We start from the raw sequence: 71,391 nt of genomic DNA, 5'->3' as shown, positions 1-71,391 counted from the left end.
GATTCTAGGAGAAAGGTCAAAAATGTTTTATACTGCTTTTGCAGAAGCTTCTGAGTAATTGAAGCCTGTGAACAACCGTAAAAATGTTAAGTGCCACCCTTCATAATTTCAAGTGGGTCATATACGCGGCACTTCTAAATGTCTGACTAGCAGTTCTGGATGTTTGGTAAAGCACAAGGTGTTGGTGAACAGAATTTTCAAATGTATATATTATTGTAATAAACAGTTGGTAAAATATGGATGCGTGGCATAGGAAAAAAAATGTTGCTGATCCGTATTCAAGCTGGTTAATGCCACTGCACAGGGGAAATGCCTCTGGGGTCTTACAGAAGCAAATACTATCGCTAAGTTCAAGACACCATGCAATATTTCTGGTTTGCCTTAAATAGCTGGGTATGTGCTTTTTGTCAAAAATAAAGGGGTTTAAGTCTTTATGATTGTACTAGTATAGGGTGGCCAAGATTTGTCGTTAAGTTGTGATGTCATGTAACATTGTATCCCTTTTGTGAAAATCTTTAATATTTGAGATTTCTGCTTAAGAGCTCAGTTGAGCGATGACTTAATACTGGTTTCTGCTTGCTTCTGCAACAGGAAGAGAGAAGGTCTTTAAAGAAAAAGTGACTTGCAGTAGCTTTCAGTAGTACCTGTGTTGTGCCTGGCTTATAAAATAAAATATTCTTCCCCTTCTTTAAACTGTTCTGGCAGTTCAGAATGCACTCCCAATACCTGTCTTACACGAAGGTGGTAAAAGGAGGTTAAAATTTCTGTAGTCCCATCTACAAGGATAGATAACAAAGTTTTTGGTTCCCCTCCTTAACAGCAATTGGTTATTCTGCCTGGGCGGTGCTGTGTGTTTATATTTATCTGTTGCCTCACTTGCTTCTGTGACAAAAAAGACTCTGAAGAAATTTCTGTTCATTTGTGAAATCTCAATGTGGCATTGTGAATATGTGCCTCGAATTTCCTCATTACAATATTTATCATTTTTCCTGAAAGTTTCTTTCCTCTGGTGACTTGTTCATCCTGTAGAATAAGTCAGCTATTTCCTGTGTATCAGCATAATGTAACTTAATCTGTGCTGGGTAGGACTTTGGACCCATTCAAATGCTTTATGTTTTTTGGAAGTTTATTGAAATTTGGAAACTTCACTTTTAAACAGTTCTTCGTAGTGCAAGCCAGGACTGGAGATGCATGTTGTCTGCACCCGCTCTGTGGCGCAGCGATGGCGTGGCGGTAAATGAAAAATTGCTCCTGGTCACCCTGGCCCTTTTGGATGTTACTTCAGCAGCAGCTCTGGTTCCTGCAAGCTGATACCACATCATGTAATTTGAACGTGGGTTTGAATTGCTTTGTCTGAACATCTTGGCTTTTTATTCATTGTCAGTGGAATTTATAACTATAGTTGAACTTGTCTTACTGAGCTGGAGCTCTTAGTGCCAATAGTAGTTACCGTTAGGTATAGTTAGCTAGACTGGCCTTTCAGGTGCTGTTACTCATCCTGCTAACGCAGAAATTTTGCCTGCTGAGTAGTTAAATTTGGCTTTGGGAAGGTTCTGTTAAAATTCAACCAGTTTCAAGAAGGAGATTAAAATTACCGTTGCACATCTTTTAAAATTCTGTTGTTCTTGTAAATCCTTTATTCTAGGACAAGAGGGCTAGCCGACAGGGCTGGGGTGGTAGGAAGAGGTCTCCAGATCAGCTGAGTAAGAACCAGCACATGGTTTAACAAACGGCTGGGGGCAGGAGCTGATCTTGTCCTGTTCATGCTAAACTCGGCGGCGAGCTCCGGGTGTGAAGCGAGGCATTAACTAGAACGCAGAGGGCTCAAAAAGTGGATGAGGGTGGACAAGAAGGGAGTGACCTGGAACAAGGAATTGTCCAGGAGAAACAGGTGGGTGGTGGAGACCAGTTTTTGTCAGGACAAGGCACTGGGGATCTTTTGGTGCCCAGACTCCAGCGTTGTGGCAACAAACGTGATGCAGGATCACGGGGAGGGAGGCCTCAAATTCTTGTGTTTCCAAACTTTTTAACATTTGGCCTTGTAACTGGGGAATGCTGTTGCTGCACGTGCTGTGTTATTGTTACTGATTTAAGCATATTACTTGGAAGAAGTTGTCATCTGCAGCAGAGCTGCTTTGTAAGAACTTAAGATGTGTAACAAATGCAAAGAATGTAAGCGGTTACAGTTGGATAGAGGATAGAAGTTTAAAAAAAAAAAAAAGGAAAGACACCACACCCCAAAATTTCTCCCATCTGTTTCTTTTGTCCCACATGTTCATCACCTTAATCCTATATAGAAGAAATAGGGAATTAAGGGCTGACTTCTAAGTGGCCATGATTCATAACACAATTTTTTTAAAAAAAAGGTTGCGGATAACATCAGGGTTATTCCTTACGTGTGGAACAAAAAGGAATTCTTCAGCTTTTAGCAAACCAGGTTTGTTTTTTTTCACTATTATTTTTTTTTCTAAATCCTTGATTCTAAGGAATTATGTGATGTCCTGGTCACTTCATTAATGCAACTATTTTTCTGCTTTTAAGTGTCAGAAGGCTTTCTGTTAAGTAATGTGCGATAACAATTGTGTAGTTGTTAATGTTTCCTTGGCTAATTTACATGCCATCTATTCACAAAAGTTTTAGAGTTACAATCAGTTTTTTTTTCAGGTGTTACCTGCTGTCGATGAGCTGGTTGCCTGAAAGACTGGACCTTGTTTAGTTAAATACAGACATGTTGAATACCAATGGACAGAGCAGGCTGTGGCAGTCGTCCTTTGTGAACTCTGGAGGATCTTGCATTGTGTATAAAGATTTCTCTATGGAATATGGGAGTTCTCTAATTTTACAGTTTGTCGCCACTGGATTTGTATAGGAACAGCTTTTTGTCCTCGTGGATTGCTGGGAAAAACTTTGACCTTCGCTCTCCTTATGTATAAAACACACAGAGACATGAGTCTGCAAAAGAAGAAACAAATCGGAGATTGCTTGTGGTGGGCAGGTGCATCTCCCCACAAGGGAAAGGCACCATGTTCTGTGTGAAGTTTCTTGTAGGGTCCTATTCAGAAAATGACTATATATAGTCAAAGTGAGAAGTCCTAAGAGTGCTATCAGATGTATGATTATATATTTATTTTTAGCCAACTAAAAATAAATTAACTGATACAACGTGAAACTTCAAGGTTTCGTTTTAAGTAAATGTACTCTTGATATTGTCTAAACATGAAGAAAAGTGAGATTTTAAAGCTGGTTTTGTATTTGTGCAGGGTTACTTGTTGATGCTAAACAGTGCTTCTCTTTTCCCTCAAATGTCTGCCAGGAGGTTGAAACAAAGTCTGCTCCTATGAAGACTTCTTTTCCAAAAAGCTGCTCGTTTTCACACCTTCTTGAGCTTTGGGCAATTATAAAGCTCTTACATGCCTGATTTTTTTTTTTTCAGCTGATCTCCTACTTCATGATTGAAGGTCTGCAAAAGCCCTAACTCCTTCCCAGGGAGTTGTTTAGGAGTTACAGGCTTGAACTTTCCAGAGCTAGTAGTCTGGAGGGGAGGGTTGTGTGGTTTTTTTGTTTGTTTCAGATATCCGCCACATGCATCACCTTTGTGAAATAAATACCTGGGTATCAGCTTCGTAGTGAGCTGTCAGAGTTTGAGAGGTTACGTGTAGTTTTGTTGTTTTAAGACTTAAATCGCTAAAGAGTAGAGTACAATTTCCATCAGATAACATGTTAATTGTATTTCTAACAAGATTTTTTGTTATTTGCACACATATGCATGTTTGTTTTTTCTAAAGGCATGCTTTCTTCATTGTGTTTGGCTGTTTTTTTAACTTTTTAATTGAAGTATTTACAATATAGTTATTTTTGTTACAGTGAACAGTTTTATTGTTTCAGAAGTGAATGAATCATATATTCTGGGTTATTTTTTCCTGGCAAATATTTTTCTTTAATGATTACTCAGGGCTAGCTTAAATTGTACAATGAATAACATTTGAAATACAGTATCTGATTCATCATTTCAAGTGTTACAATGAAAAACTTTGTGAAAAAAATATACATCTATGTATGTCCTTAGTTGCCAGAACAGTGGCTGCACATGGCAGTGAGCTGGCTATGCGACTGTTGGGGGCCAATGAGATAATGGTGCTTGTTCTGACTGCATCTCCATTTCCTAAAATCCCAAGATCTTGTTCTGTTTCCCAGGTCCTCTGTTGCACCTGGAAGCAGAGGTGCTGGCGCTGGAGCCCAGGTTGCAGCGAGCGGTTGCAGCGTTGTGCTCCCTTTGCGGGGCCGGGGCGGTTACAGGAGATGAGCGCTGGGGTGAGGAGAGGTTATTTTGCAAATCCCCAAAAAGCTGCTCTGGTTGCCTGTAGATAGGCACACTCTGCATCTTAGTCTTCCCACATAGGTTTGCTACATCCCTGTCAACTGCTCTAAATTGTTTTTTTCCCAGCACTGGTAAATTCTGGTGTTTCGCTTCCCCTTGTTCTAGAAACTTGCTGCAACTTTTCTCGTTCATGCCATGTGGTGGAAGTATTGTGTGCAGTCCTCCCTCTATATTGTAGAATCAGTTTGTGCCACCTATAGTATAAACAGTCTCCAGTTCTTTCCTGTGTGGCATTTGTGCTCTCAATTTCTTATTTGTTTTACTATTTTTTTTCTCCTAGCTGAAACCAGTCAAGGCATCAGCCTGTTTGTTGTCACGAAGACAGATGTTAGCAGGGATCCTCTGCTCGTCTACCAGTAGGCAAATACAGTTCAGTTAAGTTTTGGCAACAAATACAGCAGATAACTGTGAGGTGGTGTGGAACCTGCTCACAGTAAATGACCTTTATGTGTTGAGTTGCAGTTTGTGACTGGCCTTCCAAGTCAGGCCCAGGTGGAAGAGTCCAGGTGCGCTTCCTCGACTGCTCTGCAGGAATTAGCAAAGTCAGGCTTGAATACTAGGGATGAGTAAGCCGCTCTGCAGCCCACTGAAAATGGAAGAGAGGAATCTAAATACTTCATATTTTTTGTTAGCAGAGTGGATGCGTTTTCATATTTTTGTTGATTATACTGAGTTTAAAAATATTTAGAAGAGTGAAAGTATTGAAAGAGCATCTAATGTGTGTTTACGTGTTTCTGCGAACACAGGGAGCTTTTTAAAGTGCTGTAGGAATTATGGGCAGTGTATAAAACCTGAAAAGAGTGAGTCTACTTTTTTGCATCCGTTGTGTGTAAATGATTTATGTCATCTAGAATGTAAAGGATTTTCAGGTAGATTTTGTTGAGGAGTAAAAATGTCATATACAAATTATTTTTCATGTGTTTCCCAGATTCTCTGTAGGTAGGTTTAAAAAGAAGCAAAACTAAAACCACACATATTTTCTCTGTTGCTGCTACCGTCTTAAGCCACTGTCCAGGCAAATATTTATAAACAGAAAGTAATGCAGCTTCTTTTGCATGCACAAAGTCCTGGAGAAAATGAGGAAATATTTTAGTGTGTGCAAGATGTTTAATACTTTGTTTTGCCCTGATTTATCTATCAAAGAGTTATGGAGGCCTTCCTAAAAAACTAGAATATAGTCGTTGTGAGTTTATATTACCTTTGTCTAAAATAGTCGGTTCTCTACTGCTGAATCTTAGGGATTCATGGACAGAATGACTACAACAGCAAATATGTCTTTAAAAAAAAGTGATTATTGGATAAATTGGTATGAGCCCTGCTGCTGTGGACAAATTGATTTTGCTGTTGCTTTAAATCTGTGATGTGTTAGTATTTTGGCAGAGTAAGAAAAACAAGGATATTAGAAAGTAATTTACTGCCCTGGGATTAGTAAAGAGCGTTCTGTTTCTCTGACTGGGGCAGAACAGGATGGTTTAGATGTGTCTGATAAACAGGACGAGGTCTAGTCTGACAGCTGGCAACAATAGCTTTTGCTCAAAGTCAGGTGTACTAAATTAGCAAATCTATTACAAGGATACAGGAGAAATCTCACAGAAGACAGCCTTGTAGGCAGAAGTGTTGCCAAATGGGAAATGATTCATCGTCTCTGAATGGGATGAGCACTGAGCAGAAGCAGTTTAAACCTCAGACTGCTTTGGCTCATAAACCACCAAATATGTGATTAACACTTTATCTTCTCCAATCCTGTTTTGTTTGGGTTTGGGGTTTTTTTAATTGTCTCTTGAAGAGCAGCCTACATTTAGGATCAAGATCTATGAGGCTCATTTGTTTGTTCTAATTTCTCTTTTCTGAGTTTGTATGTGTTTAGGAGCTTTTTTGACTATTAGCTAAATCACGAAATGTTTGCATGCATCTTAGGAGCATCCTCATCTTGTGACCCGTTGGTGGTGTCGCCTTTTAGCGAGGCCTGTTACATGTCTGGAATGCAAGCGTGACACACGCAGCACTGGCAGAACTCGGTGAACTGATGTAGTGTAGTTTATTTGCTTATATTTAGTGGAAATACATGAGTAGCTGTAGAGTGCCAGTTCCAAGGTAATCACTGCAGTTTGATTTTTAGGGTTTTAAAAGCTTGTATCTGTTTGACATTGACAATGTCATTTGTAGTCTGCAAGGCACAGAGACAAACAGGCAATATATTTGTGAATTGTTTAAATTTAGTTAATAATCACTGCAGAAAGGAGGTGCATTCCTTCAGCTAGCTTTGTAAACTGGCAAGAGGGAAAAGGCTTGTGCCCTCTTTGTTCCGTCACTGTTCATAGAGCTGATCCGAGTTTTAGCCTGTCTCTGGTGTTGTTTTAATGTAAATTGCCTTATTACCTCCGAGATCCATGGATGAGAGAAACTAAAGGAATTAGGTCATTGGAAGGTGTCTAGTACTAAATAATTGAGATGTAAGAAGGTAGCTATAAGAGGAAAGATTGTTTTACTTGGTAAGTTAATAGCTCGTTTAGCAAATAATTATATTGGGAGTGGGGGCCTGGGACAGGGCCCAGTTAGCGGCTGAGATGTCCCAAGGAGAAGTGTGCCCAGGAGCTGCATGTAGAGATTCCTCTGGAAAACTGTCTGTTCTTACCTTACATGTGCAATCATAGAAGAAATGGTAGAAATCAGAAGTGATATTTATTGTAATGCTTTGCCAGTGGAACTGCAGGAGACGGAGAGTTTGTAGAGTGAAAAGCACCGGAGTAAATGAGGGCTCTCCATTTCTGCGTCCCCTCAAAATTCCCGTTGTGTCTCCTCTGACTTTCTGAAGCTCATAACTGATGTTTGAGATCAATGGAATTACTTGCATGCTCATTACGCTAGAAAGCCATTCCGCCTTTGTGGATGCCTAGTAATAAAATATCCTCCAACTTCTGGGAAATAGCTTCCTGGAGTTTTATTCATTTGCTACACTGCTCGGAGTGTTGATTCACAGCATTACACTTTTTACATTAATGTAATCAGCTTTATACTGCTGCTTTCAGTCGCACCTACTTTGCGCTATCTATCTCAGTCTTCGTTCTCTACTGCTTATTATCTTCTACCACATATTTCTCTTTCTCAGAAAAAATTCTTGCCTTTTCACCATTCGAACATTGCATCCTCCCAAAAGATTGAAGTTATAGTTTAAATTACATCGTAAGCTTTTTGGGCAAGATTCTTTATTTTCACACATTGGTGGGCTATTTCGCGGGAATCTTTTCATGTTCTGTTTCTTTAGAATCCTTTTTTATATTATGGTAGCATATAAATTGTACTGATTTGACTAAACAATTTAAGCAGCGTGTGTAAAAACAAAGCAAAGTAAGAAAAATGAGGCTTCAATGTAAGTTGTTTTGCATTTGTTGAAATAAATAGGATTGCTCCTGCAGTTAGCTCAGCTCTGTTTAACAGCAGCAGCTTCTTAAAACTACTGGCATTTGTTCTGTATAATACGTCTGTTTAAGCAGAGAAACGAAACTGGATCCGTTCGTACTAAAAGACTGCAATAACTTAACTAAAGCAGTTTAGAAATTGTGGAGTCTAGAGATGTAATTATCTCCTGGAGATGAGGCTTCATGGTTATCTGTTGGGGAAGAAAGACTGGTGAGAATTTTAATAATGTGTGAATTGTCTTGGTTTTCCATAGGTACTTCCTTTAAGCGGCTGGTGTTTTCCCCCTTTTTATGGAATTGCATTCATGCAGATAGAGACAGAATTACGTAGTCAGAGGCGTAAGCAGGTGAAGGTGTGTATATAGTCCACACATCTTTCTGCTGAGCCTGGTTCTTAAATTTTTTTTAGCAGAAGTCAAACTGTCACGTTCCAGAGAGAGAGGCAGTTTCCAGAGCTGAAAGCACGATGCAGGAGGATGGGAAGGATGCGTCACTTACCCGTGTTCCCCTGATTTCAGTACATCAGGCGTAGCAGTAAAACAAAACGGTGTTGAACTAGGAGTTTAGGTAAAGGGCAGATGTCTAATTAGTGATTTTTACTAGTGATAGTATCAAAGTCATGATCTTCCTGAACTTTTCAACATGAGGTTTTATTTATTAGGGAATGATTTTTTTAGAAATTACTCAAATATTTCAAGTTATGCGTTTGATATGCCAGGATTGGCTTTTTCACCCTAAGAAGAGTTGTCAGATTAGCTCTTGTCGTATTTTAGGAATTGCTTCGGATAAGGTGGCTGACAGACCTTTTATTGGTGTTTATAATATTCACTGCATTTTACTGGTGAGTGTAAAGAGAATTAAAAAGGGTAAATGATGTTCGTGCTTTTGATGTGGTGTTTTGTTGTTTTGGGTTTTTTTGCTTGTGGAGTGTGTGTGGTTCTTTTCCTTTCGCCTCTTCCCAGCAAAGCCCCAGCAGTAGCAGTGTCCCCAGAGGATTATGTCTGTAGCGGAGACAGAATTTTGAGATTTCCTGTTTAAATCAAGTGCACGACTGTGTCCCGACAGTGATGGCAGCAGTCCGGCCGTCTGGAAAAGCTGCTGGTATCTACAATTCTTGATACCTGGGAGTCTGGGCTAGTTGCAGGTGCCTCTTGTCTGAAGCCCTTTTTAAAATTCAGAACGTTTTTGTCTGCTTGGTAATTAGATCATGAATTTCTTTTGTTGTTGCCTCTGCTATAGATCATTCAGAGGGTGGAGAGTTTTACTGCAGTGAAAGAAACCCGAGGGCTCTGCTTCTTGTTAGCGTGCTTTTCCCCCAGAACATTTTCAGAGGTGCCTGAAATACATCTGATAGAACAGAGCTATAATTTGTTTCTTGTGTTAGCTTTTTCCCCCCCATCCCTGTTGCTGTCAAAACAGGCTGAGACATATGTAAGTAAATTTCCATGTTACATTTTTTATTTACCCATCCTCAGAGGATCCTGCACCAAGTATTTTGCATGTTGGTGATTTTGGACTAGGCACTTTTGTCTAAACTGGGTTTCTGTTAAAAACTAGCTGCTGGGATTTCCAACAAATCTTTAAGGATGGAGGTAAGATTTTCAGTGCAATGATTCTTCAGAGTTTGAGATAAGAGTACTCCCTTTTGTTTGCCTGAGCTCTTAAATAGTATTTTGTTTCTGTATTTCTAGAATAATTGAGTAAACACTCGTAAGAGTTTACTTGTACTCTCACTTGCATATAATAACCGCCTCTGCAGGTTTGAGGTTAGTTAATCTTGGTAATGTTACTTTAAATTAGAAGGTTTTTTAGTGAGAATTGATTTTTTAATACTGCAGAAAGATAAAATACATGAATTGAGAAGATTGTATAGCAAATATAACAGCAAAGCTGGTGGGTTAATCTTTAAGGAATTTCTGTTTCCCACCTTGATTTTCCTTACTGGAATACAATTTGATGCTTACTGCAAATGTGAGAAACTGAACAGGTAACTTTGAAATCAGTCTGAAAATTGATCTTGATTGGCTTTTTTTAGGCAGTCTGGTAGCTGTTAATTTAAAGCTATGTTGCTTCCTTCCACTCCCCTCCCTAAACTGACCAGCCTAGTGTTTGGTCTTTGTAAGTGGTGTTTTTATGCTGACTTTGTGGTACAGTAGTGGTTTTTCAGGTGTTAAAAAATGGATGAGATGTGAGGGTTAGGCGGTCTTGGAGTAGGGTGTAGAGGTGAAGTGGAATTTCTAGTGTATGCAAGTTATGCATTAGAAACATCCTGGCTGGTCTTAGAGGCTCCATCCACACTAAACCAGGAAATGCAAATATTCGCAATAGCCTTTGTTTTCTTAGTTTCCCACATGTTACTTCTGCTTCTTTTTCACTCTTTGAGGCTCTGACTGAAGCCCTGGTTCACACAGAGCCCTGATGGGGATAATTCTGTATCGTTTAATTTGTGTATTTGGTGTTTAGCTAGAAGAAGGCAAATGAAAACCAACATAAGGGCTTTGCACCTGCGTTTCCCTGGTTCAAACGTGAATCTCTGTAAGAGAGACTTGTAAAACGTGACGGTAAGATTTGAAATGCTTGGGGAGGGTTGCTACCTTCATTGCAAAAGTGGCAGCATAATTTCTTTACCTCTTGATGGGTGTATCGAATAAGCTGGACAGATGAATAGAGGCGGTGACGCGTGTGGCAGTGAGCCCATCACTGAGGGAGTCTAGGAAATGTGAATGCATTAGTTGTGTGAAGGAAGAATTCAGTGGTGTAGGGGGCTTTGTGTTTTGTTTTACTTTTGGCTTGGAGTGGAATAAGGGAGGAGAAGTGGAAAGGGAAGCCTTTTGTTTACAGTAAAACAATACTGTGAAGTAGACATCGTGATGTTAAAACAGGAGTCTAAACATGGCAAATCCAGGCAAACTCCATCTGGCCGTGTCCGCAAGTCGTGCAGACATCTCCGGCACAGACTGCCGGAGTCGCGCGTCGCTGCCGTGTCGTCCTCCCCTTTTGGGAATTTCAAATAGCCTTGGAGACTCTGTCCCAGAACTTTATGATTGCATGAGAGGAAGGATTTATTGGCTTCACCATTTGCGCTCAGTGGTGCAAGGCATCTTTATTAACATTTCTTCCATGATAAATGTGTGATGTTTTAAATTTGAATTTTGAGTTATATTACATGTAAGTAATAGGGGTCTAGGATTCTAAATCCAGTTAAAGCTCAACTAGCTCTTACAGGCAGAATTTAATACAGTGAATCTGTTGGCAGGAAAAATGTACTGTGACTATGTTGATTTCTGGCATATTTTGCAGTGATTTAAAGTATATTGCATTATTAGGACATTTTTCGCTCCTGGATAATCCATATTGCTGTTTGGTGTCTGAATGAAGGTTATTGTGGTTCTGTTTGTTTAGTCCCAGAGGAATAATTCTGATTTGTTGAGTCACAGGTTTCTAACTGACCGTGCTTATAAGCAGGTGCATGTGACCCTTTGAAATGGGTTTCATTTTACGTGCATTATATTAGGGATTTAGCAACTGGCTTGTGTTGATATTGAACTTGAAGAAATGTGTTTATGGGACAATTTAGAATTTTAACAATTATTAAAGGAAATTCTTGTTCAAAGTGCTTTTTCTAGTACTAAAGCTATCCTAATATGTATTTTAAAAGAGTTTATTTTAAAGCAACCTGTATTTTGGATATCAGCCTAGCAATAACGCTTTTATATGTCACTTAGAACTAACGTTGAATTTCATTTTATTTTTTCAACCTGACAGGCTAGTTTTTAATAGCACTTGAAAAATTCGTTAGTATTTCTGAATCAGTCCGACACGTATTCCTAGTAAGACAGCGTTGGTACATGATTGTAAATTTGAATTAGATTTAAGCCAGTTTTATGATTCTGAAAGAGAACTGGAAATTAGTTTCCTACCAGTCTGGACCTGTAAGTGCCGAGGGTAAGAGCATGGGCAGATCGCTGTGCCGGTAGGTGTCATCAGCCCTTCCAAGTTGTCTCAGCTCCCATAGCTCTGGGGATGAAGGGATCACGTTATTCATTTCCTAATTCGCATCAGAAAAAGATACCTGGGTGGAAGGGCCGGTGATGGTGGGCTGAGGTTGACCTTGCCTGCCCCGGAAGGCAGCGCTCGCACCGCGCTTTCCTGCCGCAGAACCCTAGAGGTGGTGGATGGTGGAGAGTGTTGGATTTTAATCTCGTCCAGCAGAGTGTGTCTGAAATCAGCATCAGTTTGTCCGGTGGCCTTCGGTGAACTGGGCTTCCCTGGACGTGTCGTATGGCACCGTCGTCTCAGCCTGGACTCCCCCTGTGCTGCTCCCAGAAAAAGAAGAGGCATCAGGGTCAGTTGGGACCCTTTCAGCTCACTCGTGTCTTCAGAGGATGGTGTTTGGAGATTTAATTTGGTTAGCACCAATTTTAGATAAAGTACTGGGGAAAATAATGAAACTCTTTGAAGAGGGCCGTGCGAGCCTCTTGAGTTTGTGCATTTTTTGTAGTTACTAGTTACAAGCTTGTTAGGTTATTCTAAATTTCTAATGCTTTGTGAGACTTGGAAAGAACAGCTTTCAATAAGTAAATTAGAGCAGGCTGAAAGCAGTTGTGTGTTTACTTGCAAAAAAAAAAAAAGCCTTTTTTGGTGTTTTGATTTTGTGCTTCTGAGTGTGCTTTGGGAAGTAGAATGCTTATGGCTAAGAGTGTGTCCCTGGAAACCTGAAGGATGTTAGGTTGTTACTTTGTTTTCCTGATGGCAAAAACTTGCTTTAAAAAAAGCTAATTTTTTTTTTTTTTCTTAAATAAATGTCTAGAGCCACAAAGCGGAGTCAAGAGGAAGAACTAGCAGTCCCCGTTAGAATGAAGTTATTGGAGGGTGTGTTTTGGTTTGGGACCTGAAAAACTCACCGGTGTGGAGTGCGCTTCCACGGCGCAGCTGGAAGTGGCCGTGAGAAAGGTGGTTGGGCTCATCCTCCCTCCTTTGCAGCCACGTGCTCCTGCCGGTTCCTTTGCGTTAGAGCTGCGGGTGGCGTGACTGCGGGGTAAGGCAGCGCAGCCCTGGGAGCTGATGGCAAGCTAATCCATCTGCCCGGAAGGTTAATTTTCTGTTAAGCCAGTTCAGCTCCCTGATCTACCTTCCATCCGTATGGGTGCTAGACCTGACTGGAGAGAGGAACAGCTGCAGCCTCCGCCTTCATTGTGAGGTGCAATACGAAACCTTCCAGCTCCTGGTGATCAGGGATCGGGGTTAGAATAATGCTCAGCTGCTGCGTTCTTCCCCATTTCATGTTTCAATGCCTTCTTTACTCAAAACCTCTGTGTACCTGTAAAACACGTGTTTGTTGGGTTTACCTGTGTTGACATGTCCCATCTTGACGATGGCAATCTTCTGATACGCATGAGTTTCACTAGCTGAAAGTAAATTTTTGGTTTATGGTCATGTTCTGTCACTTAGTTTGTTCATCTGAAGAAAGAACACCTTTCGAAGGAAGTGAAAATTGAAAGGAAATGAAAGCTAAAAAATAAAAATCCTCGGAGATTAATTGTAAAATAAAATTTAAGTAGTTGGGATAAACAATTTTATTTCAAAACTGTATTACCTTAACAGCTGTATTTGTGAATCTATATGGTGTTTTTTACAGCTCTTTGTTCCGTGAGTAGTTGAAGACCTCCTGTTTTATATCCTCCCATGTGGGACTTAGGCAGGTCCAAGGAGGGAACGCAAGCAGAAAAATGTAGGTTTCTCGGTAACGTGCCAACAATGGAAGAAAACAGTAGGAATTTGTTAGAAACATTTGAAGTATTGAGCTATCCTGCTGGAACCTGTGCAAGGCGTGTTGCTTGCCTGTCGCTTTTCTAAAATGAAGGAATAACTTTACCAAGAGTTTTAGACAACGTGGAGAAAAGTACATCGTGTCAGCCATAGGTTCAAATGCCCCAAAACGATTTCTGGGTCCCTGGGGCAGCCATGCGAAGGCGAGGAGGGGCGTGCGTGTGTGTTCATTTGTCTCCCTCCCTCTTCCTCCCCCAAGCAGGCTCATTCCAATCAGCAGTGTAATTGGAATGCAACCACAGTCTGGAGGAGGAAGGGGAATTTTTGGCAAGGAGAGGCAGAGCAGTTGGGAGCTTTATTCAGATTAAAGCATAGACGACCATTCATTATCAGTACAACACACATTAGCAACAGCATAGCATTGTGTTTCTACAGCTGGGACTTATTTCAGCGATTGTGTTGCGCTGCGTATTACATGCAAACAACTGGGATCTGATCACAAAAAGCAAGGCTAATGGCTTGCGTTAAAAGATGGTGTTTCTGTAGGGGGAGGAAAGGCTTGTCTTCAGAACGAACTATTGTGGTAAAAATTGATAGGCAGCCTGTCCTTCTTCTCGCTCTCCCGTGTGTTTTGTATGTTCTGGAACAAGCACTTTTGCTGGGAGAAGAACCCTTGGGGGAAGAAAAAAGCCAGCGGGAATGATGATGTGAAAACTGTTGGTTGGATTCAGAAGGCTGAACTAGTTCTCCTGTGGTGATGACACGTGAAAAGCCACAAGATTAGCAAACATAATCTTAGCTTTGGACCTGGTCCTTTGCTTCCCCCCTAAGCTCGGGGCTGGCTCTTGGCTCGGTGGTTGCTTATGGCTCTCTGACATGGGTGAGGGGCGTTTCTTACTAAGTCACGTCCTGAGCTTTAAATGGGGTGATTATACATTTCCTTCTGGTGCTTCAGCTGGTGTGCTCGCTTCCATGGACATTAATGGTTACTTTTTGTTTTCTTACCTGTCTTCCCATATCTTTCACTGATAGCATTGATGTCTCTCCAATATATACACATGTAAAAATCATTTACTTTAGATAGCTTAAGCAGTATTATTTTTTAATATTTTAAAACCAATGTAATTCTATTTTGATCATCCACAACTGTAGCCCTGAGGTAGGTTCTCAGACCTCGCGTTGCCCAGTACAAACACATTTAAACCATGTAGTTTGTCATAAATCAAGTGACATGTTATAACAGATAGACAAGAGTGTACGTAACACTAAAACAGACCTGTGAGGTAAAGTAGTATTAGTCCTGTTTTGCAGGTATGAAGGAATGCAGTGAACAAACTGACTCTAAACAGTTCAGTACAGATTGAGTAAGCAGTTTATTATGGGATGGAAATGCCCGTGGTGGTTGGATGCAAGATCACTACCCTTAAATGTCCAAGTTCCTAAAATTCATATAACATTTTCTTCTTACTGGTGCTTTCCTCAGTGCTCCTTTTAGGTCTGTTATCCAACCATTACAGGTGAAGGACTGTTAGATCAGATCTAAGATGTGGTAATTCTGTGAAATCTTGTTTCCACTGCAATAATCATAGTTCCTTTCATTTTTTGCAAGTTCAACCAATTATTTCACTCCCCCCTGTATGATTACATGTAAGTTTTGAGAGAAAACAAATTAATGAGACTGCAGGAGTTTGGGGATATTAAATACTTTGCATTTACTTGCAATAATTAAATTATTTTTCAGTAAACCATTCTTTGTCAGTAATAAATCAGAAAAATGAAATTGGCAAATGTGATGCCCTTAATTCCTATTTCTGAGTTTTGAGAACTGTGTGTAGCAAAGCAGTCATGAAAGGAGACTCGGTAGCTCGTAGTATTATGCTCTTTCCATGTGTCTGTGAACTGAGTCGAGTAGCATATGTTAGAATGAGATCATAAGGCGCAATAAAAAGATATTTAATGAACGTATAGTATGTAAAACTGATGCGCGTGTTTGCTTTGGCATGTATGTCTTTTTCCTTCATATTGGAATATTAATGTTCTCTTTTGTGTAGACTACCCAGGAAGTCTGTAATAAATACAAAACATAGCTATCCCCTGACTCATTGATACTTTGTAATAAATACTTTATCTACATATGTGTACTAGAAGCCATTGATGTCTGTTGATGATGTCCTTATGGTACAACGCTTCCCCCGCCCCTGTTTTTGGTTTTATGTTTTGGTTTTTTGTTTCTTCCCCAACAAATGTCAGTGTATACAGGCTTTGGTGGGTGTCCTAGTTTCTGAAAACCTTCAGCGCAAGTTTAAATAGCTTAACTTTTTTTTTAGTTTAAAAATAATTTTAATAAGAAAAAAATTATTTAAAGCAGGCACGTAGAAATAACAAATAACATTCTTCCGTGGTCTTATGCCTCTGGAGGGTCTATTAATGGTGCAGCTGCGTAGATCTGATAACATTGTGGGTTTGGGTCCAGAACCATCAGCATTTTAACTTGGCTTTGTCAAGGAAAACAAATCGTGTTATGGTTCTTTCTGGTTTTCGAATCTTTAGCTCAAAGTTGACGTAGGATAGAGGTCTCGAAGATAATTAAGTCCCCTGAGTTCTATGAGAATCGTTGCCTGGGTAGAGAGAAGACCCTAACAGTGACCTGAAATGAGAGGAAAAAGCTGCGGACAGAGATCCCATGTTGCGAGACCGCTGGAGAGTCTGCGTGGGAGAGTGTCTGTCTAAAAGCCCGACTGGTGGGAAAAGCCTCAGCTCTCAGTCAACCGTAAAACATAAATCCATAGGAAACCCAACTTCCTTACGTTTTATTCTCAGGGAACTATTAATCAATTGGTTATCAGAATATTCAGAATAGGTTTTAATACAGTGTTGAAACTGTTAGAAAAGCGGAGTGTAGGTTCTGGTACTTTTCCCACCGTTGGGAAAAATTCTGTCCAAACAAAGTCCTAAGATAAATTTGAGCTCTGTGTGTGGAAGAAGATTGTTTCCCTTAGAACTGAACTGATGCTCCTGAGACCTATTTTTTTTCGCCTAGAAACACCTGACAGAGAGGGTGGTGTTAATGGAAGATTTCTCAGTGTCTCTCCTGTTTCTTTTCTTTTTTTTTTTTTTTTAACCTGACAAAGCCAGAGTGGCTTGACATCTGACTTTCCTCAAATGTGGTTACTAGAGAGGGAAATCTTGAGCCAAAAATACTAGTTTGTTCACTCATGGCTAATTGAGAGGGAAACGGTTATTTGTATGTTGTGCGTGTGCCCAATCTTATAAAAATGGGACTTTGGTTAACTTGCACTGGCAGGCTTGCTTAATATTAGGCAGCCTTGCAATTTCTCTCTCTGAAGATTGGTCAAACCTCTTATTGTAGGCATTATACAATTTTAGGAGCACACTGTAAAGCTCACTGTGCTATAGATGAATTTTGACTTAGCTGTTGGCTTTTGTTAGGTGGTGTCTGTGTGATGCGGTTCTTGGATGCACTTTTTGGTCTTTGCGTTTCCTGGTATTAATGAGTATTGGCGATCTCATAGAGAAAATATCCAAAGGAATCATATACTGAGGAGTCCTTTGCAGCATTGGTTCCAACCAAATACCTCCTCCCCTTTTTTCTTTCTTTGCGCTAGCTGTGGGAATTCATGCTTTCACTCAAAACCCAAGAATCTTTCTGTGTTATCAGTAAATATTGTAATGTTTCACGGGGGAATCTAGTATTTCCTGCTTACTAAACCTGTGATAATAGATAAGCATGTGCAGTTGAATAGTGGTGCATTTTATGAGGAGAAGTCTTCTGTGTGTATCTTGGCATCTTTATATAGAAGTTGTCCTTTTTGAACTTTTAATTATTTTTATTTATTTTATTTATTTTACTTTTTAATTTACTCTGCTCTCATATGAGGTTATCTTCCCCTTGGTATTTTTGCTTGACAAATGCAAATGTTCCTCCCTTTTAATTTACACAAAAAAAAGCCTGAAAACAATTATCAGCTTCTACAAATAAAACATATCTTTGGGGCCATCAAAACTCTGGCGTTAGAAGTCAGTATACTCCACCCAAATGTTTTTCAGGTAAAAACTTCTATTTTGTTACCACGCAGGCTAACGGAAAAGCCTAGACTGCCTAATGCACTATTTTTTTATGGTGAAGGAAGTTTCTGCTGGTCTGTGCAGCTGAGCATAAGGCCCTGCTTGTGTAACACCACGAATTTTACTGGCCCAATCGTTGGTGCCGCCATATGGTGAGCTAATTAGAAATAATCCAGTTCCTTCACTAGGTAAATACAGAGTTGGCAAAACAGTTGAGGGGGAAAAAACCCAACCTGTTCATGTGAAACTATCGCCTGGGGAAACCACTACCCTATCGCTTCTCTTAAAATCTACCTAAAGGTAAATTGCCAAAAGATGACACTTCTGGCTCAGCTTTCAGGAATTATTTTACATGACAATGTAAATGATGTAGGAGCACACTTCGTTTATGTTCATTCATTTTATTTTGAGCAGGATTTTCTGGAATGCTGGATGGGTAAAGTAACTTTTTCTTTTTTAAGTTGGGAATCAGTAACTTAATTTTGCATTTCTTTTTTTCTTACAGTACTATGTGCAAAAAACTTGGTGAAAAAGGATTTTTTCCGTAAGTAGCTGTTAAAGTTTTATATGCTTATAGATGAGATAAATACTATCCGGGCTCTGTACACCAGTATTTGCACAAGATAATTGTATTAAGATGTTAGGGAGCTAGGGGGTGTATGTTTTAACACAGTTTTATTTCAGGGCTTCTAATTTTCTCTTACATGACACTCATCACATAATAATAATAATTAAAGCGCTGACGCACTGTCTTTGTTTTTGATGAGAGTGGGAAACAAATTTACTCTTTCAGGCAAATTACATGTTTTTCAATTAGTACCACATTTATTAAAATGTTTTTCATGTAGGAGCTTACTCTCCAGCAGACAGATGTACATCTTAGGTATTATGATAGGATTATTAATAATTACTGAGTCTGAAATTATGTTTTAATGTTTTGAAAGAAGTGCTAAAGAGGTGGATGAAGGAGGCAGAAAGGAATGTTATTGGCTGTGTAAGGCAGTAGCAGATCACACACGGATCACCTGCCTGTGCCTTCCAGGTGAGAGCAGGAAGAGTTGGAACGATCAAACCCGAACTTCAAATCACAGAACCATAGAATGATTTGGGTTGGGAGGGACCTCAAAGACCATCTCGTTCCAACCCCCCTGCCACAGCAGGGACATCTCCCACTAGATCAGGTTGTTCAACGCTCCATCCAACGTGACCGTGAGCACTTCCAGGGATGGAGCATCCACAGCCTCCCTGGGCCACCTGTCCCAGTGCCTCACCACCCTCAGGGTCAAGAGCTTCCCTAGATCTAATCTAAACCTACACTCTTCCAGCTTCATTTTTTAAAAGACCTTGAAGAAGGCGTTGTACCTTTATGTTGTAATTCATGATGCTTCCAAATCTTGCGTTATAGCTGGGGTTTTGTATGGATGGCAAGTTTTTGGGTGTTTAACAGTTTGATGATGCCTAAAAAAACCCCACCCCAAACCTCAAGATTTGAAACCTGTGATGCACTTCTGTACTGAAGCACAAATCTCACAAGGTCCTGTTCCTCCTTTTCCCCACGTGCTTTGCCTTTGTCCCCACGTGCTCTGACGCGTGTCCTGAGCCGCTCTGCTGCCTGACTGGCTCCATCGTGAGTCACCTGGGGAAGCAGAACCGGTACAAAACTTGTGCTGCAGAGAACGTGAATAATGTTTCACCACCTTAGTTCCTTCAGCTGATTCCCTGGGCACTCGATGAGGGGAGGAATTGGTACGAGGGGAAAAAGGGCCAGGACTGCGTGGCTTAGGGCTGTTCGTGCTGGGACCATCCCTTTTGGTGTTGGTTCACAGGTTACTTAGAATCCCAGTTGCAGCAGAGCTCATTGTAGGCTGCTCTGGTCCTGCTTTGTTCCCATCCTCAGCTGTGTAGCCTGGCACCATCTTTGTACTGATTTTTGTTGTTCAGCTGAGCCTATATTGAGTGGTTTTTTTGAAGTGCAAAGCTAGCAGAAAATGAAGTAGAAAGCTAGCAGAAAGCAAAGTGGGGCTCAAAAGTGAGAATAATCTGCTATAGGTGGTTTTCTGCAGTACCAACACCAATCAAAATCATGATTATAATTAATTCTAAAAATAGAAAGAATGTAGATCTGTTTTCTATGCCTTTTGCTGAATTCTTTGTATACTGAGACTTTACTCAAACCTGAATTAGGAAGATTAGGGTGTTCAGATTTTTTTTCCTTCCCGAAGTGTTTGATTTACACAACTCTTTCTTGGTTTGATTGCTAATTTAGCTATGTCCTGTGCTTAGTATGTCATGTTATTCCCATGCATTAAATATGGTTCTTATTTATGAATAAAGAGCGACTTTGACTAGCATATAAAAAAGAAAAAAAGTGCAATGATACAGTACAGGACTTCAAAGCATCCTGATCCATTTGCTAGTGTTTTTTGGTTTTTTTTTTCTTTTCCTCCCCCTAGGACTTCCTGATCCATTTGCTAAGGTTGTGGTGGACGGATCTGGCCAATGCCATTCTACAGATACTGTGAAGAATACACTTGATCCAAAATGGAATCAGCATTATGACCTGTAGGTGGTAACAGTGATAACCAAAGGTTTGAAGTGAAATCCTCTAAAGTACACAGACATTGTCAGATGTTCACAATACTGCCCTATTTACAGCTTGGAAAATATCCCAGAATTTGTTTCATATTTTTATCTGCTTTTGCTCAAAATCTAAACACTCTACTTGGTTTTCTAGGGATGGTGTCTGCAGCATGCTTTCCATGTACTCTAGCACTATTTTTCTGTAATATTTTCACATTAACCCTTCTGTAAAATGAAGCAAATAATTGACAGTATTTCCCTCAGACTGCTCTCTCCATGCTATTTTTGTCTGTTGCAGTGCTGCAGTGTCTTTCTTTCTGTGTGCCTCTCGTTCAGCTTTGTCTCCTTTGTGCCATTTTCTGCCCTAAATGATGTTCTCAGTATAAATTGTTACATTGTTATCATCACTTAAGCATCTTTCTGTGCTTTTGAGCAATCTAATCTGTATGACATGTATATGTCATGTTTATTCTCTTCCTAAAGCATAGAATATTTTGTACAGTGTAAATAGGTTTTTCTTACTATTTTTGTATAGATTTCTTTGTGTTTGTGCATGCTTTGTTTTCCATGTCTTTTGTCCTTTTACTCTTTATCTTTTTCCTTGGGATGGAAGATGAGGAGGAGAAAGGAACAGTTTTGCCTCATTGTATTCTTTCTTTCTAAGGCATTATTTCGATCTTTGACTTCTTTTTTTTTTTTTCCCCCCCCACATGGCTCCATTCCGCACTGATGTTATTAGAAATTGTTTGAGCGTATTTATGTTAGCTTTGGCCATCAAACCTAGATCAAATTGAGTATAAGAACACAGAATTTCTTGTCCCCCTGTTTCCCAGTGAAGAAAGGCAACCTGATAGGTCTCTCAGCAGAATGTGAAGGCCTGCTTTAAGGTGATATCTTGACCTACTCCTTATTTGAATGACCAAGACTAAATATGTGAAGTCATTGTTCATAATGTTTTAATGCAGTGTTCAAAACATTTTCCTTACTGCTTAACAGAATATCCTTGATGGTTTAGTGAAGTAATGGCACTATCTCTGAGGAAAGCTGTAACATTACAATTTTATTATTCAGACTCTTTGCAAGCTTAGAGTCTGCGTGTGAAACTCGAATTCATATGCATTAGAAAAATTTATATGAACCGAGCTGAAGTTAAAGTAGAAGGAATAGCTCTTTGTATTTAAAGAATTCTAAGTTAATTTGACTTTTTTGTTATTAAACCTATCAAAATGTTGGTTCATATAGATGCATTTTTCAGACCTGTGCCCTTCTGCATCCTCTCCAAGTTGACAATCCATTTGTGAAGATCTAGCTTGAGCTTGCTTTTTTTTTTTTTTTCCAAACAACAGTTAATACTCCATGCAATGTCCTAATGGTGAAATTTGAGAGGAGATTGCACTGATACCGCAGCTTGCTGCCACCGGAAGTGGAAAAATCCCCCTTTCTCTCCTGTTTCAACCCATTTCCCAGTTTACTGCGTGGGTTCATGCTGCTTCTCTTGCACTGGCCAGACTGGATTAGCAGGGCTGGTAAATGGATTCAGTTCACTTCACCCACAGGAAGGTAGCTGGATAGAGCTAAAAAAAAAAAAGTAATTCTTTGCTGATGAAATGAGCTGCAGTGGGTCAGTAAGGGTGTGCCTGTGTTAGCCTGTGAGCTTTGGTAAGGAATCTTGGGCTCATCACAGCTCGCTGAGTTTTGGCTTCTTTTGTGAAGCGATCTTAGCGTACATGAACCCACCTGCCTGGATGAAGCAGGACGACAGTGTGCATCCCCCGAGTACCACCGATGCTCTCTTGGTGCAGGAATGAAACGTGAGCGTGGATTTTTATTGTTGTTTAGTCAGGTGGGCCCATTACAGATTGTTAATGTGTAGCTTTACAAGGATAGAAGGGGCGTAAGGTGGAAAGGAGAGTGCTGCCAACGTGACTTGAGTGTAAAGGAGGCTGAGGGGAGACCTCATCACTCTCTACAACTACCTGAAAGGACATTGTGGAGAAGTTGGTGCTGGTCTCTTTTCTCGGGTAATTAGTGACAGAACTAGAGGGAATGGCTTCAAGCTTAAACAAGGTAGGTTTAGACACTAGGAAGAAGTTCTTCACGGAAAGAGTTGTGGGATATTGGAACAGGCTGCCCAGGGAGGTGGTTGAGTCGCCATCCCTGGATGTGTTTAAGCATCGCTTGGATGTGGTGTTGCGTGATATGGTCTAGGGGTGAACTTGCAAGTAGGGTTAGTGGTTGGACACGATGATCCCAAGGGTCTTTTCCAACCTGGATGATTCTGTGATTCTGTAGAGCCGTCCTGTAACCTTTGTACAGGCAGGGAAGGGATGCTTTCGAAGAGGAACGGTGGGCCGTCATTCAGCAGTTATCTGCTACTGAATTCTGTGTTGAAAATGTCAGCGGTTCCCTACAGCTCCCACGTTTATCTGCCAGTGTCGTAGCGTTTGAAGAGCCGCGATGCCAAGGCGAGTTCAGCGGTTGACAGGACCGAGTTCTAATGGATGGGAAGCGCTGATGACTTGGAGACTTGGGTCCGTTCTGCAGAGGAAAAGGGGCAGAGGACATGGGAAATGAGAGGGGATGTTAATGTACAGTGTGAGTAATGGGGGGAAAAAAAAGTAAAATCTGTAGGAAAAAAATCCCTTCTGGTTATAATTTTCAAGGAAGAATGAAGAGAAGGTATTTTTACGTTGTTTTATGGAACAAATCATGCTGGTGTCTGGATACTGTAGTTGTCTTAGCTTTGAAGCAAGACCATGATTGCAGTCCCCATTGTATTATAAAAAACAGAGATAAAACGGGGTTTCTGCCAGAATATTTTGCTCAGGCATATTTGGAGCATCCCCTGTCGAATTGTCCTAAGGAATTTAGACTTGCGTGAAATAGTTTTGGGTGTGTGGAGTTTTTTTCTTTTTTTGCAGAGAAGATTCCTAAAAATAACCTGAGGTTTTGTTGAGTTAGGATATTATTTTCAATATAAATTACTTGTCCTGGAGGGAATACTACTTTACTTGATACTGGCAGTTGAGTTCCCTGATGACAGAAGTATACAGAGCATTTTTAATCCAAATTAAAATTTAGCATATCGGGCCTCGTAATTTAGAAATAGTCCTTTTCCTCTCTAAGGTTTTTTTCATTATCATTTAACCCCTTTTATTGTCTTGCTTGTTATTTCTTACTCTACGGAAATTTATGAATAAATATCACTCACTTGGTCTTCAGTTCCGATTTAAAACAGCAGTACAAGATTAGATCTTTTTGTACAACAACTCACTGACTGACTTTGATCTTAAGGTAACTTTTTACTGTAATGCACCTGGTGTCAGGTCGCAGCTTTTCATCTGCACCAGACATTAAGACAATCAACTTTTCTGGGGGAGAAAATAATAGGAATAGTAACCATCCTACTGCTAAGCACCTGATGGCAAACCTCGTAGAAGACAGGGCTTAATCTTTCTTATTCTTTGAAAAGCATAAGTTTTTAAGCTTCCTAGTGTTTACCCTGACAACACCCCCTTGCATGGGAATGCGAGTCTCTGCCTTACGACGCTTCCACCGCGCCAGGAAATGTTTCGCACACTGAGCGTAACAGATGGAGTCTCGGTGGCAGCTTGCCTGCTCCTGCCACCACGCAGCGTAGGGAATCAACCAGAGGAAGGAGCAGTTATGTAAAATTTTTTTAAAAAAAAATCACGCTTTTTTTTTTTTTCCTTTTCTCTTTTTTTTCCTACCGTGAAGATTTCTGTTGTTTTTTCAATGGTGGTGATAAGCTTATGTGCAATAAATCTGTCTCTTGGCCATGCTGGGTTGATTGAAGTGTCCCCAGGCTGGAATTTGTATAACAGGTTAACACTGCTGCTAATTAACAGTCCTGTGTATCATGTGATGGCATATGCATATGGCACAGTAAGATGGATCTGTTGTGATGTATTTATGCAATAATGTCGGAATTAAGTTGCTAATTCCAAGGGAATTTTGTGGCTTGCTAACCTGATTCGGCATAATAGATAGTCTCTTATCTACAATTTTTATTTATTTTTTTTAAGTCTGCAGTGTGATAAAGAACGAAAAAGGTTTTACTTTTGCCTTACGTGGTTCTTAATTCAGATTTTAGTGTGAAATCTGAATTAGTTCCTTAGACTCCTCAGTCTAGATGGGTGTGTGTAAAGGGAAGGGGAAATCTGGGAAGCTTTCCAGAAAGAAATTGCCAAATAGTTCCTGTCTGGATGCAGTTTAATGTCAGTAACATACCCTGCTTGCCCTGGATGAATTCCCCTTCCTTATTTTCTGTCATGTTTATGCCTTCCCTGTTGTTCAGGCCTTTCCTCAGAGCTCTGAATAACCAGACTTAATGTGTTTACAGACTTGCTTGCATTCAAAGCATTTGAAACCAGCAGTTCTGAAACTTAAATCACCTTTTTCTCTTCCACTTTCATCTCTTCTGTGATAACTTAGGTCACTCCTACAGCCTCCCAGCACTCATCTCTGCCCTCCAGCGTTCTCCAGCCCTCCCCAGCAGCCTTTGCGCTTACGGCATAGCCAGTCCTGTGGTCTGTTGATCTCTAAAAGATACTTGTGCCGTGATGCATGCCGAAACCCAGTCCTGGTCCCATCTTGATGCTGCGCCCTTCAAATCTGCAACCCCAGGTTCTTGCATGGACTCTTCTTCTTCTTCTTTGTTCTGCCTCTCAAATGTAACCTCACCCAACTTCTCCAACTCTACCTCTTGTCAAAATCTCCTCCCTGCACGTCCTAGCCTTCCTTGCCTTCGCATTCTCAAGCTCACCTATTGCCAACGATCCTGGATGTTTCTCAGGGACAGAAGGCAACGGTTCTGCTTAGTGCTGATTCAAACAATCACATCCTAGATGAGACCCCAAAAGAGCCATCAGACGGCTCCTCGTAACAGCTTTGCCTTCTTGACGTGGTTGTTTAGACCACTTGGGTGAAGCTGATGCTTCTTTTAGAGTGAAAGTATTTCTGAGTTGCGTTTGGCCCGTAGCGGCAGATCTGGCCATTCCCGGCTCAGGCACACCAGGCATACAAGTCTTTGCTGAACTTCTTAGGTGGGTCTGTTGGGAACAACTGGAGTAGAATCTGATGTGGCTGCTTCTACAGTGTCTTGTAGGCTCAGCTTAACATTGGACTGGGTACCACTGGGTTGGAGATGAGAGCAGCCCGTCAGTGCCACGTGTCCGTGCTGGGTTCCTGTCAAAGCCGCAGCCTCTGGCTGGTTCCCTTCCGACCGTCCCAGAGGCCTGAACACCCTTAAGTTGCTACAAGGGATTGAGAGCAATTTTGGGCAGAGAGAAGAGAAAAAAACGAGGCTGATACTTTTTTCATTATGTCTCTTCGCACCATCTTCTCCCCCAGTTTGAAAACAGCTGATATCTCGAAGCATAATGCTACCATTATATTAGAAAAATTTCAGAAATGGGAAAATGGACCAAGTAATTTGTCCAGATTGTAAAAAGAGTGTGTGTGACAGCATGGGTTAGAAATAGGGAATTCCTGGCTTGCAAGCCTGCGTTCGTACCTCTTGATGTTGCATTTTTCTCTCTTTCTGGAGGGAGTACATCTGACTTGTGATCAGGGAGAGGTGTATTTTTTTTCAGGAATATTCCCCCCACACACACTTTCTTTATTCTGCTTTTCTCTACCAAGCTGAACTCTTCAGGGAAAGTGTATATAATGCCACAGGGATGAAAAGTCACTTGATACAAACCTTCCTGAGTGGTGTATTGGCTCAGAAGGAAATAGCACCTTGGCAGAGATCATCTTATTTAGACAAAGTAACAATTGTCCCAGTGTTTTAAATTTGATTAAAATATTTTTGAGGTTTCTGGTATGGCATATGCGTGATTTTTGGTTAAAAGTGAAAGTGCTAAGAATAAGCATTTTAATTTATTTCCAAATGGACAATTCTTATCCAGAGCCCTAATTTTGCAGGTTCAGGAAATATGGGAGTTAACAAAATGTATATGGAGATTGAATTTGTGGGTTTCTGTGTCATTAACACTAATCACAGCTGAAGCTGTGAAATAGATACTGCTGATAGGGTAAGAGTAAAAAAAAATAAAAAAATAAAAACCCCACTTCGGTTAAGGGGAGGAAGAGAGGGACATCCAACAAAATGAGAGCTTTGTGGGTTTTGTTTCTGGCTGGGTGTTTTGGTTTGGTTGGCTTTGGGATTTTTTCTTGGTGTGTGTTTTTCTTTTTTCTTTTTCTTTTTTTTTTTGACACTTACTTTATTTTTTAGAACATTCTTTTTTTTTTAATAACAAAAAAAAATTCCTAGCTCAGGCTTTTATGTTGGAACTTCATTGCATGATGATGTAAAACAACTGTAACTTATCCACCAAATGAATTGGAAATGTCAGCTTGTCCAGCTGTCACTCTCTAAATGCAGCCATGTATTTTCATGCCTGAAGTTTTGCAGAAATACAGATGAAACATTTTGCCATGAAGCCAGCTAGCACTTACCGAACTATTACTTTCTTCCTTTGAGGGGCGGAGGGAGGAAGAAAAAAAGAAAGACATTTTATTTGGAAAATGCGGCTTGTCTTGCTTTATTTCTATGAAGTGTGTGAATCAGTCGGGTTTTCTGGTGCAAAGCGCGGAGTGGGTTATAGTGGTGACAGAGAAGCCCTCACTGGTTTGGTGTGGATGGCTTACTTCTGCATCTCGACGATGAGACCCTTAGCCTGAAATGTTACAGTAATTCTTGGAAACTCTGTTGTATATTCAGCTGTTCTACATATTATTCAAACTGTTATGTTATGAAATTGTGTTTAACCATATACCTTTGACTTTTTTAAAGCAACAAGGAAAACTGGAAAATTCAAGACAGGTCATGATAAGTCTTTATTTTTTAAGTGCACCTAGCTTGTCCTCATGAGAATTTATTTTAAGTACATGAAACATTGTAGACTGCAACTGTGCACGTGAATACCCATCCTCATCTCTCGTTTCTTTATGCAAAATTGGCATTGTCAAGGTTGTAAGGCCAAAAATCTGACCTATATTATGCGATCAGTTTACAACTCAAAAACTTTAGGGTTTTTTTGCGTTAAGTTTGTGTTTTGTTTGGCTTTCTTTGGTATGTTGTGGTGGTTTGGGTTGGGTTTTTTTCCCTTTCAAATGTGCACTGGTAATTTTAAACCGTGCTCATGGGTGTGTGCCTGCAGTTAGGCTTTTCTGTCTCCTACTTCTTGGGTCAGCTCCAGTGTGCAGGTGGGAAAAAAGTTGTCAAAATTCTACTTTTTGGAAAAGGAAAAACGGGAGAAGAGTTAATTGAGAACGTGCTGATCACAGCTGCAATTTTAAGCCATGGCAGTTAGTTCAACTGTTTGGTTTGCCAACCTTGACAGTATCATTTCTATCTTGATGGAAATATTATTATGTTTTAAAGCTGATACAGTCTCAGTCAGTGCGGGAGATGTATTTAGACATAGGTTGGTTGGGTCTGTTAGATCAGTTTTCCTTCAAAAACAAACAAAAGGCACTTGGAACTAAGCTGCCAAAGGCGAGAATCTGTGGTCTGGGAAGGGAAGACTACAAGCAGTTCTTGGGATCGAAGCCATAGTTACAAATTCATTTTCGTCAACTTGAAATAACTATAATAATTCAGTACTGGCAATAGCTGGTTTATCATAGGTGTTTTGAAATTGTCCTCTGAAAGTTTTGAAAACAAAAACTAGCTCACAAAGTAATTGCTTCTGAAGAGCAAAGCTTCAAGCAAAAAAGCAAAAATACAATAACTTGCAGTGTCCGCATTTCCCCGAGTCGGTGAAATGCGGATCTGGGTTTTGCAAAGCCTTTCTGTGATAACTTGCTGAGAGCAGCCCGTCCCCGTGTGAGCGCGGGGCAGGAGGGCAATGTAGCACATCTCGACTAAAATACTGTACGAACTTTTTTTGTAATGGGTCACGTTCGCAATATGTAACGTATGTTATAAACAGGGCCTTTCTGAAGCTTTCTGAATAGGAAATTGGCTTCCCAAAGATGTGCTGACTGCAGATGCGGTGCTAGGTTTACCTTACCTTTTCCCTGAGCGCTCAGAAGAGCTCTAAAGGAGGGTGACTTGCGTTGCCAGTGATTGCAAGAATAGCCCGAAAAGCAGCAGCAGGTGAAGTGCTACGGAAGGATTCTGAACCGATAGTTTCTGCCCTGGCATTTGCTCCGCGCTGCCTGCTCGCGCTGCTCACAGACACCTGCTGCCACGAGCATTGCCGTTCTCCTTGGTTAGGCTGAGCATAGGCATGACTCTGAGCATGTTTGTAGCTGCTTGAAGAGATGTGGTCTCCGGGCCAGCCCACAGCCTGTTTGTGTTACTGTTTCCAGTGGATTTTGGTAGGCTTTGGATTCTTCCAGAATCAGGACTTTGGCTTAGTCTGTATTGAAGTAAAGTCTTTCATAAGACATGCTTTCATCAAAGTACAATGCGTACATCTTATCTGAAGATGACTTAATCTCCTTTGCTGCCACAGTGTGTGTGTGTGTGTGTTAAAATTTTAATATGTTGGTTGATAATCTGTTTTTTCCTCCAAGGTGATTTCTGGAGCATCTTCGAAGTATTCAGTAAGTGCCATTCACAGTACTGTTTTTGCACATTTTTCAGATACATTGGGAAGTCGGACTCGATAACAATCAGTGTGTGGAATCACAAGAAAATTCATAAAAAGCAGGGAGCTGGTTTTCTGGGGTGTGTGAGACTTCTTTCAAACGCAATCAACCGCCTTAAAGACACTGGTTGTAAGTAAGCTAAAGACTAGAGTTTCTTCTCTTTCAGACCAAACTCTCATGCACAGACTTTCAAAGGGTGGCATTTAATTGGGTTTTTGTTGTTTTTTATAAAGCTTGTATGTTCCAGTTGCTTTGGTAGTTCGTAGCAGTGTTTTGTGGCCGAGGGTAACACAAGTAGGTTAAAGATGTAACTTACCTTTGCCTTTTTCAATGTTACCGTGGACAGTTGATAACTTCAGTGCCACCGTCTGATTCTGGATTGACAAGACTGAACTTAGCTTGTTGGAATTCCAAAGGAAGACAGATTCTAATTACCTTCAAATTATATTTTTATTACCTTAAAAAATGCAAGTCTTAAGGGATAAAAAAAACCAGTAAATCTATCTTGAAGCCAAATTTGTAGTTTAAAAATTAATGGGTCTTAAATTAATTAGTACATTTTGCCATAAGATATTAAGTAACACTTTGAGCACTTCGTATTTACTTTTTCAAAGGTTAATTAACATGTAAGATGCTTTTTGCTCATTATCCTAATGGGTGCCATTTACTAGTGAACAAAATTAGGCGCACAGTTGTGATGGAAGAGCAATGCTTGGCTGTACAAGTGAGACAAAGAAAGAAGTGACGTGCTGGTAGAGAAGCGTTGTGATTTTACTTTCAGTAACAGGCTTCTCAGTGAAGGAAGTTCTCATTTTTAAATATTTGTCACTAGATCAGTGCTTCAGTGCACTGTGCTTTGCTCAATTTCATAAAGTTCTACCTGTTTAGTGTGGAGCACGTGGATCTATGCTGCAGGTTATCTCTGTGCTGTAAGAGTATGAGTTGTTGAACTGGAAGTGCATTATGACAGTGGCTGGTCTTCAAAGGGAAGAGACTTCAAAATATTTCTTACAATCACTTTAGACATCCAGTCTAGGATAATGTCATTTCCTATTCATCAAAAGAGCTTTGTGAAGTACGAATAATATTGAAGCAGAAGTTACTCTAGTCATGTTTTCTGATTTAAAATTTTGAAAAATTAAGTTTTTTGCTAAGATTTTTAGCTTTACTTCCCTTCCTCCATCTGTTGAAGTCTTAACTATCTTACATTAGGCTGAGTTTTCTTGTGCTGGTACTTCGATGTGCCTTTCAGTGTTCTATGGCTTAAACTTTTGTGTCCTTGTTTCACAGATCAGAGATTGGATCTGTGCAAGCTTGGGCCAAACGACAATGATACTGTTAGAGGACAGATAGTAGGTAAGTAAGGGTTTTTATTTTTTACTTCTCTTGGAACTTAATCATAGCTGTAGAAGTAGCCTTCCTAGATGTCAGTTTTCTGTTTTGAAATTATTTTTTTTCAAATACATTGTCTAGTGCCAGAGCCATTTGAACCTCAAGCTTCAAGTGTGTATGTAGAGAATTTAAAAGGAAAAAACAAACAAACAAAAAATCCCCACACCAAAACAAACAACAAAACGGAATGCCAATCCCCCCTCCCAAAAAAAACCTCCACAAAATAATCCCTACAAAATATTATTATAAGTGTTGAGACAGATAAGACTGTGGATAATACGAAATTTATTTAGAAAGCCTTAAATGTCACCGTAAAGGATGGTGACAGTTAAAGCATGAACTCCTTGTGAAAAACTAACTCCCAGCAAACTGGGCTTCCTGTAGGCTTTGCAAAAGGGTGAAACATCTTGCTGTCACAGGAGTGAATTGCTGTCTGGTCAATTCATTTTCTGTTTTCACGGGTTATTAACAAGTCTGTCACCAGTCTGTGCTTTGTTGTTCTGCTAACTCATAAACCTTAAGAAACTTAAGAATTAAAAAGAAGCTGTCAAATTGAAACCCAAGTATCCACGGATGACTTCATAAACGCTCTATTTTTGGTGCATTGTAAGTTGTTTCAGAAGGCAGCATTTCTAGGAAAAATGGTCAGAAAAAGTTAGGATAAGAAGTCTTTATATTAATAGCAAGATGTTAATGAGAATATTTGGGCATGGGGGAAGGAAAAGCAAATTTGCGTGCTCATTTTTGTGTCCAATTCCTAGTTCAAATAATATTCAAGAAGCATTCTTATTTTGTCAGCCAGGGAAAATGATTGAAGTATCAGTCAGCAAATAAGGACTTTACTGCATTTGTTTGCTTTCCTCAAAGCGCTCTCTTGGGTAATACCTATGACTTTACCTCTTGATGTTGCTTTAACCATCTGTCTAGCATCTGATCTGCAAGTGTGTTTGCACACATTAAGATAAGGGTGAGGTGGCACAGGTGAGTCAAACGCTGGTAGAAATGTGGAATCCTAAGTGCGTTGCCTACGCTTCAGGCCATTCTTGAATATTAAATTTTCCACTTGAGCTTGCACAGAAGAGTAGAGGATAAACCCATCTGTTTTCTAGAGTGTATGATGCTGTCAGTTTGGTTTGCTTTGTGGTTTGCTCCAGTATACTGGTCGTTTGGTCCTCCATGCCGTACACTGAGATTTTGATGTTGGGGTTTCTTTTAAGAGGCAGCTGAGCTCAGCTGATGGGAGAGGAGAGCTTGTGCAGGGTCTGCTCCCACCAGCAGAGATCCACTCTGCCCACAGCAGTCCTTCCGGCGTGACAGTGGCAGGGACCGTACCCTCACATCGTGATGTGCTCTCATGCTGCCCTCCAGAGTACACAACATGCATCCTTGTCATCGGGAATTGAGAACGCTAGCATTAGTTAAGCAAAAAAAACCCAAACCAGACCCACAAAACAAAAGCACAAACCCCACCCCAAAGCAGAAAGGTCTCAAAGCTATTGAGGTGCCAGGTGGGAAGCCTGGGGCAAATTCCGTGCAATGTGAGCTGGCAAATACACCTGAGAGGTGACTAGTTATCCGACAACTAGTCAGTGGTGTGGGCATAAACTAGACTGGTGAGCTGGCTTAACCCAACGTGATCCTGGGAAGCAGTACAGCCAAAGCAGCACTAGCTCTTCTGGCATCCTGTCGGGGCTGTCCCTAATTAGCGGGAGCTGCTGGATCATGCCTCGAACCTGGGGAAGACACAGCTTGTGAGGTTACAGTGGAGACCAAGAACAAATCTGTATGTTCTGCTTTCCACTGTTATCATCAAAAAGGTCAGGTTTCCTCGGTCATGGCTATGTTTTAATTTAATGCATCCTTGGTAAGATTCGAAAGACTCCTGTCTCGTTATGTAAATTGTTGTCATTAATCTTGTATTTTAATCTTTCTTCGATAATACAATTTGAACAAGTGAATGAGCCCAATCTTGATTAAAAGTAAGAAGACAGAATAAGTTATAAATACACTCTCAGTCCTTCTTGTGATAAACTGGCTTAAATGAAGAAGTTATGCAAGATTGCAAAAAATTCTAAAATTTAATTGATACCTTCAGCAGATGATAACCTTACAAATCAGGTGCGCGAGGGGTATACTTTATGATTTGGGCCAGGGAGCAAGGGGATAAAACCTGGGATCATCACCAAAGGGGGGAAGAAAAGGGGCCGCTTGTGAGTGGTGGATGCAAAGGGCACTTCTTGTGATAAACTGGCTTAAATGAAGAAGTTATGCAAGATTGCAAAAAAATCCTAAAATTTAATTGATACCTTCAGCAGATGATAACCTTACAAATCAGGTGCACGAGGGGTATACTTTATGATTTGGGCCAGGGAGCAAGGGGATCTTTGTCTTGAAAACCTGGGGTCATCACCAAAGGGGGGAAGAAAAGGGGACGCTTGTGAGTGGTGGATGGAAAGGGCACCTGAACTGTGTCTTAATCTTGCAGCTCTCTTCTGTGCCACCATTTTATTTCTGGTGTGGCGGTGCAGAAAAAATGAGTCTTTACTCATTACAAAATGAAGCCGTGCCCAAATTTTGGTCCTCACGTAGGCAAAGAGGAGGTAATTGCCTTTGTTTAGTTTCATTTTTGTCTGTGTGTATTGCTTGCCAAACCTTGCCTACATGCCATGATGTGAACTTGTAGTGAGTGGGTTTGCTGCAGAGTAAACACATCCTGGTAGATTTTGTTTTGGCTGAAATTGAGTTTAAGGTGTCTTGTGTTGTAAGATGTTGCTTTGTAGCTTTAGTGTTCATGGAAGGCTGAAAGTTAGTATTGATGGAGGGGTCAAGCAAGCAGGTGCCGCAGGGATCCCTGTGTTGGTCTGCTGAAGGCTCAAAATCCTGAGCTTCAAAACCTGCTTGTTGAAAATTCAGGCTCTCTGGCAAAAACTGCTTTTTTAACTTTGTGATCCAAAGTTTGGTTGTATCTAGGTTAAGGTTTGTGATTTTATTTCACTACATACATTAAGTAGGACTTGAATACCTTGTCCAGAGGTGCGGTAGTGCCACCTCAAGAAATGTGGGCCATAGCATGTATTTAGCTTTCTAAGCAGTTGTTTTATTGTTAAAGGAAAAACACATCATTAAAAAAAAAGCCAAAACAACGCCACAGGAACACAAGTGTCATAAATTATCAGATTGGACCCTTGCAAATTATGATACTGGGAACAAAAGCTGTCTTAAAAATAAAAAAAAAATCTTTGTTTTCATAATTGTAGTACAAAAGCTTCAGGCATAAGTATCCATTACAATGAAACATTAAAAAAAAAGTTAAAAAGTAATACAGTCTTTCTGAGGGCACTAAGAGCTTTTCCGGGTGCTGAGCTCTGCTTTGTGTGAGAGCTACATCTGACTTCTTGCCGCTGGCGTTTGAAAGTAGCTGATAAACCAAATGTGCAGCGCTGCTCGCAGTTAAATTGTACCTGGTTCTGTGCGTGTACGTGTGGATGTTGAATCCCATGCGCACATAAAATACATAACAAGGAGTCAAAAGCATATGGAGATTTCTTATTTTAGCTCTTTCTGTCAGCAGTGCAAGCGTGGCAGGGGCCCTGTCCTGCTCGCTGTCCCGGCGTGCGTGAGGCTGGGGCTCTGCTGCTGCCAGGCCCACTCCTGTGCAGAAAAGTTAACGACAGCGTCAGGGTTAACTTCTTTTTTTTGCCTTAACTTGCATTCGTATTCTTTAAGTTAACTTTTTTCAAGTAAGATTCAGAGAATTACGGGGATGAAAGCATACTCTGTTTCTGTGTAACACTCTCTGATCTGTAGCCAGTGTGTGGCTCAGCTTAGTCCTCCCAGTTGTACCATTTCTCTTTCAAGTGTAACTGCATTTTGCATTCAGATGTCATATCTTTAATAATTCTTTTATTATCTTAATAGTAAGTCTTCAGTCCAGAGACCGAATAGGCACAGGAGGACAAGTTGTGGATTGCAGTCGGTTATTTGATAACGATTTACCAGATGGGTAAGCTGACATCACTGTGATGTAAATACAAATACAGCTCATACAAGAGACTTTTGTAGTAACGGGAAGTCAGTACACGAATAGGTTAATTTATTTTTATTCTCGCGCTCAGAGTTCTACAGGTTTGAACTTAGGAGCAGGAGATAAGTCAGCTAGGATACACAGAATAGTTAATATTTGGCCTTTTCTTGTCTCTTCTTGGAAAAAGGAAGGTGTTGTTCTGAGTAAATATGTTAAAAAATATACTTGTCTAAGAAGACATATGTCTTTCAAATTACAGAACTGATAAGCTAATATGAGGTTAAACGACAGCCAGCAAGCTGACTTCACCCATACGGTAGTTCTGTAGCAAGGTGGTGAAGGCTCAGGCTCGGCTGCCTTCAGCAGCGCTGTGCAGACGTATACGCTGTTATAAAAATGGATCGTGTTTTCTTCCATGTAAATCGTAGTGAAGAAAACATGATCGGAAAAGGTAAATGGGGCCTAAGGTCTTGCTGTATTTACCTGCCAAAGACTGGGTTTAGGATTTTGATTTGTTCCTATGAGAGTTAATGACATCATTAACACCTGAAACAGTTTGGCGAACACAAAAAAATACTGTTTTAGGTTCTGGTGCTGTCATCAACTTTTTCAGAGCACACACAGACCTTCTGAATGTCATTCTTGGCAAGTAAATACAGGAGAAGCTGTTTTTTCAGATGATGAATTTTGAAACATAAATTATTGTCGAAGTCCTAAACAGCATTCTTTTTGTTAATTTGGAGTATGGAGAAGTCAAAAATGCTTTTGAAAATGCTTTTAAATTTTCACTTCAGGATGTTTCTTGTATAAATATTGCTTGCTTAATTGTGTAACTGCAAAGCTAGCTATATAGCTGTGTATTTTGGAAGGCAAAAATAATAATAATTAAGAAGTAATTTTATTTGAACGTGACTTTTAAATGAAAGCAAGTAGTGCATGAAGATACTATGAAAACGCTTATTAGAATCAGTGGTCAAAAGTTAAATGCATTATTTGATATTTTCAGTAAGTTTCTTCATGTGACTATTTGGATTTAATTAGAAGTCAAACAGTTACCGAACATGAAGGTGTGATATTGTTAATGATATGCCTGGTTCCAAGGGAAGAATATGTAAAATCAATTCTGAGTTGAACTTCTGGTTGTTTCCTGTTACCTTGTTCAGCTAACATGATTCATAATAGTGTAAGTCTTCCTGACTTGGCATTTATGGTGGAAACTTTTTGTGCCCCGGTTTCCTGGAAATACCACTCATTGCCTTATCTCTCAATGTCTGAATTCCAGGTGGGAGGAGCGGAGGACTGCTTCTGGAAGGATCCAGTATTTAAATCATATTACACGAACAACTCAGTGGGAGAGACCAACACGGTGAGAAATTATTCAGGAGACTGTGCAATGGTGAAGGTTGCTTGCTGACCAGGAGTGCTGAGCACAAGCGACTCTAAATGGCTCTAACAGGGCTATTTGGCATTCCTCTGAGTCCCTCTGCAAGCGCTGTATGCCTTTCTTCTCTAACATCCTACTCCTTCAGTCTGCCTAATATTTAACTCAGAAGAATCATTCTGACTATATATTTTTTTCCCCTCCTAATACTAGCATCTTTGTTTTCCTGTAGAGCTGCTATGGTAGAGCTCTGTAAATACAGACATTACAATGTGCAGACATCGTCAGGAATGAAGAGAAGAGATCTTAAATAGCTGGCAGACATTGTCTATTTACGTGCTATGACCACGTAATCCAGAACTTTAAAAGCCAGTTGTTCCAGAGTATGTTTTGAAATCATTACGATCAGCTTTTCTGATAAGTGTAGATACATGTTGTGAAGGTATTCCTCCAAGAAGTTCCGCTGTTAGCTGAGATGTAGACGCTGTCATTGCATGTTTTTCAAACTCTTCTGCAGACCGTCTGTGCCTGCAGACTGTCTCCTCCATCCTCAATAAATATTTTTCCAGTCTCTGTATAGATGTATTTGACTTAAAATACTCTACTGTTAACACTGCCAGCTCTGGTATACATTCTCAGTTTTCAAGTGAGTGAAGGGACTGAACAGCTTTTTAATTTACTTATCTGTATTTTTCCTGTTATGTTAAAATACCTATTCTAAGCTCTAGACACATTTGCAGCAGAAAAACAAATGCAAAATAGATAATTTGTTTCTGGGATTTCCTGCGTCCATATCAAATCCCCCTTTTAACCCATTTTAAATCCTTTTGAAAGCAGCATTGAGATATGAACCCACATAATTCACTGTTTCCTCTTGCAGTCGAGCTCTCAAGAGCAACTATTTTAATCTTTTCTTAGCCCTTTTTCACCAGCCTTGTCTAATGATCTTCCTTAAAAATTAGAAGGAATAACAAGGCTTGATGACTTCCTCAGACATACAAAAGCAAGGGCTGTATGCTGCTCATTTGAAAAAAAATAAGAAAATAATTTTACTCTGAGCACTCTGTTTAAGGTTGGAACTGCTCGTGTGAGTATTTGATACGATCTTCATCATACACAAAGTGTCTGGTCAGACTTTAAGGTAGATGAGGAGGTTTACTAATTACTCTGGGATGAACCAGTGAGCACAGAACAGAAGCCCTTTGCCTGTTGTTGAGGCGTCCTGCTCAGCAAGTCAAGTGCTCAGCTCTGCTGTCGACAGAGATTTCCCAAGAGCCCTTAAATGAAGCTTCCCTGAAGAGTGTCCTGTAGCTCCATGTCCAGTCAGCAATGCAATTTTCACATTTTTTCCCCGCAGGCCAGCATCTGAATACTCCAGTCCAGGCAGACCGCTGAGCTGTTTCGTGGACGAGAACACTCCAATTACAGGAACGAACGGCGCAACCTGCGGGCAGTCGTCAGATCCGCGGCTGGCAGAGAGGAGAGTCCGGTCACAGAGGCACAGAAATTACATGAGCAGGACACACTTGCACACTCCTCCCGATTTACCTGAAGGATATGGTATGCAAATTTTTTCTTTTTTAATTATAGGCCTTTCAAGAAACTGGGAAAATGGGTTGTGTCTTCTGCTTCTATATGAAGATACTTTTGTTTCGTTTGGAAAAATCCATCTTTGTGTATCTATATATTGCATTTTTTTTTTGTTCTTATAGTTAATTTATCTTGATTTCACAGAACAAAGGACAACTCAGCAAGGTCAGGTCTATTTTCTGCATACTCAGACTGGTGTTAGCACGTGGCACGATCCAAGAGTACCTAGGTAAGAAACAATGGAGGTACCTTAGAGCGTCAAAACAGTTGAAGCAGTAGTCTCCTCAGTTTTCTCTCTCTAATGTTATATTTCTGACTATTGGCCCCTAATATATCCTTTTAACAAATCATTCACCAAAATAAATGTTCTTCAATTCTTCAAGTTAATATACTAATGCAAAGACGGAAAATAAAGATATAAATTATAGCAGTGTGTTGAAAACAGGTATAGCTAACCGATCCTAGATCTTGCGTATGAATTATCGCCAAGTCCACGTTTTAATACTCTGCAAAAATAATGAAACAAAAAGGAGGATCTGAACGTTACCAAAAATGTAGATTTATTGAGACACCTCAGTGAAAACTGTTTTGGTTTTGAGTTCAGACTTTGCAAGTTAGCAAGACCTGAGAAATTGGCAGCATATATTTATGAAGAGCAATCTTTGTGACAAATAGGCAGACAAATATGATAAATTTTAATGGAGGAGCAGACAAGGGGGAAAACCTGGAAAATCTAATGGATGCCCGCTGTGTGTTCAGCACACTGTTCGTAGTGAACTACAGTCTCATCGAGTTAGCTTGAATTGACTTGTCCGTGAGAAACATTGTCCCATGTTCAGACCACCAAATGTAATTTACTCAAGGAATGAGAAACTTGGTAGATTTTGAAGAAGCTAATTGGAGACCCTGGGTTATAAAAAGCCTGGAAACTGAAGTGGTGAGCTGTATTTGAAATGCCAAGATGTTGCCTTTTTAAAAAAAAAAAAAAAAAAGAAGGGACAAAAAGTGTTTTACGTTTGAGTATGGTAGCAAACAATTAAAAATGCATGTGTTTTTTACAGGAGGTTTCCCATTACAGAGCAGAAATGAATATTTATGTTTATGATGCTGTAACACAAATATTCCTAGAGCAGTCATAGATGCTTCCAGGCATCTCATCAGCAGCATATAAATAGGAAAGAATTTGGGGGAGAGAGGCAAACAGGTAGAGAAGCTGATGGAGACAGACTTGTGATTAAAACACTCAGACAGCTATTTCTGTTGCAGCTATCTTTACACTTAAGAGAAAATAAATCTGAAGTGTCCTTTTACTTTAATGTCCTTATTTGCACAATAGACGTGTATGTATTGTAGTTGATTGTATGTGTGATTATTTCTGATGTGTTTGAAAGGAAAGAACGATAAAGGAAATTGTTAGCTTCTGATTGTTCTTTAAAAAACCCAAGAAATCCTCACACCTTAACATTGCGAGGTATCTGAAGTGTGAATTGTAGACATAAAAAAAAACCTGTATGTGTACATTTTTGAAGACTACTGTTTGTTTTCCGTGAACCTTTGGAATGAACCTGCATCTTGGTAATTTCAGCAGAATTTTTCTGAGAACCTGTTAAGCTATCTCTGCATTGCTCAGTGGAGAGCTGAGTCATTCTTAGTAAAATATTTTATTTGAAATGTTTGTCAGAGGGCTGTTTGCTTCCCACTAGTACTTGAGGTGTTGGGGCAAAACCGCCGGAGCGATACACACACATCCCATGCGTAATTCTTCATGGAAAGTATAACTCTGCAGAGCTATAGTTTTGTTTTGTAGGACTTTTGAAAGTATGATTCAGAATTCCTTACGTGACTAATGTTGTTTTAGAAATATTTTCTATCACAATTGGTGTAGAGCCGCAATTCCATTTTGGCAGATACGGCAACAGTCTTTATTTTAGTTTTAATCCTGTAATAATTTAACATCTGAAGTTAGTTTGTAAAACTGAAGGTTGTTTGATTAGATTTTTTATTTTTTTCCCCCACGGCATGGGTTCTGGGGTGTGTTTTTTCTTTGGTGGGCTTGCACCTTGGGAGTAGAGATTCCAGCTGAACAGATCAAGTTTCTGAAACAATACATTTTCTCAGACTTCATGGAATTGTTCTGTTACATTTACGCTTGTTTGGCTCAGAGGCCAAATGCTGAGGTATTTTTCCTTTTGTATTTGTTTTCACAGGGATCTTAGCAACATCAATTGTGAAGAGCTTGGTCCTCTGCCTCCTGGATGGGAGATCCGCAATACAGCAACAGGCAGAGTTTATTTTGTTGACCATAACAACAGGACAACACAGTTTACAGATCCACGGCTATCTGCTAACTTGCATTTAGTCTTAAAGTAAGTCTAAAGTGTCTGGCACACGTTGAGAGTAACAGAGGAAAGAAAGTGACTCGTGACTGATGTTTGTTTTTTTTTTTAATCAGGCTGTATTTTGCCATTCAGTAGTAGTTAAAGCATGGTAGCGGTGTTCTTTAACACACTACCGACCTACTCTGTTAGACAGCCAAGAAGACAGGTTTGATTGTTTCTGGGGAAAAAAAAAATAATAAATTTCTGGCAGCGTTTAGGCAGGAATGTGGCTGTTGCGATGCTGGGAGTTGGGGGCAGCAGAAGGGGAAAAAAGTGCTCTCTGGTGAAAAAGATTGGCCTATAGGATGTTTTCTAACAGCAAGAGAGACACTTTCTTCTCTTTATGTTTCACATTACATTCAGTTATAGAGAACTTGTTTTAAAGTAGGAGTTTGCGTTCAGTAACCAGTGGTGTGAAATACTGATCAGTTCAGCAAGGGTGTGCAGGTGCCCAACTATTCTCCTGGAATAAAGGAGTTAATTCAGCTCCTACCTTCAGTTTTAGAGTAAGACTAGGTGGGATGATCTTAAAAGATCTCAGTAATTTGACTCAAATGTTTTTCTAAAAAGAATAAAATGGGAACTTCATTTTTTCTTAGTGTTTTGATATCACATTTTCATATTACACTTTTAAAAAGTGAAAGGGAAACTCAGAAGAATTTTGGCTCTTGTTTTTATTCCCTAGGCACTCATTTCACGCTGGGGGATTTTCTGCTAAAAATGGAAACCAGAAAGCAAGCAAACTTTTTTTGGCCTTTTTTCTCCTAGACATGGCTATCAGTTTGCCAAGCTATTTGGGAGTTTGCCTCTATTGTTTCTCCTACTAACACCTTTTAATAGTCTTGGGAAACACCTGTGAAGTCTTAAGTAGGTGTTAAGTGGAAGAAACAATGAAGACTTAGTTAGATAAAGCCTTGCAGCCCTGGGCAAGGACTAAGTAGGAGGAATAGTCCTTTAAAGGAAGTGAATCATTGGAAAGAAAAGCTGAAGGAAAGAATAATGGGAGTAAGCACTGAAAAGACAAAACCAAGGAATGGAAAGTAATATCCAGGAGGTTGAAAAGTCTTTCGACATAAAGGCTGGCTAGCCTGTGTCTGCCCAATATACATCTGAACTTAACACACCAAGAGGGAGAAGAGTCTAAATATTGTCAAACATGTATTTTATTTAGAGAAATCATTGGTTTGACTGGTAGTTTCAGAGAAATTTTTTTTTCAACGTGATTCTTACCATCAGAGGAGCATGTTTGTTCTGAAACACAGAAATGTTCGTTAATTCAAATTTCTATCTTTTACCCAAAGAAAAACTCAGACCCACTTAGCTACAACAGTGCGATTCTTATACTGTAGAAGGTTCAGTTAACTGGACTATATATGAAAAACTGTTGTTCACAGGTAGCAGCATCGTGGTGGCTCGTTCTGCATGTACTGTGGAGGACAAATACGTAGCTGGCTTTCTTGTCTGGAAAATCCAATTTGATTTTTCAAGTTCCAGAGTCACAGAACGATTTTGCATTTCTTTAAAGTACTACTACGACAGTGTGCTCAAATTTTTCAGCTGTACATCTGCCTTTCATTAGGGCAAGATTTCAGAAATTCATCCAACAGTGTCATCAGCACAGTCTGCTGCCTGATAAATCTTTTCTGGTGTTTATTCTTGTATTCCACCGAACAGGATATGTGAAAATTTTGTTGTTGGGTTTCATTGGTTGGGGCTCTTTTTTCCCTTAAGCCCACCTCCCTATTTTTTCTTTTTCCTTAGAAAAAGAAAAAAAGTAGTTTGCTTTAGGCATGACATTTTGTAAATTATCTGAAAAATAAGTTTAGAGTTTGGGTGGGATGGGTGTGATAGTGTTTTAGGTTCAAAGGCATAATAACATGTTTACTCTCAGTGATACTGACTTTTCTATCGAGCTGAGTAAAGCAGTTTGTTTTTCCAGTGATAACATTATAAGTTATGAAAATAATCAAAGTTGTTACCCAGTTCTGTTTTAAAATATTGGCCAAGAGTTTGTGATAGGCTTTGATAGTTATGGCACCTCAGAAGTACTTAACTATATCCTTAAAGCACTGTGCAAAATCAAGCGTAGTCATTCAGCTGTGAAAACAAACTAAGAAATGAGATGTAATTACTTTAAGCCTGCAGATTGTTTAGCTAATGCTGCAGTGATTATTTTTAGTCTAATGTGGAGGATGGCATTTTATTTTTCTCCTCCTAGTCCTGCCCTGTTTTAGACTGGTTTAATTTGATGCATAGATTTAAAGTTCATGCTCATTTCAGAGATTACGTTTTCTTTAAGACTGACATAGACTAGTTCTGTGTTTAGGGGTCTGTGTCTTTTTTTAATCTTAAAGGCACTATGAGCATGTGCTCACTTCAGTATATAATTGTGACGTCCTCTGGTAGGCATGCACAAGGAATATTTTCACATGCTTGTCTTTATGGAATTAGAGAGTGCAGAAAATAGAACAATGATTTTTTTTTTTTTGTATATCAAGTAAATATAGTTTCTGTGAGATTTATGTTTAAAACTAATCATAAGTGAAATTATCACGTAGCACAAATTACATGGAGCCAGAATATTCTGAGACCGCATCGGGTGTGTATATCTAAATTATTGTGCTTACTTGATTTCTTAGGAATTACTTGAAAAACCTGTAGTTTATTGTAAGGCCAGTGTGATCTGTTTGCAAATAAAGTGAAGGTGGCCTTATCTAAAAAAAAAACAGAAGCAAACAAGAAAACAGTTTAAAACAGCATCGATTGAGCTAACTTCTGAAGTTCTTTGTCCTAGGACATAGTAACAAAGTAGGATTTCTGTGTGCTATTCCCTTCTTAGAGCCCAGGAGTAAAGAGCTGTTATTACTAAGTCTGGAGTTACTGCTGAAGTGATCTACGTGTCCTGTTGCAGGGGTTTCTAAATGTTAGGCTTGTAAGACTACTAATAAAGATTTCCTCATCGCCTGGTGTTAGTTTCCCTTGAGGGTGGTTTGTGCAAAATTGCTTTAAATAGAGAGTTTGCAACTGAGAGAATAACCGTTCAGAACGATGAGGCAAACTGGGAGCACCACCCCCCTCCCCTCCTTTTTAATTGCCAAATCTGACTGCTCCTGTGGCCAAAGCCTGCCGGAGCTGGAATTTGGTTGGCCAAATTCTAGTAGACTTTATTTCAAAACATACGATAGGCTGACATTTTAAAATATATTAAAACTGTGTTTTGTTCCACATAAATTGTTGCTTTTTACAACATCAAATAATATTATTAACATTCCACTGAAAAACACTCCAAATTTTAACCTATCTTGTTCATCCCGTAAATTTATGGTATTCTGGTGTGTTCTACCCAGAGATACTCTCATCGCTCAGGTAAAATACAGCTTTTATTCTGTGTTGTTTGGAAATGCTGTACTAGAAAGCTATAAAAGCATCTACTTACTGGACACAAGAAACAACACGGGAGAACATCTCTGCAACATAGTTCATTTGCTTTTCCTAGTAAGAAGTTAGATTTACAGAATCTCATAGAATTGCTGGTAAAAATACTTGTTTATCTGTGCCAATTAGTTACATGTGAACTCCCACATTCCTGCGGTCCAGACTAGGCCAGGTACAAGGGACAAGGTCCTCACCGAGCTGCCAGTACAAACATCTTCTTGTAAGCGTACTCTTTTTCAGCCAAGCCATTGAAAACAGACTCTGGTATTGAGGGGAGAGTAGAGGCCTGGCGTTTGGCAGCTCCCTACTTTTTAAAATGGAGGAAGGCAAAACATGCAAAGGAAATGTGGAAATGGTATCTGAGAAATTCGGTGTCAGCAGCTTAGCAGTAGAACTGTATGGATAATACCTTATTATATAGTGCTGTAACCTTTTGCATACTTTGTAGAGTAGTACTAATAGAAATAACAAACCCTCAAACCAACTGACAGCTGCCAAGAAAGCCAGAAGCATATGTCTTTAGTCAGGATGTAATCTCTCTGAATTTATTTTTTACTGGACATTTTTAGCGTAATCGCAGTAATAATCATAGTAAATTGAAAGCGGTTTAGTTACGAAGGCTTAACTTTTAAGAAACATCTGAAGAAAGCAGGGGGATGTATGACTTGAATATCTGCAACCAGCTGTGTTTGTTTCTAGCCGCCAGAATCAACTTAAAGATCAGCAGCACCAGCAGCAGCAGCAGGTAGTGTCCCTCTGTCAGCTGCCAGATGAGGCAGAGTGTCTGACTGTGCCAAGGTACAAGCGAGACCTAGTGCAGAAACTCAAGATCCTGAGGCAAGAGCTGTCACAGCAGCAACCTCAAGCTGGCCATTGTCGTATTGAGGTCTCCAGGGAGGAGATTTTTGAGGTAATTTGAGAATTTGACCCATTTCTTAACACCAAGGGAAGGGGGGAAGGGTTGTTCATAGCTGTCTAAAGAAATCGTTCCCTCAGGTGAAATCTTCAAGTCTGCAGTTAAAGCTGGATTTTTACTGGGAAGAGGAAGCATTTCAAGGGGATGTTAAGAACAGCACTTAAATTAGATGTATTCACCGTAGAGAGAAGAAGAAAACCGAGGAAAGCTTTCCCTGGGGCTGGAGATGTACAGTCTGTGTCAGGGACTGAGGAGGGAGCCCAAGCACTTCACGTGTTTGAAGATACTGTCTCACTTCTTCCGTGAATATAAGAACACTAACGTTTGTTACAGAGGGAATATTACAGATTGAAACCCAAACAATTACTAATGATCTATTGTGGCAGTAAAATTACTAATGAGTAGCATTCATCTTTGGAGTTTGGATTGCTTAGCACCTGTCTCAATTTTGGATGATTTGTGGGTTGAGGTTTTTCCCCTCCAGAATCAGGCCAATTTAATGAATTGCCCAGGCTTCTGAAAGACGAGAGATGCCCAGATTCGGGATATCTGTGTTTTATTTTGCTGAATAACATTGCAAAATAATTCTGCTGAATTGATTAAACTCTGTTAGAATTAATGGGGGTTTTCTGGAGAATAGTCTGTCATCTTGAGAACTTTATCTCCCAGCCCTGTCACATTTTTACCCCACTCACAAGCTCAATGACTCCACTGTGTTGTCACGGTTTTTCCCAGCCAAGAAAGATTTGTGCTGGTCTTCCCTTTGGAGACAGCCAAATCGGTTCATAATCAGCTAAAAAGAAAGGGAGGAAAGGCTGCTGTAGGGCAGTGAAAATCATTATGCTCTTGTTCTGAAAACTAAGTTGAGTATGTTGGGTCCCAGACACACCTACCTCTTCTGTTCTGCAAAGCCAAAGATTGTGATACTGATAGTAGACGTAAATAAAAACCAAACTTCTTTTTGTTTAATTCCTTTAAAAAAAGTAGGATTTGTTTTGCCTCTTTCAGCTTTCTGTTTGAGTTTTCTTGTTGAAGTCTTACTGGTAGAGGAATAATTTTGTAGACTTACTGGGATGGCATTGATGCTTCTGTTTTTAAGATGCTTCTTGAAGGCTGCACGTGTGTGATACCCAGAGAAGCAGCTTTGCTGTTGGCTTTTCAGACTGCAAAAATTGTGAGCCTTTATGCAAAACAGAAGTTTACTGACACAAATTTTAATTTTTTTATAAGTTATTTGAGAATATGAGAGAATATTCTGATCACCTCTGGAAATTTAACAGAAGGTGCTCCTTCTCTTTTTTATTTGATAAATGTATTTGCATTTGTAGAAAACAAAGTAACAGTCTGTGATTTGAGAAACTGGTTAATATCTAGACTCAGAGTCCGAGACTCCCTCCATTTCTGATGAACAGTAGTAGCTTCCCACCTGTAAATAGCAGTTAATAAAAGAAAGTGTTTTATACTTACAGGAATCCTACAGGCAAGTAATGAAGATGAGGCCAAAAGACCTGTGGAAACGATTAATGATAAAATTTCGTGGGGAGGAAGGCCTTGATTATGGAGGTGTTGCCAGGTAAACAGCCCCTCCAGTCTCTCCCCCTGCACCCTAACCCCACCCAGCTACCTCTGTGCTTTGAATCCTAAACCGGCCTTGTATCGGCTCCATTTCCTTTCACGTTATTTATTACTGTAACAGATTGTATGTCAGAAAAGTATCTATTTTCAAGTAGTCTTTTAAAAGGAAAAACTGAATTAAAAAAAACTACTTGGAAATAAATCAAAATGCGTGTTACAGATTGCATGAGACATCTGCCATGTCTGCAGAACAGGCTTTTGGTACCTATTACTGTATTTGGTTAGTAAAATTCGGTATTTTATATCACTCAATACTACTGTACTAAGAGCTTGGATATTACTGGGCTTTGTGGCCCGTTTTATTGCAAATTGTCACTGCTGTTTGAAGGAAGACGTTGAAACCTAGAGGTTAGTAGTCTGAGGTTATTTTTCTCTTGTTTATAAAAAAGGGTATCTCTGTAGTATAGTAACTAAAATACCCGGTGCCTTGTCTTGGTGTGTAGTGGATGAAGAATAGTTAGAAACTCCCTTGGAAAGAAGTAACCTGGAGAGAAATCTTGGGAAGCTGGGAAATACTGTCAGGTGCTGTGCAGTTACTGAGCTGGTAAAAATAATTCTGATTTCAGCCTTATCTAAGCATGTTTGAAGGTAACTTCCTTCACATTTATGTTTAAGTTTTTTGAAAAACCAAACCCAAACCGATTTTGAAAAGATTCTTGGTGTAGGAATGCATCTGTTTGAAATACACAAGAAATGATTTTATTTTCTTCAGGGAGTGGCTCTACCTGTTGTCACATGAAATGTTGAATCCGTATTACGGTCTCTTCCAATATTCCCGAGATGATATCTATACGCTGCAAATCAACCCAGACTCTGCAGTCAACCCGGTATGAGTGGGAACAGGAGTTCTGTAAATGATCGTTCTGTGACTAGAAATTAAATACATCTGGAGAGTGTTCTAGACTTCGGAACCTAATTCTCACATTAGCATTGCTGGAGACTGAATGTGTGCAATCATATAATTTCTTTTTAGTACTGATCAAAGAATCTCCCCAAATGTGTTCTTAATTTTCTGTAAGATGTCGATTTATGTTTCCTTTGGGAGAAATTAAGTTTATTTTGATTCTGGGTAATAAAACTTCTGGACAAGAAGCAATATACTCACTGTGCTGTGTATAAAAGCAAACAAAACAAAAAGCTCTGGATATGTTTCTGTTTTCTGGGGGGTTTTTTTTGTTTTTTTTTTGTTTTTCTTCTTTTCATGATATTGAAATTTTGTTTCACGTTCAACAGATGTAACCTAGGGATCTTGTATAGGTGAATGGCTTAGCCTCTTCTTTCTGTCCTAGGAACACTTATCGTATTTCCATTTTGTCGGACGGATAATGGGGATGGCTGTGTTTCACGGACACTATATTGATGGGGGCTTCACGTTGCCTTTCTATAAGCAGTTGCTGGGGAAGCCAATCACTCTGGATGATATGGAGTTGGTTGACCCGGATCTTCATAACAGCTTAGTCTGGATTCTGTATGTACGGTGTATTGCATCTTACAATGCTCACATTCCCTCTGAGTTAACGGGATAATGTTCCTAAATCTAGCTGAAAATAAATGAAACATATTTTGATCTCCTGCTCAGGCAAAGTTAAGAAACATCTTGCTTGCACAATTCATCTCCTTGAAGGCATACTTTAGAGCTCAGTAATCATTTATCTCTTAAGTGCTCAGTTGGTAGATTTTAATTTATTAATATTGCCCATTATTAACAGTAACATGTTACTAAAATGTAACCTTGAAACTTGGATAGTGGTTAAAAAATATAACATAGTAAAAATCTGCGCTCATCTTTTGATTCCAAGCAGTGATTTGAAATGCCGTTGAAAAACTAAATTGTGATGTCTGTCAGATATATTATGGCTGTAATAAATTTGCAGAATGTTTTCACTGAGTCACTTGCTTATTTCTTTCTGCCAGTGAGAATGATATCACAGGAGTCTTGGACCATACGTTTTGTGTAGAACACAACGCGTACGGCGAAATTATTCAACATGAACTGAAACCCAATGGCAAAAGCATCCCTGTGACAGAAGAAAACAAAAAGGAATATGTCAGGTACATCGATAGGTTTTCAAAAGTTTTTTCTGTTTCCTGCAGTGGGGAGGAACTTTTACTTATTTGAAGTAATTGACAGTGTTATCTTGCTGGTTTTTCTCTTGAGTAGTGGTGTATTCCTGTCAGTAAGGCCATTTCGGGGGGGGCTGGATAAATTGCAGCTTTATTGTATTTGAGTAGATCTCTCACAAAACCAATTTGCACTTGTTTGCAGACTTTATGTAAACTGGCGATTTTTACGAGGAATTGAAGCTCAGTTTCTGGCTCTACAGAAGGGATTTAATGAAGTAATCCCACAACATCTGCTGAAGACATTTGATGAGAAAGAGCTAGAGGTCAGTCCACTAATGTTACGTTATGTCATCAAGAGTAAGAATAAAAGCTTGAGGCATTCTTCGGAGACTGAGTAACGTGCAAAGTTGTATCCCCAGTGCTTTAGGAGTTTGCAGGTGTGCTCTTGCAAGAAATACAGTTAGCGTAAGAGGTCACCAGGTCACACCATCACCACGACTGCGTGTGCTAGAGCACCGAGAGCTGCGAGGGTGTTTCTCAAGGTGACATTTCATAGCAGCCACAGAAGTGATAGAAGACGAGACCCTCTTGTATACCCAGAGGAACCTACTGAGAAGTACACACGGTGACCTCGGGTTGTTTCAGAGCGCGTTGCTGCTGGGGGTACATAATTCTCACGGTGCAATTTTGTGATATTAAATTCAGCGTTGCCAGGAAAATAGCCTGTCACTCCCTCCCAACACTTGCTCCCAGAGCACTGCACTGGCTTGAGCGTCAGGCAGCTCAGTGGTTTCGTGGAGCTGAGTTACGCCAGACTGAATTAGCCCTGTAAATACAGCAGAAAGAAAGGTGCTGTCAGTCGTGCCACAAAATGTCAAGATCAGCATCCAAATATCCTCTCAAGGCTAATTCCAGAGATCCCAAGCTTGTTTTAAAGCTGAAATGGAATACACAGCTGGTTAGCTGTGGAGCTGAGGTTTTAGCCGTATAAAATGGCCACGAGGTAAATTATTCATGCTTTCTTCTCTGCACTGCACTAGAATGTCACTGATTGCTCTTTTTTTATCCTGAATATTCTCATTCAAGAGCAGCGAGCCAGCCATGCTGTTAACCCAGAATCATTTTGCAGATGTGGAATAAGAAAGAGGAAGGTCCGATGTTCTCAGTCCCTAGAAAATGTCTTCATAATCGTATTCTTGTTGAGCTTAAGCTCATCCAGTGTGCGTCTCCATTTTAGAAGCGCTGAAAGCTCTTTGTCAGGGAAGAAGCTTGATTTGTATTACATGTGTGATAGGAGCTGAGCAAAATTACTTCTGGTGGTCCAGAGCTGGACCAGCCAAAGTGCTTAGCTGCGCTCCAGAAAGAAATATTGAGTTCAGGTGTGAATTATGCATGCGCTTTCACACGTGGGGAGAACCTACGCTTCTGTTATTTGACAGCTCAAGACACTTTCACATAAGCTTATGAAATGGTTGATTTTTACTTTTTTTTTTCCCTGTAATTTGAATTGAAGCCATTTGAAAAATAGATTGTATACAAAAGTAAGATTAAAAAAAAGAGAAGAGTTATATTTCTACATTGCGTAAGATTAGTGGGAGGTTATAATTTGTCTCTGGTATAAAACCTGTCAGTTTTTCAAAATCAGTTATTTGTCATTTGGCTAGCTCCAAAACTGTCTTTATATTGATCGATGATTAAATCTTTTAAATTCACAGCTCATCATTTGTGGACTGGGAAAAATTGATGTTAATGACTGGAAGGCAAATACTAGGTTAAAACACTGTACCCCAGACAGCAACATTGTGAAATGGTTCTGGAAAGCTGTGGAGTTTTTTGATGAGGAGAGGAGAGCGCGACTTCTCCAGTTTGTGACTGGCTCATCCCGAGTGCCTCTGCAGGGCTTCAAGGCATTACAAGGTGATTTTTAAGAGCGATTCTTTGTGGTCTAACAATGACAAATAGTCTTTTGTGTGTGTTGGCTTAGTACCTTGTTATTCAGCTGTAAACGGTTCTTTTGTTTCAATCATTCACTCCCTTCTCTGGCAAGAAATTCTGATCAGGGGAGATCTTGGTGGGGTTCTCCTTAATGTTTTTTTCTGGAAGCCTGTGTCTTCATTTCTGTCTTCTACAAGCCCTCATCACCTGTACAGCTCTGGGACCAGAAGACACCAGAATCACAGAATTATTGAGGCTGAAAGAGACCTCTGAGATCATCGAGTCCAGCCTGTGACCCAACACAGTGTAGTTGCAACTCTGAGAGCAGAGGGTCTGTGTGATGCTGACTGCTTTTATTTTAAGAGTGACGTAGCCACAGGCAGCTCAGGCATCAGAAGCAATCACCTTGATTCCAGCCCTGTCGTAGGAACTTCAGGCCAAGCTCTGGGTCTCTGTTGTAGCAGCTCTGGCTGCAACCCCTGCTGCTCTGTTAACACAATAGTTACCTTGTTTTACTCCCTCTCTATAGAAATTAAAGGATGTCCCTCCCCATCTATGATTTTAACTTCCTTTGTGCATAGCTGCTTTTTTTTGGTTGGCTGTTTGCGGTTTTAGTTATTTTGTTGTTGTTGCAGTGCAACAAAGAAATTCCACGTTATGCGATACAATAGTAGTAGAGATCTCTTCTGGATTTTCAGGTGCTGCAGGCCCGCGACTATTTACAATACACCAGATTGATGCCAGCACTAATAATTTGCCAAAAGCTCATACCTGGTAAGACTCGGTTCTTCTGACCTCTAATAAATGCTATCCAGAGTAGTAAAGGTGTGAAAACTAGCGACTGCTTTTTATATGAAGTTCTGTTGGCCTTGTCAAGTGTCGCTTTGTCATTGTTGCAAGTCCCGTAAGTGAAATGTAATGGAACTTCGCTGGGTGATGCTTGACGTTCCAGACAGCTGAAACTTTTTTCCTGCCTTCTGTCCACAGCTTCAACCGAATAGACATTCCTCCTTACGAAAGCTATGACAAGCTATACGAGAAGCTGCTAACTGCCATTGAAGAAACATGTGGGTTCGCTGTGGAATGACCCTTCACAGGCTTACCTGGGACTCTATTTATACTCCTGTCAGCCAGAAAGCCCTTCCCTCAGCCAAGACTCAAGAAATGCTTGAAATACAGGAAACTTTCCCTTTTCTACACTAGGACACTGGGAGGGAAAGGACAACTTTGGAATTTTTTTAATTTTTTTTTTTTTTATTTCAAGAAAATAGGTTCTGTGGTTCCTGCCATAGGATCATTCAGCTGCTATTAAAAACTAATATCTTGAACATACAGAATGCTGACTTTTCCTACATTTCAACAGTTAAGCAGTATTCTATACTTAAAGACTACTACTATTTTTGTAAAAGGTAATCTATTATATTTGCCTACCTGATTTCTATGCTCAGATACCAAGACACAACTTCAGCAGTCGGTACAAGTCACGTTTCAGCCTGTTTTAAATATATGATACTGAACAGCATCTATACCTGCTATTTTTGGAAAAGATATTTTGGATTATTCTAACTTTGCGTAAAATTGGCTGAAAGAATCGTTAATCTTTTTGATTAAAGCCACTTACATGTTAACTGCATTTTCTTATAGTAAAACATTATATTCTGCAATGTAAATTCAACTTAAGTGTTACCACAGGGGGGCTTTTTTTATACTTTTCAAGCATGAATTACAAATACGATGTTTTGGGGTCCTATTTATGACACTTGTCAGATTCCTTAAACAAAATTTCTAGTGTGAGTGACACATACTGTATTTGGTACAGTACTGGTGTTAACATGTGGAATAGACCTTTTTTAATGAACAGTAGACGTTTTGATTTTTTTTAAAACGACATTTTTCTAACAAGTCTGTCAAGAGTATTTTTGTTGCTTTTGACTTTAAACACTGCGTTTTCCAACTTTTTAAGCATGCTGATGAGGTGATAGCTGACAGCAGAGGTCTGTCAGCAGTTCGTTTCAGAACCCATCCTGTCCAGTCAACCAAAGTTTGTCTGAATGCAGCCAAATCACAGTATATATTTGTTGATGCTAAAGATTTATCAGGTAAAACATGTTGTAATCGTTGTCTAGCTGCTCATGTCATGTGGGTTTTAAGTTACAACTAAGGAAGAATGGTGTATTAACTGAAATATGTGTAATGTGCTTTGAAAATGAGGTTTTAAAAGCACATAATTTATTGATTGTAGGGATGGAATAAGTATATATATGAAATATAGCATGGGTTGATCTCTTCGAAGGGGAATAAAATGCACTACCGGTAGAGGGAACTGAATTTGGAAGTTAGTTTGAGAATTCTCAGTTAAGCTCTGCGTGATCTGCTCGTGGTGTGTAGATGAATCAGGCTGCTGAAGAGACAGTGGCATTCTCTTCTCAGCGGTGAGAATATCTGGAATAAGTGGCGTGTTTTTCTCTCAGTCAGTGTTGTGGTTTTTTTAACTTAAGTTACATTTAATCATCAAACCTGCACTATTTTTACACTGCTAATGAGAAGAAAGTCGAGGGTATTGAAAATGTTAAAAGAATAGGATGTAAACAGCTGTTTGGGTTTTGCAGTGTGAGTCACACAGTGAACTAGCTCGTTTTCTGTCTGGTCTGTAGAGCTTGAACTTAGTTTCATTCTGCCAAATCTGACTGCCACAGTGAGTAAACTACTACTGGATGTTGTGTATTAGAATAGCGGGCAATGGACTACTTTTATAGAATTGTGGTAAGAATCTGGCGAGCCAAATCCGCATGTTCATTTGATTATTTTTTTTCCGTGCAGCTGTTGCTGGAAGGTTTGCTCTAAGAGACTTGCTTCCCATTCTGGGCTCGCTGCAGAGATGAGGCTGCTTAGGGATGTAAACATAAAGCCAAGAAACTTGCTTTGACAGCCAGGTTTGAAATATCAGACCCTTTTTTGTTGACTCATTTCAGGGGACTGTTGCACTCATGTAACACGGCTGGTACCTTTGCGTCCGCAGTCGGCATCTCTAATTCGCCGCTTTCAGGTGATGCCGTTGCCCGAGAAGCGACACTACGTCTGCCTGGGTTGCCTGGGAGAGCCAAGTAGGTTGTTGCCCAGTGCGTTTCTTACGCAGCGCTGCTGCCTGTGGTTGGGACCACTCTTTAAACACTCCCAAAGATCTCTTCTCACCCCCTGCAAGTTTTGAGGTGTGATGTGCATTGGTTTTTACAGAGACTTTACAGAGACAGGCTCTTCTGACCACTGTTTGCAGGACAAATACTTCAGCGTTGTGGAAGTGATTTATTATTTTTTTTCCCCCCTTTTTTTCCTTCTTTCCCCTGCTTGGGCTATGGCTGTAGGCTCCCTGGTCAGGAAACACGAAACATGTAAAATCCAGTTTGATGGAGCTTTTGGGCAAGTCAGGACCTGGTTAGGTGATTCCAGGGGCCAGGCATGCCGCTGTTCCCTTTGCGCCGGACGGCTCACCTCAGCGCTATTTAAAGACCGTCTCTGTAGTGTCTCTGATCACATCATCTCTGTTCGCCTCCTGTCAGCCTCCTTAGGCTGGTAAATTTATTGAATGCCTCGTTATGGCCATCTGAGGAGGGAGGAGACAAGCTCTGCAGAATAGATAAATACCGTACGTTTTCACAGCAGCCTTAGCAGTACGTCTGTCTTTTCTACCAAATGTTTTGGTTTGGCATAGAGATTTTTTGTTTAACGGCCACAGATAAATATTTCAAATTTAATATATTATAGGCAAAACTAGACAAATCGACATTTGACTTTCCATAGCTGACAGGTGAGGACGACTATACCAAGTATTTTTAGTGCCTTCGTACCTTCTTAATGACTGAGAGCTTTAACTAAAGCACCTCGTCACCTAGTCAGGTGTTTATCTGAAAATGTTAAAGGGTTGAGTCCTTTGCAAAATTTTGTTTCGAGATCATGTCAGCTACTTTCCCCTCAAAAAGGTGCTAAGCCTAATATTGCATTTTAACCTTGGACTTTCACCCCATGATTAATGTGAATATTTATTTCAATGTGTCCCTCTTACTGGGTTTTACTTTATCCAGTCTTTAGTTGTTTTAGAGCAATGTCACATCCTGGTTTTATGCTGTTGCTTTTCATTATGAATGTTTAATTATGAACGGTGACTTTTGTAGATTTCAAATATACAGTACACAGTTGAGTTTCAGAGGATTTAATTTCTCGGTGTAAAGAGTTTTGTAATGGTGCTTTGTACAGTATGTATTCTAATTTTTTTTTTTGCACATAGTTTTCAGTTTCCCTAAACTGATTTATTTGTACCAAATTTTTGTGTTGTACTAAAGTCCAGAGCACACAAGCCGTTCTTAAATCTTGTTCTACAACACTACGTCTGTGTGGAACTTCTGGTGCGTTTAAACTGGCTGCATTGATGGAAGTAAGAGCTTTGCTTCTATATCATAAGAATGCATCATACAGCTTAATGTAGCATGCCCCGATCGCTTCAGATTTTAAACAGCACCGCACAGTTAACAGGTGCCATTTGTTGTACTTTACACTATGTAGTAGGTTCCTGGCTCTGCCACATCCTCAGAGCTTTGTCTGTAGTTGTAATGAGTTTATACGAGTGTAATTACTCCTCCACAAATTGACAGTTCTTAGTTTATCATTTCCATTGTATTTATTACAGAGTGTTTTAGCATTGGTATCATTGTATTTTCACCCAGCTGTTACATGAGCTTTAACAAAAAACAAAATCTGTATAAAATGGTTTTTAAGTACTTAATGTATGTACCCATGCAGAAGTTGAGCAATAAATTGTATGCTGTTTGCACTGTCACAGCATCAATGGTTTTAAAAGTTTTCAGTTTTTCTTAATTAAATATTTACTTTAAAATGGAACGATACCATTTTTAACTCAGCTTTGTTTCAGGAGAAAACACTTAGAACTGTGTCTGTCTACCTGCTGTTACCTGCAGTAAGGATTGTGCTAAAGGTTCTAGTCAGACTGAAAAGGTCTCACAGTTGGCTTCCCCGGCGTGGGGCGACACGTGTCTGGGCAAGGACTTCAGCTCAGCGTTGGTGGACGAGTGTCTCCTCAAAATTCAGCAGAACTAAACGATCTTCCTTAAGGGAAGATAAAAGGTAAATAAATTTAGTAAAATTGTTAAATTGGATCCGTGTAGCTAGTAAACATTGCCGCTTCGATAAAGACTTTAAATTAGGCTGGCTTTCAGTAGTAACTCCCTGGAAAGGGTTGTTAAAAAAGCCAGGGTGTGGCATTCTGGTTCTGTGGAGGTGTTTTGCTGTGTGGTTTTGGGTTTGGTTGGTTTGTTTGAAGTGAAGGGTGTCCTGCTTTACCTGCTACCTGTTGTGTTTAAAATGTAAAGGAAGCATCTCCAGCTGCCGGTGGCTTTTACCTCTGCTTACCTCCTTTCCATTTTTTCCTTTCTTCTCAGAGCCTGTTTAAAACTACACTTTAGTTCATGCTCATTATCAAGATAAAACTGCATTTTTTTTCAAGCAGAGGGAAATATATCAATAATGGGCTTTGCTAATTATCAGCTTGGTTTGATGAAAACCTTCTCAGTTATTTACCACTCGGTGTTTGTATCTCACAGGGCCCATAACACATGGCTGCTGAAACTTGAATTTTCTGCTAACCCAGGTATTGTTTATAGCACATGATGCTTCTACAAAGCCAGGTGTAGTGCCTATTGTCAGCTCCTACTCAGCCTAGAAACAGACCTTACAACCTGTAGTAAGGTAAAGGCTGAATGATAGGAATTTTTAATCACTATTTACTCTAGCTTCACAGTGTCAGAACTAGAACTAATCTGTTTTTCCCTAAGAAAACTAAACAGTGTACTAAATAAAAGTACCCTTGCAAAACTTTTGTCCAAAATAATCTGCTTCTAAGAGCAAACATGGTTGTTACTGCTTCTCCAGTTCTATGTGGCATTACTGTGCCTCCCTTCTGAAACAGATCCATTCCAACAGAACTTTGCTTCTTTACACGTGGGCTTACGTAGTTTTGAGAACCCTGTGTGAAATCCAACAATTAAAATAATTACAGAAACACTACAGAGCATAAACCCATTAGTATTCCCCTGCTGAAAATAACTAGGACCTGTGGACAACCTGCCTTCCCAGGTTTCAGTTCCTGCAGAAGCTTATCCTTTACTGCTTTAGAAGCATATTCCTTGTTTTCCGTTTCAAACTACTTTTTCCAGCACAGGTGTAGCACAGGAGATAGTACCTTGTATGCTTTGCCACAAAACCAGCAACAGCAAAATTGCAAACACGGTGTTGGGTAAAGTAAGTAGCCCTCCCTTGCTTAATAGAACTACTGATTTTTATGTCAGGTTCCTTGCACGCATCCTCCGATTTGTCCTTTCACTTGAACCAGTCACTAATGATGTTTTAAAAAATCTTCGTGTTCTTTATGAGCTTTCCAATCCACTAATTTCTGGCTAAAGTGTTAGTGCGGCTTTTCACCTTCAGCAACAACAGGCCCAGCACGGCGTAGTGTTCAACTGCTCCGCTAAGGTAATTTCTTTAAAGCACACTGACTTCATCCCACTTCCTTTGTGCGGAGCTCAACATTACCTCAGCCTTGCTAAGAAGGGAGAAAGTAGTTCAAAACTTTATTTGTGATCATAAAAGTACTGTACAGATCCCAACAGCGACACCTCTGACGTGTCAAAATGACAGACCGGATATTTGGAGAAAAAGAGACACACAGTCTTCCTGATGCAGCAGCTCTCACAGACTCTCATCATCTCACTGCAGAGGTGTTTACTCTCTTACAAGAACCAGCTTTTGCTGTACTGAAAGGAAGCCATCTGAACTCTAGATTTCAGTCTGTCTGCTTCTAGTTCCTGAAAAAAGGTATCATCATCACTTTGCATTATTGCTGCTTGCAGTTGCTGTATTTCCTTTTCCATCCTCCATCTCAATTCCCTTTTTGTTTTCTGGAGCATCTAAAGAAAACAGAGGCATTAGCTGCAGCATGTAAAAAAGACAAGAGGCTTACACAAAATTAAAAGTACTTACTTGTGCTTGTGCTTTCTCCCTGGTTTGAATTTCTTGGCGTTCTTGAGATACAGCTTCTGCTAGCATGGAAAACTAAACATAACAGGTATTTGAGTTGAACGAATTAAAGAAAAGAAAGACTTCTAGTGTAAAACTGTTAACCATCTTTGATGCAGATCAAGCTTTACCTGATCTTTGTAATAGTTCTCCATAGACTCCAACTCATTTTGATGTTCTTGCCTTTGCTCAGCACGCTTCTCTTGAGCATATGCTCTCAGGTCCTTCAGTCTTTGCTTCTGAATTTCTAAGCCTTCTTCAAATAAGTTTTTAAATATCTGCCAGCAATTAAAAAAGGAAAACCTAAATCTTTCCCAGAAACCTTTAAGTATACATTTACATTTTTCATCTGCTTTATCTTCTGACAGAATGGTGCTCACATGAAGACAGGTCATTGCCTGTGAAAATAATACACAGTTATGTCTAGTAATGGTGGTACAGACACAGCTGAACTGTATTTGTGTTAATAATTTAGCTGAAATTCTGATAGATAAAATAAATAAACTGACATGAAAAAGTTCATAGGACTTAGAAAGGGGCTAGAACAGCATATGTCAAATCCCTTCAGAAAACCCAGCAACGCAAGCCAGGGTCTTTGTGCAGGCGCTGTGACTTACACCTACCCTGCGGCTTGTTGTCTCACCTCAGGACCTTCGTGCAGGTTTCCATAGCAGGAACTCCAGCCTGTACTCGGGCACACTTACCAGCTGTAGCACAGCTTGAGGCAAACAGCTCTCAAATCACTACTAGTGGATTATGCACTAAGCTAATGGTCCTTTCTTTAAAAAGGTGAGAATTGTGTAGCTGCTCTTGCAAAGTATAACAACTGTACTTGCTTTCCGTAGCTCTGATGTCCAGCCCTAATTAGAGACCATATCTGTCAAAAAGTCCACTTTGTTTAACAAACAGAACTGAATAACAAAGCTGTCTCTTTGATCAGTTTCCTTAACTGAAGGTTTAGATTGTTTTCTTTGGATAGTAACAACTTCTTATTCCTACTGTTCCTGAAAACTCATTTCCCCAATTTCTCATGTTACCAGCCCTGTTTTTCCATACTGATACTTCACCCTTTCTCTCCTTCTCTTAACCCCCTAAAGCAGCCTTTCTTGTTTTACAGTGGTTTGCCCTGAACAGTATCAATGTTTCCAAAGAAGGAACCTTTTCATCTGTGGCCTTGAGTGACCAACCATTTAATCCCAGCTCTATGCTCCGCTCACTTAACTTGCTCTGTGTCTGCTCGCACCATTACCTGAACTACCGGCCTATGGGTCCGAACAAAAAAGAGAATTCCACATCTAGTACTTACCCTTTCTTCCCGTGTCCGAGCCCGCATCATCTTGGCACGCAGCTGAACCCGATAATCTTCATAGTATTTCCTGGCTCGAGCAACTTGCTGGCGTTTCTCTCTCACTTTATTCTGAGTCCATTTCTGGCGGTAGATACGTTGCTTAAATTCTTGCTAAATGGAGAACGGTAGCTGTAAGACCACCAAGTTTCTAACAGGCAAAGCTTTGTTATCGGTGCTAAATAAAGAGGGCCCAAGACTAAGGATCTTCTCCCTACCCCAATTTTATACTGTACTGATGGTCTGAAGCTTTACTCACCACTGATTTAGCAAAGTGGTGCCATCAGGAGCGCTGTATAACAAGAGTCAGCATTGCCACGGTAGCTCGTGTTTTTACCAGCAACACCAGGAGCCTCGAGTTTCTCCTTCTTCCACGTATTAGAATTTGTTTGCACTTTTAAAGCAACAGTGCAGTGTAATAATATTCCATTCAGTGACCTCATTAGCCACAGAGCAAACAGATTACATGGCATTTGAGACCACAGCTACTTAAGAGGCATAAAATTGTCGTAAGATTAAAAGCCACTTACACAGACCAGGAAATAGGCGTTCTAGCTAGCTGGACATGAAATTTTTGTATTATGTAACAAATACCCTTCAAAGAACATACCAGCCTCTTGTTATGGTCTTGATCTTTTTTCATAATTGCAACAAGAAGCTCATGCTTCTTCAGGGCTTGTTGAACCTGGAGGTTTAAAAAAAAAAGCTAATTATTTCTATCATTCTGCAGGACAGGCAGTTGTGTGCAAGTTTTAAACCCTGTCCCTCTGCTATGTTTTGGTTTTAATGTTGAGATTACAGCCTGATGACTGCTAACTGTTCAGTCAGAGGTGCAATCCCTGCTGACACTTAGAAGGTAAGAGTACGAACGCTCACTTCATTTTGGAGTTTTGGTCGAGTTCCACCAGAAGCTGCCTTAAGTTGTTCAGTATGTGCAAGCTGCCGCTGCCACATTTTTTTCATCGTGTGGTGGGAAATATGCAGGTGGGGAAACTCTTCCAGTAGCTGAAATAAGAGGCCATCATCTCTTGCTTTCACTACAAGGTAAAGACAGATGTAAGCAATAAATTTCTGGAGAATACATTTAGTGGTAAATTCTTCCAGTGTCTGCCTAAGTTATGAAATATTTTAGACTGAACGCTATATAAAACTACCGTGCTGTTGTTACGACGTCAAGCTAAAACCCAGCAGGACATCGCATCGCCTTGTCAGTACAATAGTGGAGAAAGTAATCACAAGAATTTATTTTTTTTCTGTGAAGAACTGCTTTTATAGCTCAGATGTTATTTCTGTCCCACCACCACATCCAAATAAGAGAGGAATCCCCTTCTTTCTTCAAATGGTTCTGACCATCACTAATCAGTGATTTCTTTATCTGTCTCTCTCCCACAGGCTGCAGCAACTTAAAATAATGCTAATGCAGCAGTAGTAGTGACAGATCGAGGTCAAGTAAAGAGGTGAGCAATAAACTGTTTTGCAACCAGCTCATTCCCATTACATCTTTGATCTTTCTGGCAGGAAAAGATGATGAGGAGACAAAACAAACGGGTATTAATCAAATATATGCCCTTTAAACACTGGGGGGAAAAAAAGAAAAAAAACAACAAGGCAGCGTACCTGAACAACATGCAGGTATTTAGGGGATTATGCCATGATCTTGTAACTAAGCGTGCCCAATGCCGTTCGCTAAAACCGAGCCTCCGATTTGTGGGTTGGCTGTTCTTGAAGCATCGCTTGCTCAGCAAACCCAGCAGCAATGTTGCCACCCCCACCCATGATAGGGTCCTCCAAGGAAGGTGAGAGCAACCAACAAGATTCTGCTCCATCACCTGGACGTGGCTCAGCACCAGCCCGATTTTAAATCTGATGCACGTTCGGGGGGGATTAAAAAAAAACAAAAACAAGACTTGAGCTCAGGCTATAGCAGAGCAAGCATAGGAGCAGCAGTAATGGAAACAAGCCTTGAAAAGAATCCAGGGGATCTTAAGGAGGCAGCAGATGGGTCACAGTTTTGATTGTGCATTGGTGGTTTACATTTACTTAAAGCATTATCTTCCCTAACAAAAATTCAGACATATAGAGGTCAGAAGAAGGGGAAAATGCTACAGCTGACTGGTATACGTTGGACTGATGCCTTTATTCTCGGAGTTCAGCACATGCTTTCAAAAGATGCCAGTTTTCCACCAAGTATAGTTTTCTTACTTGGAGCTGCTTTCTTTGGCTTCCCAGTCCCTCGTTTTGGAATCCACTGGCTGTGTTTGGGATTCCGAGGTGTGGTTTTTCTAGAACAAACTTTCACTGGCTGAGGCATTTTTGGAGGTTCTTGAAAGGTGTTTTCTTTGTATTCTTGTTCCTTAGAAGCAGATGTAAAACAGATGGAGAACAGGTATGAGAAGAGAAAGACTGATAGATCACATGGTTTGGATATCACAACTTAAATGTCTTTGAAACTTTAGAATGAGAATTTGGACATACTGCAATGGATTCTCCAGAAGGCCAGAACTTAGCAAATGCAGGTCAGGGTTCAAATAAAGGTTAAATCTCACTGTTGCATAATCTCTGCTCTGTTGCAGCACTTAACACTACTGCAGCAGCCTACGGTCTGCTTCTGCAAAGGCTGTGAAAAGGGCCAGTGCAGCCTACCTTGGTAGGACATTGCTGACAGAGCTTTTCATCTTGAGCTCTTTGCTGTTCCAACGGCTTGTAAGGATGCAGCAAAAAACCCTTTGCCATACTCCAAACATTAGAGAATCATCCTTGCACAAATCCAACCTTCCCAGTAGTTAAAACTATGACTGTTGAGCCATCCTGTTTACTACTTCAGTAGTATATAGCGCTCTAACGATGCCACTAGAAGTCACAAGCCGTGCACAGTGTCTGGAGACATCATCTAGATAAACTTTAAACAACCAACAACCACAATAGCACGTCACATACCATTTCTTTGATGTCTTCTCTGAGCTTGGCAAGTCTAAGCCTCTCCCTAGCTTCGTAAATTCTTAGTTCATCTTCATAAGCTCTAGCGACTGTCTAGAAAATAAAGGGAACTGCTCAGTCCTGATGACCACCTCATTAACTGGTTCAGTGTATGGGTCAAAGTGCTTTTTCCACTTTAAACTTTTTTTTTTGTTTCAAAATTTGAGGTTTAAGTCTTTTTCTAGGCAGTCTACAGATTCAACAGTACAAAATTACTCAAGTAGGCCAGACACCTCCATTATGTAAGAGCATTCAGTTTTACTATAAATGTTGGTAAGAGTGAACAAGAGGTTTAATCCAGAAATTACCTTTGTTTTTTCTGTTCTTTCATCTCTTTCTTTTTGCAACTGGCTGCGTATTTTCCTTGTTTGACCTGCTCCATTACCACTAAGTTTATCTTCCAGCTCAGTTCTGAGTTGATTCTGAGATGAGGGTGAGGATGGAGAAAGGGATCGTGGCCTGCCTGGGTACCTTAGATGCGGCATGTCTGTAAGGAATGGTGAATCATTAAGCATTTTAACTTAAAAAAAATAAGACCTCCAGCCAAATATAAGAAAAAAAGACCCCCAGCATAAGGGGCAAAAGCTTTAGCACAAATTCAGCCATAAAAAGCTAAAGGCTTTGCCTTTGGAGTTATCCCTGCCCCAAGTCACAAATTCTGGGACTTGTATAATAGCAAACTCCTTTTGCAGCACTTATCTTCAGGAGATACTGAGGATGGGAAAGGAAAAAGCAGCAAAGACAACTGAAGATAGCTCAAGGTGAGCAAGTGTCTTCATGCCAAGGTCACAAACAGCTGCGTCTTGCAGTATAAGGTGTTACCTCGTTCGGCTTTCCTTCGGCGATAATCCATGATGCTGTCACTGTGCTGAGAAAGGTTGTCTTCATCTGTCAACTCTTCTCTGGTGCGTCTGCCCAAAGCTCTCTCTAACATCTATTGGACAGATTTTGCAGGGCGTCAGGTTCAAGAGTTCATTCAAAATTTAGAACTGTCTAAAGTCACGTGTTTCTTGCAGATTTTCTTTTTATCAGCATTAAATTTATATTCTGGTTCTCTCTACTATCATTATGAAGTCTAGCTTGCTCAGATACAACAAATAATAGGTTTCACTTACTAAATTTAGTTCATTTAACCTGCGATGGAGTTTTTCTGACGCTTTTTGAAGCTCTGGATCAGATAGCTTTTCCTTTGTTGTTCTGTGGGAGAAAGACTCCTGAAGTGAATCTGTGGTAGAACTTTCATATCTGCTGAAACAGAAAACAGACAGATTTCTTTTTTATTCTAAAAACTTGAAGATAAGTAGTACCTCATACAGCTCACATCTGTGTGAGCACTCTTTTATAGGATTAAGTACAAGCTGAATGTGTAAATGCTTATATTTAAGAAAATGCATATATGTCAGGAGAAAAAAAAAATCTTTCTGTTAAAATTAATCTTTCTGTCACACAGCAAAGGAGAGGAAGATCTTATTTTAAAGGGAGGAAGACTGGCCCTGGGTGGCTGAATATATGAAAATGCTAAATTGGCTCAGTATGAAAAAACGAACTTGCCTTTCATTTCTAGGCAGATATGCAGATTCAGGTTTTGGCATTTCTGTTACTTGTTCAGCATGAAGTGAGAGTTGTTGGTGTAAAGAGGAAGCAGGTGAAGTCCCATATGCACAGGGAACCTAGGAAAATGAGTAAATTAAGATCTTCACAGTAAAACTCAGAAGTACCATAGATCATGTAAGTATAGAGATCCTACTAGCTTTTATGGGAGAACCATCTCAACCCCTGTGATGGGTATGTATTTATAAATAGTTATATGTCCACAGAGAAATTCGGTGCTTAAAACAGTATGCTAGCAAAAATATAGAAGATCAGTTCACGAATCATCTGCAACAGAAGAAGGAGACCAAGGTCTAGGATAAGTCATGAGTATCCCTACATCCTCCCTCGTTAGCCTGAGACTAATGCCAAGTAACCGAGCATGCGGAACCTCCTCAGGCACAGGCTAAGCTGCACGTCACAGCCAACTAAAGGCAAACCCACGTGAGTTACACCAGCGTGGTGCTGCCCCGTAACTGAGGTGTTTGAACCGCAGTCATTTGGGGCTGGCATGCATATACCTGCAAATGCACCAATGGAAAATGAGTTTTCAATGGAGACTGGGTTTTAAACAGAAACTGTGGAAGCAAAGGCTGTTGAAACTATTGGAACAAATCGAGTCTGTGAGTACCTCTTGTGGTTACTGGAGGCAAAAAAAACCAGTGTTTTCCAGAGCTAGGAACTTCCTCTACAGACATGTTTCTATGAGCGCAGAATGGCCTCTGCTGATCAATTTGTAGGTTTTGCATTATTCAGTTTTTGAAAAGCAAAGGACAATGGAAGGAAGTAAAATGAAAGAATATAGCCAGGCAATTCAGTGATCTTTAGGAAGGGAGCAACATCTGAATTTTATTGGAGTCTGAACAACCCCAGAAAACCAAAATTCTTACTAACTTAGAATACTGATGTGCTTCAGAGAAAGGATGTGACTGTACTCTTGTGTTTTATACATCTGAGGTTTAATCAAAGATAACCAGAAACTAGCCGGCTGTGATAGATTAGAACTCCATAGGTGCTGGCATTTACACTTTTTGGAGAAAACACCTCCAGAAAGAACTGGTGTGACTTACAAATTGTACGTAGGCATAGTCTTAACAGCATTGCATGGTTGAGAGCATAGTGAAGCAAGCCAAACGCAGGTTTGAGAAAATCCCAGAAGTGTCACAAGATAGCAGAAGAATGAAGCAGAAATCCAAAACGTATTGACTGAACTTCCACAAATAAGATAAAGAAGCAACAGCTACCTTTGCCACGTTGTCCTCAGCATCATTTGATACCACCTTGTCTCCCACTGCAGAAGCAGATGACAGATACGTGTTAGCTGATGGCACAGACTGCACCGTGCCTACTCCTGTGGGGAACAAGTTAAAAAAAAAAAGACATGATCTATGGCCTGTGGATCCAAATTAGTGAAAGAGAACAGAGTGACAAAGCAACTGTGGTTACACAGATGTGACATTCATTTTGGTAATTTCTCAAGTTTCCATTGTTCAGTGTCATGGGAATGCCATGGAAACGGGAAGGTAAGCAGTGTTTCCCAGGCAACAGAGAAAGTAAGTGCTGAAAACTAGCTTCTGAACCTTTTCTACAATAGCAGTTAATGTTTTTTTTCCCCTAGAGTTGCAACTGGCTTGTTTAGTCCACGTTTCCCTGCTCAAAATAAGTTCAGCCATGGGAATTATCTGCTAGAAGAGATTTCTGTAGCATAGGCCCATCTTGACTGGATTAACAGAGAAAGGAGTTGAAGTAGGGACACGGATTCTTTCTCTCCAGCACAGTGAATGGCTTAGAAGTAACCTATTTTTGTTTCTCTGTAAAACAGAGATAGAAATAGGAATTTGTGGCTGAACTGAAAAAAAACACACTAGTAATCTCAGAACCATGATTCTTTAGTGCCAATAAAAATAAACGCGACATTTGACACTTTAAAGCATTATCCGATACAAAGCAAAATTCTCTCTCACCAGGGATTTTCCTTGACAGAGGAAGACTGCCAGAAACATCTTCAGATTCTTGTGCAAGTGACTTTTCAAGCTGAAATAAAAAGCAACGTGTTTTCTAGAAATTCACAGAAGCACATTGTCAGGAAGGTCATACATTAGGTTTGTCTGCTTATAAAACCAATGCTGACTTTATAGATAAAAAATACACTAATTATTTTGTTTACTGTATTGTAAACTGTGCAGTTATATTGATTATGGAGATGTGTATGTATACGTGTATAGAATTAACACATCCCTCATTAATTTCCCAAATTAACTTCCTTTCAGGACAGTCAGTGAAGAACAAATCCACAATCCAAAATTTTTTGAACTGAAGATTAAATCTGACGCACTCAGAAGTGTTCTTCAGAGACCAGCTACTCCCATTCTGCAAGTATACTAGAAGGTTTTAAGATGACAGCAGTACTGATTACTTCAAAAGAAAAACAAAGCCCCCAAAACCCCTCAAAGGATAGGTTTTTACTTACAGTAGGAATTTTCACTCCAGGACAGTTTGCCAAAGCTGCTGGCTGGCAGTCTGAGCTCTGATAACCTCTCCATGCAGGATAATGAGATCTGGCTCCTGAAGGCTGAAATGGTGGCAGCAAAGGAACAGCTGGCTGGATCAGTTCCCCAAGTTTTGTAGCGCTGGCACTCAAACTTTCTTGCTGAGGTTCAGTAGCATGAACAGACTCCATTGATCCTTAGGAGACAAATACAAAGAGCTTTAAGTGTTGTCTGTGAAAGCAGAATGTTAGTTTTGTATGTTCTGTGTGCATGTGGATAGAGGTATCTAAGTATTTAGTGTGAGCTACCACCTTTATTGGATTGCATAGGTCAGTACTGTAACATTTTTATGCCTTAGGATGTTATTTCCCTTCTGTTTACCGAGATACACACTGTGGCCCCTCCCTGTCTCACTAGTTTTCTAAAAGCGACAAGTTTTTCCTGACTGTACGTGTGTGTGTATGAGTATAGCGCTCTCACACTGCATGGGTGTAGCTGTGTTCATACAGAGTAAATGGCTTTCGATTTGCTGTTCTTGTCCCCACCAGCACTCCAGGTACACACGGGGGAACGCCTGCTCGTGTGCACGATTCGAAGCAGTGACACAGTAAGCAGAGGCCGGGGACAACTGGAGCAGGTGCCTGCCACGTGTCAGAAGGATTCCCCCAATCCACAATCTGGCCATAACTGTCCTTAAGAACAGTAGAGAAAGACCACCTGAGAATATGATTTTGGATGTTAGGATCTTCCACAAGGGCTTTTAAGTATTTTGCTCATTGGACGACAAAAGGAAAAAAATATCTGAAAATGGTTTATTTCCCAATGTAGCTAAGGTGTTGCCATCCATGACTAAGGTTCTTTCCGAGCCCCTTAGTCAAAATCAGGTAGATTGGCTGTCAGAAAAGTGAATACTCACCCTGTTCCTTTTCTTCTACGCTGGCCCTTCCAGAGAACTGTCTAGGTGATGCTCCAGTAGCCTCTGACTCTTTAGATTCCTCCACCCCCTTGTCCTTTTCTGCTGGTAACAATTCAGGCACCTGGAACTCTAGAAGTGGTGTTTGAAAAAGATTAAATTAAGAACTGTGAAGCATCTTGCTATGAACTGTCTGGATGGACAATTGCCATGTTCGATATGTTAATAACATGGTGTTAGCAATCCATACCATAACCAACATAAGTTTGTTAAATTCATACCTGTAATTTCATTAAATAAAAGTTTCATAATTTCATATTTCTTTATGCCTCCACTTGGAGAGATTAATCACTAGTAAGAATAGGAATATACTTAGATGGAAATAGGAATGAACTCCATTTAAGTAGTCCGCACAGTAATTGTTCCAGAGCCATCCATTCTGTTTTTAAGTGGCACATAATCCTAACAAGTTGTCTGTAAGAATGAACTTACTACTCTTTTTACAGTCTTAAATAATACATTTTTCATTGCAATAAATGAACTAGATTAAAGGCTTCAGAAATCTCTTGTTCTGTTGAACAAAATAAAACGCCTTTGTAGAGAAACAACCAACCTTTATCCAGATAATGTAGCTCAACAGTCATGAAAAACTGTCTGGAATACTTAAGGACCTCTACAGTTTAACTTCAGCAATATCAGCTACGCATATGTTTGCTTATTGTGGGCTGGGGTTTTTTTGCGGTGTGGGATTTTTATAAAATAAGAGTTTAAAAGAAAGTATTTGTCTGAAAGAAATAACTTTTAAAAAAAAGAAACAACCAAAAAGCTTAGAAATGTTACTACAGAATAGTCAATTTTTTTCACCCAGACTCACCTTCCTCTCTCTTAGAAAATGAGTGAGCAGTATCTCCAAGTCTAATTAATTCATTGGTAGATTCTGATCCGTCTACATAACAAGATGGAACAAGAAGTTCTGACTGGGACCTAAAAGGAACATAAAGCTGTAAAACATTTACTTTGAAAGTCTTTGCCCCTTCAGTCCACGAGATGGAGCTGCAGAGGAGGGCAACTCCAGGTGACTGGCTGGCGGTCCGGGACCTAAGAGACCAGCCTCTACAAAACAAACCAGTGTAGAGTCATGAAGGTAAATCAAACGCAGTTTAACTAATACAGTTATTTAAAACTAAGGCCACGTTTCAAGTTGTTTCATTCCATATGTGAAGTAAACTTAAGGGAAACAAAATGCCATCAGCACTCTTGAGAGCAAAAAAAAGTTGTGGATCTAATCTTAGCCCTCTTGCTGCCCAACGAAAGGACAAAGTTAAGGCACGTTCCATCTGACACATGTAATCAGTATGTTTTCTACTTGCATACTATTAAAAACCTACTAGTTACTCTGCAGATACACACAAATATAGCCAATCGCTGTGTCAATACAAATACACAGAACTGTTCTTACCCTTCAACTGATGAGAACGTTGAGGGTTGTGTAAGCTGACCAGCATCGCTTTCCAGCTGCTCATGAATTTCGTTACTGGATAGCGCGTTTAACTCATCTGTTAGTAATAAAAAGGTAGTTATTTTCAGGAAAATTACTTCTCCCTATTAACTAACGTATTATTGAAACATCATCAAAACAGTTTCAGAGTAATAAAACATTATAATGATGGTTTCTAAAATGATGACATTTAATGACAACCTCTGTGGTAAGTTTTGAAAAGCGATACAGCTATCATATACCCTGTTGATTTTATTATAAATAATCCCTTTCTTCTTTCCCAGAAGAATGAAATCCTGGACTTAGAACTACAAAAATGGAGCCACTAACACCTATTGGGCAGCGGCGCTGGCAGTCTGAGAGAGGGAAAAGCACAAGTACAGGCACTGAAAATCAGTACCACCCTCTTTCTGCCAGTCACAGGGGAACAGGACAGGAGGCAACAGTCTCGGCCAAGCACTCTCCTGTTTACTCACAGGGTGCAACAGCCAGTGATGACGGTTCTTATCAGCTTTAAGGTAGGAAGACCAATACTCAGCCTGCAGTAAAGATGATGCCTCGGAAGGGCTGAATAGTTTGCCTTCACCTGTTCAGCTTTTTCCTCAAAATAGCCCCTGCTATGGATCTGCTCCCAAGATCCACTTCCCAGGAAAGTTTAAGTCATCCCCATGTGCCTCCTAGTAAGTAAAAGGGACCTTTGCTCATTGTTCCCTCAACATTTCCTGCCCTGAATCCTAACCACAAATCATTTGACTTTCAAGTTGAAAACTAACAGAGGCTGAATTGTCCAGAGCAGGCTTCTGCCACAAGGGTGAAGCAGAAAGATTATGTTCTCCAATTGTTACTTTTTAACAAGTTTTAGAGCAAATACATTTTCTATTTTTATCATTATTGTTTATGACAATAATCAGTATAAATACTCAGTTTGGCCACTGAAGTTTCCTCCCCCCGTGGTCAGTTTTAGTTCTCCTCTTCTGCATTGCCAAGGTTATAAAGAAGGCAAAACCACCAAATAAATCTTTGCTTCATTGGAAACACCCTGGGTATCCCAAAATAAGGTTTCACAAATCTTGCACCTTCCAACAGGTATCAATCCCCACAGCTGCTAGTGAGAGTCGGCAAAGAAACAGTTCCTACCTATTATGGGAGCCGTACTCCACCCATGAATATCGAGAGCTATGGTCATGAGAACCCAACAGAGCTCCCTGCAAGCTCACTTGATAGCAGACAAACAGAGTAAGTAAGCTGTCCACAAACCAGTAGTAGCAGAACACAGTGCCTTAAACTAGGACATCTGTCTACTCACCTCCATACTGAGAAGAAGATTCACTGGCTTCTTCTGTAAGATACTCTAACAAACCATCAAATATCTCAAGGAGGTTTCTGATAGATTCCTTTTCTCCTTTCACAATGCTCTCACCTTAAGAGAATGTAAGAGAATTTTCTGGATAACAATGCTTGCAAATGTTTGTGAAGGCATCAGCTTAGAAGACAACTGATCCCTCATTTATGGCTACGTATGTAAGCTTAAGGTAACTTAAACATTTCCTAAAGTTGCATATTTTCAGTTCTAATAAGTGAAGGTTTTTTATGCTATACCTGCTTACACACACACAAAAATAATCAGGAATATTTTCAGGAATAGTTGGTATTATATATTCTTATACATACTAGCTACAGCATGAACCAAGGCTATGGCCTGGCAGGCAGGATTACACATACGAGCCGAACTGTACAGGTACCAAATTAGAAAGCGATAATTCATATCAAGCAAACAGTTTTCATCCCTTCCAGGCTACCTTATGTGAGACTATACATATAAAAACTCAGTAAAAGCTATTATCTCTGTACAAAGGACAGACACAACACGGTTCAAGTGTTTACTCACCAGCTTTTTAAAATTCAGTAACAAAAGTGAAATTCAAGGCTCTTTTAAAAACCAGTCTCCAAGCTGCATACAGAACAATGGTGAGCCAGTAACAGACTTTGGGTAACGCTTTAGCAGACAACTATGACCTTCTGCTAACTTTAACATTTCTTACAGGTCTGTGTTATACATGATGGCTCTTACTTATTTCTTTGCTTGTTGTTTAAATTCATAACCTGATATCCAAGGCAAGAGTTCACTTCAGGAGAAAGACCTTTCATGTAAGTCTGAACATGCTTTATAACATATAGTTCTTAGAAAATGTTTAAATTAAACCATGCCCTCAGCTGGTGTTTGCCTACATTAAAATGACTACTTACCAGTGATGTGAGACAAGCTGACCTGCAAATAGTCCAGTGCCAGGGAATCTATTACCGCTTGTACATTATGTGCGTCATCTTCCTGGCTTCTAGGAGTAGCTATGAAATCTATTTAAAATAAATAACAAATAATAGGCTATCTAAACGGGTAGTTTATTGCAAATGTTTTGACTAAACTACTTGAACTTTCACTTGCAAGTTAGTATTTTTTCAGTACCTTGTATACTCGGTGAAGAGCTCCAGAACCATATGGCCGTATGAAATCTTTTATAAATACTGAGTACAAACTTAGAAAATACCCCCTGGAAGATGTGAGGATTTTATCAGCTGAAGTATTAAACTCAAGAACAGAGACTACTAAAGTACTTTGCCTCCTTCACTCCCAGCACCCAGCTAGTTCAGATCATCAGACTGGAGCTGCAGTTTGCCTTAGGGTCTCTTCTTCTCCTGTCAGCAATTAGTTAGACTGCAATGCATCCAATTTAATTGGGAACAGTATTATCTTTAGTTCTGGGCTTACATTTAACAGGACTTTTACCACTAATAGCTGCCAGATACCTCTTGCAGTTATCTTCTGCAAGTAGGAGTCTTGACACTTCCCAAACACAACAGTTCACTATAAAGCGAACAAATACAGAGTTGTATAGCCCTTCCTTATTGTCCCTGAAGTCAAGTTGGGCCAAACCAGAGTTAAATCCCAGTTTAGCTTTTAGCAGATTATAAGTATGAAGCATTTTATGAGAACAGGCTTCAGTATTAACACTTCTTTAAGAGAAATGAGCCAATTAACACCCTGTAGCTATACCAGTGAACTCCCCTCATAGCTGCCATGTACCAAGTAAAAAAAGAAAAAAGGCCAACGTTGCTTAAATTTTAAAGAATTACAATCTTACATGTTTATCTTTGGACAGTTTAAAACCCCTATATCTGTAGTAAGTTTTGCAAAGCCAGATTTATTGGTTAGAAATATACAGAGATTAAAAAAAAATACACATTTAGAAATTATCATTCCCACCTGGTACTTTTTCTCCTAAGATTGACTCGTAAAGACGAACAAACACATCAGCACCACATTCAGAGAGATGCTTTATGTGTTGGTTTATGTGACAGCTCCTTAAAAGATCATTGGCAACAACAACCCAATCTGTTAAGAAGGAAAACATATCAAAGTCAGAACTGAAAGACGCAGAAATAAAGATATGTTTAGTTAGTGAAAGACGGAACCTCTTGAAGTCTCTGACACTGGTGCATGCGGTCAGTCGCAGTCCTGCTCTCCCCATCACCCAAAATATTCAGTATGTTGTATGCTTTCTGCGCTGTGCCCCGCTTCCTTCAGGTGGAACCGTGAGCAGAGAGAGGCACAACCCCCCCCGGCACCTCGTTCGGGTACTGGAGAGCTGCAGGGCCTCAAGTGCCACCGGCTGGGCAGGTCACTTCTTTTTCGTCCGCATAATGAAAGGCAAATTTCCATCTGGCCCTATAGGAACTCCAAATCTCAAAGGATTTAACGAGCTCTGTTATGCCTTTGATCAAGAGCCAGAAGTGACACACACTTTTTTTGAGAGCCAGGAAGGGGACGAGGCAGAGGGGAGCGGTGACAGGTCTCTCCACCTTGTCCGCCCCACCCCTGCAGGACACCCAGG

At 40.0% G+C, this 71,391-nt stretch overlaps 2 protein-coding genes across 2 annotated transcripts; one reads left to right on the top strand and one right to left on the bottom strand.

The window, feature by feature from the left end:
• Positions 1–18,156: 18,156 nt before the first annotated feature.
• On the top strand, positions 18,157–50,694 carry SMURF2 (SMAD specific E3 ubiquitin protein ligase 2; the record flags this gene model as incomplete). Its single annotated transcript, XM_009871005.1, has 18 exons — positions 18,157–18,196; positions 20,106–20,214; positions 28,853–28,986; positions 30,148–30,213; positions 34,168–34,252; positions 35,556–35,639; positions 37,012–37,214; positions 37,389–37,473; positions 39,452–39,610; positions 43,757–43,967; positions 45,443–45,546; positions 46,321–46,435; positions 46,898–47,076; positions 47,523–47,660; positions 47,875–47,995; positions 49,388–49,589; positions 50,306–50,381; positions 50,595–50,694. Coding segments are annotated over 18 exons (2,211 nt in total), but the record flags the coding sequence as incomplete, so codon positions are not given.
• A 5,710-nt stretch (positions 50,695–56,404) lies between these two features.
• On the bottom strand, positions 56,405–70,911 carry CEP95 (centrosomal protein 95kDa). Its single transcript, XM_009871006.1, has 21 exons — positions 70,764–70,911; positions 69,749–69,856; positions 68,808–68,921; positions 67,463–67,559; positions 66,878–66,987; positions 66,007–66,135; positions 65,072–65,286; positions 64,566–64,635; positions 63,840–63,892; positions 62,563–62,681; positions 62,127–62,256; positions 61,834–61,945; positions 61,320–61,498; positions 60,973–61,065; positions 60,238–60,388; positions 58,912–59,072; positions 58,646–58,720; positions 57,997–58,149; positions 56,822–56,968; positions 56,655–56,726; positions 56,405–56,581 (listed from the first exon to the last, which is right to left on the bottom strand). The coding sequence occupies exons 1-21, from the start codon at positions 70,909–70,911 to the stop codon at positions 56,405–56,407; spliced, it is 2,613 nt and encodes an 870-aa protein (XP_009869308.1).
• Between the last annotated feature and the right edge of the window lie 480 nt (positions 70,912–71,391).

This window comes from Apaloderma vittatum, unplaced genomic scaffold (genome assembly GCF_000703405.1).
Source record: "Apaloderma vittatum isolate BGI_N311 unplaced genomic scaffold, ASM70340v1 scaffold22296, whole genome shotgun sequence".
In the NCBI taxonomy this organism is placed as follows: domain Eukaryota; kingdom Metazoa; phylum Chordata; class Aves; order Trogoniformes; family Trogonidae; genus Apaloderma; species Apaloderma vittatum.
This window is presented reverse-complemented; position numbering and strand designations above follow the sequence as displayed.

Excerpts from the sequence above, each read along its gene's own strand:
- CEP95 (XM_009871006.1), bottom strand. The coding sequence starts at position 70,911 with ATGTTTTCCTTCTTAACAGATTGGGTTGTTGTTGCCAATGATCTTTTA. Across the intron at positions 62,682-63,839 it reads ACAACGTGGCAAAGGTAGCT|GTTCCCTGTGCATATGGGAC; the intron begins GTTGCTTCTTTA and ends TCATTTTCCTAG. Across the intron at positions 56,582-56,654 it reads GGGAGAAAGCACAAGCACAA|ATGCTCCAGAAAACAAAAAG; the intron begins GTAAGTACTTTT and ends TGTTTTCTTTAG.